Consider the following 72,089-nt stretch of genomic DNA (forward strand, 5'->3'; position numbering starts at 1 on the left):
ATATAAAAAGAACTCAAAAATCTTAACACCAAAACCCAAATAACCCCATCAATGAGTAAATGACTATCATTTCTCAAAAGGGGAAATACAATGGCCAACAATTTTATGAAAAAGTTTTCAACATCTTTAACAATCATATAAAAGCAAATCCAAGCTACAGAGATTGCATCTCACTCCAGTGAGAATCATCAAGAACACAAATAATGTTAAATGCTAGCAGGGATGTGAGTGAAAAGGAATATTTACATACTGTTGGAATTGGAAATTAGTACCATCACCATGGATATCAGAATGGGGTTTCCTCAAAGGACTTGGAATGAAAACACCATATGACCTGGACGTAGAACTCCTTAGTATTTATCTGAAAGAATTAAAGTCAGCATACTACAGCAATACTTGCATACCCATGATGTAGCAGTTCAATCACAGCCGCTAAGTTATAGAATCTGCCTAGGTATCCACTGACTGATGAATGGGTAAAGAAAATGTAGTAGATATACATGATGGAGTTTACTCAATCATGAAGACGAACTCAATTCTGTCATTTGCAGGAAAAAGGATGAAACTGGAGAACAACATGCCAATTGAAAGAAGCCAGGTTCACAAAATCTAGAGTTGTCTGTTTTCTCTCATATGTGGAAAGTGTACAGAAAAAGAGTACAAAAGGGTTACCAGGAAATGAGGAGACAGACCAGTAGAGTAGAGGAAGCAGACCTATAATATGTCTCAGAACACTCACCATTTTTGTGGTTGAACCATTTAAAATATTGTTCCAATGATTCTGATTCCTTACAAAGTTTTAACGTAATCCAATAGTAATAACCTGACACAAGAACATCTTTGGGATTTCTCATGATATATAGCACCTTAAATGAAGAAAAAATAAGAGAATAAAAAAATCAGCTTCAATCAGTCTTTTCCCACCTTCATCTTGATCTTTACCCAGGCAGTTTTACTGAATCTCTATTAAACATCAATGGAACGACTTCCTCCATAAGACCCCTAGTGTAATCCCAGTGTCTCAGGAGGCTGAGACAGGAGAATTTCTTGCACTACCAGAGTCCTATAAATGAAGTCTGATCCTAAGCCAAATCCTGATCAAAAGTAGTTGAACCTGCTTTTTCTTCTATAAGATGCAGGGTCTCTGGTCTGATTTCAAGGTCCTTGATCCATTTTGAGTTGATTTTTGTGCAGGGTGAGAGATATGCTTGTGGCATACAGTTAGCCGTTCTTCATTTCCTTTGTTGTTAATTTTTTTCTTTCTTTTTAAAATTTTTATCTTTATTTTTTACAGACTACATTTTGATTCATTGTACACAAATGGGGTACATCATTTTGTTTCCGTAGTTGTGCATGATGTAGATTCATACCGTTTGTGTAACGGAGGAACTTTAGATTATGTAGAGGGAAATGAGAGGGAGGGAGTGTATGAAAAATGGTGGAACGAGACAACATTATTTTATTTATTTTTCTTGCCTTATTGTGCTGGTTAAAATTTCCAATATCAAGTTGAATAATCATACTGAATGCAGAAATTCTGGTCTTCTTCCTGACCTTAGGGGAAAGTAGCTGTGTTTTATTATTAATTATATAACTGTTAGCTATCAGCTATTTTAAATGTTCTTTAGCCAATAGGGAGAATTTCCTCTATTCTCAAATTTAATGTGAATGGTGCTGGATTATGTCAAATACCTTTTCAATGTTAACTGATGTCTAATTTTTTTTCTTAATTTCTTGATGTGGCAACTTACATTGTTTATTCATAGGCTTACATTTCTGGAATAAGTACCACTTAGTAATAAAAAAAAAAGAATCATCAACTTTTTCTTGTTGTCAGATTAACTGGTTGGTAAAAACAAATTGTGACTTTTGACCCACAGTTTCTTGGTATTGAGCTATTTTGGACTCCTTCAGTGAACTTGAGGATGGTGATCTGAGCATGAGTTCACGGGCAGGACCCCAAGGCAAGTGCTGCAAAACAATACCAGTGAGGATCCCCTGGGACCTGAAGAAAGTCATTCTTTTCCATTTATTTGCATTTTGAAGAGTTTTCAGCATAGAATTTTTACATGAAACGAATAGATACAGTGTAGCAATAATAGGCTGGAAGGAAGCTGAGGAGCAAGCACTGAAGACTCTGAGTCTCAAGGACAACGGCCTGCTTTAGACTCACCAGATATGGGGGTACACAGTCACTGGATTCCAGGGGCCAGTCCTTTACCTTCTGATTGACACTTGGAAATGGGTTTCATTCTTCCAGGATTTAAGGACTGATAAGGAATTTTCATATCTACCACATCAGTGATCCACGAAGGCTTCACTTCATCTTTGTTCGCACCCTTACAGTCCCCAGTGGACTCTGGGTGTCAACAGCTCTGCATGTTCAAGCAACATGCCAAATCCAGGGAGCACGTGCATTGTGATTCCTGATGCCAGGAATGTGTAAGGACACACCTGCACTGTCACCACAATGTCACCACAGTGTGGTGAATGACGTCAACCCCACATTGAAGGCACAGTGCTTCAGGCAGACTATTGGGTCATCAGGAGCAAAAACACTTTCCCCTCTTCCTGCTAATTCCTGGGAGTAGTAATGTACTGTGTGGGGGTCTCTCAGCCATTTCCCATGTGTATGAGAAAAGGTTAACTGCCAGAAGATGAGACTGGTTATAAAACATTCAATTACCCATAAACTTATCTAATCAATAAACCCAATACTCAATAAAAGAGCCAATACTCTTTTTAAGAAAGGAGAGGGGGCTTATGGGTCTGGCCATACCAGCTGTGGCCTCTAAACACATGGAATAGCCCAACACTCTCTTTTATTTATAGTCACACAGGTAAAGGGGCCTGGAACAGGAGGAGCTGCTTCTGTGATGAATGGGATGGGGTTTTAATCAGGCAAAGTTGCAGGGGTACACGTGCTCTGGACAGATGGAGTACGATGCACCTTAAGATAAAAGCAACCTTTAATAAAAGGAACCTGTTCCATGAATTTTGTTTCATTCTTAGTATCATCCAGTAATTCTAGAGAGTCATGGCAATCACAGTGACACTGTGAATATTCAATAATTGTGGGGCCACAAAGTTTCTACAGCATTTTGAACTCTTAGTGCATGCCGTCCATTATATCATTCTACCAACCCCGGGAATTGGATGAGGAAGTTCTGAACCCCTCCCACTCGACAGAGCAAAATGGTTAACTTTCCTCTGGTTTTATTTTTGCACAGTTAGGCTCATTTGGTGGGAAGCATCCATGCATGGAATGGAATTTGCTCCAGGTCTCTCCCCCGTGACTCTGCCTCCCTTCCTCTCCTTCCCCCCCCTACCTTGAGTATTTATTTATTTATTTATGCTTTATGGACATATGTTAAGGGGGGATCCACTGTGGAGTATTTATACATGCACACAGCATGATTTTGGCAATTTCCTTTCGTATTTCCTTACCTTTCCTTTCCCTCCCTCCCTAACCCCTCAGTTCCCTTCTTGTCCTCCACTGATCTTCCCTCTACCTTTTTGATGTCACAGCACCCCCACATTTCCCCCCCTCACTTTGAAGTAGTTTTCACATATGAAGGAAAACATTTAACGCTTTGCTTTCTGCCTGTGTCTTATTTCTTCAGCATGATGTTCTCCAGTTCCTTCCATCTACCAGCAAATGCCATTTTTCATTCTTCATCATGACTTAGTAACACTCCACTCTGTATTTATACTATGTTTTCTTAATCCACTCCCATGTTGATAGGTCCCTGGGTTTGTTGTAAAACTTGACTCTTGTGAGTTATGCTGCTATCTACATTGATGTGGCTGTATCAGTATAGTATTCTGACCTTCGGGAGGCATGGATACAAAGGAGTGGGTTTGCTGGTCACAGGGGTGTTCCACTCATCATCTTTTGGTGAATCTCCATAGAACGTTCCAGAGTGGTTGTAGTGATTTTAAGTCCCCCCACAGTGTTTGAATGTACCCTTCCCCACACATCCTCCCCAGCATTTTTTTTTTGAGGTGCTGGGGATTGAACCCAGGGCCTTGTGCTTGCAAGGCAAGCACTCTACCGACTGAGCTATCTCCCCAGCCCAGTCCCAGCATTTATTATATGTGTTCTTGATGATTGTCATTCTGACTGGAGTGAGATGAAATCTCAATGTAGTTTTGATTTGCATTTCCCTGATTGCTAGGGATGATGAACCTGTTTTTGTATATTTGTTGTCCATTTGCTTTTCTTCTCCCAAGAAGTGTCTGTTCAGTTCTTTTGGAAAATGGTTAACTTTATTGGAATGAGTTCATGTGTCAGGAGTGTGGTGACCAGCATATACAGTTCCTTTGTTCCCTTGACTTTTCATGTTGCTTGTGTATCTTCTCATCTATCTATATGGACCAGAGGCAATACAGAGTCTACTTATAGTGTCCCTGAAGGTTTTGAGTACCTCACCTTTAAGGGGGAGACCAACCTTAACAGCACCTAGTGCAAAATATACCAACTTAAACCAACTGTCTTCTATTAAGGTGTTTATAGTTTTGTTGCAATAAACAGAAATAAGTGTTCAATTACTGTGTAAAATATAAACAATAAGTTTGCTGGAATGGTTTGCTGTTTCAAATGGTGAACAATGAGGGAACAGTAGTGTAAGACATGATGTTTATGAGGGAGAGGGAGAGAATACAGAGATAAAAATGTATAGTAAGAGTAAGGGAGGAATTAATAGAGGTTGGCTGTTTGTATGAGAGAAGTGAGAAAGAGAATCCAGGAAGACAGACAGGTGAGAGAAAAAAATATATACAGGTTTATTTTAAAAGTAAGAATATAAGTATACACAACAAAACTGTCATATACTATTTGGACATCCATTGATTTTTATTGAGGAATTAAAAATATTTGGATTAAAGATGGTAGAGTTGTGTGAGAGAGGGTGAAATAAAAAAAGAAGGAAAGTCTCAAGGAAACACTGAATGATTGCTTATTTTGACTTTCAAAAATTCTCTCATCTTCCCTTCTCCATCAATTGGTGGGGTTGTCTGAGGTTTGATGTTAGCTCCAGTCCAGTGGGTGCATGGCCAGTTGGGTGGGTGAGAGCTGATAGCAAGATGCCCCCACACCGTCTTCCAGTCATCTCACCCATTGCAGCTGTCCCCTTCCATCCCTGAGCACTTCAGGACTCACTGAACTGGAGAGAGTCCAGTTTTCTCCAGTTACTTCAACCTGTGCTGTCCCCCCAGGAACTTCCCCTAGTCTCTGGCTTTTCACAGGCTTGCCAGTCTCAGACTAACCCCTGCAGACCCAGCTGCAATCAGATGGACCTGTGCTTCAGCTTCCCCAGGCCCTGTCCTGTTGCAGTATCAAGATCTCAATTCCCTTTCACCTTACAGAGAGACCCAGGGATGCTCTCACACAAAGGAGTAACCCTGCAGAGAGGCAACCAGATGGCAGCGAATACCACAACAGGCACAAAGACCTCATGTGCAAGCAGACCTGCAGGTATACCTTCAGGTATACCCCAGAATACCCTCAGGCCCTGACCTGTGTCCCCACACTGAGTTGTCAGCACCCTGAGATGGCGACTGTTGCTAATCTGCAGACCTTGGCCTGTGTCCCATCATGGTAGCATCTGTGGAACTGAATCTGCAAGTACTGTGACAATGGACTTCCAGCAACAGCAGGTAGAAGGCGATCCTCTGGTGATCTGCAGGCTAAGGATGGACGATCTTCAGTTGGAAGATGGGCAGTGGGTGATGGGTAGGTGAAAGGTGGGCAAATGGATACATGGTGGATGATAGGTGGTGGTCAGTGAGTGATCAGCGCTCCAAAGGCAGGCGATATGCTGGCAGATGGTGGGCGATGGCAGTGTATGAATGGAGGGTAAACAGCAGGGGATGAGTGGGCAGTGGTGACTGCCTCGCAGAGAAACAGTATTTCCTCTGTTTGAATCTCAAGTCAGGAAGCAACAAGAAATGCAGCCTCCTTCTACTCCACCATCTTGGATCTACTTTCCCTCACTCTTTACTGCCAATGAAGGTTGGTGTCTTGTCATAGCCCTCTAGTCTGATAAAATTCTCCAGTATCTAAATGCCTGTTAACTGATGAATGGACAAAAAGACTGTGGCACATATAAGCACTGGAGTCTGTTCAGTCTAAAAAAGCCACGCAGTCCTATTGTTTATGGCAACATGAATTTACCTGCAGGACATTATAAGTGAGAAGGCAACCACTGGAAAACCAATACTATGCTCTCAGTGGAATATAGAAAAGCCAACATCAGAAGAGCAGAATAGTGCTTAGCAGAGACCAGGGATGGTATGGAGGGGAGAAGGAGGGAGCTTGTTCAATGGGTATAGCTTTACATGTAGGTTGGAGGAACATGTTCTGGTGTTTCATGGCTGGGTGTGTCACTGTGGTTAACAACGAGGCATCATATATCTCAAATTAGTTAGAAGTTAGAAGTAAGGGTTTCCAACAAATTTTTCCTTTGTGGAAGCTTGAAGTAATCAGGATGCTTCAAGCTACATATTTTTACTTGGACACATACGGGCATTGCCTGCTCAGAGTAAATGTTTCCCCTTACTGGTTTGCCCCATAGATATGTCAGTTTAAGACCTTTCTGATTTTATGAATGTTCTCTTCATTACAAACATTGGATACTTCTCTAGATTCTGAAATTCTTCTCTGTCTGATCTTTGCCTGTCTTCTGTATAGAACCATGGTCTGAAATGGTCTTTATCTTTTCAAGACGGTTTTTCTTTTCTGCCCAATTATGTTTATATTCCTTCTTGAATTTGATGATTGTGATGTTGATGGCACTCCCTTGAATTTCACTTTCATTTATGATGATTTTTATTGTTTTTGTCTGTTTTTAACTTTAGCTCTATAGGTTTCTGAATAATATCCCTCTGTGTAAAGGTCAGAGTTTGAGGTAATTGAAATAATATTTACTGTTTTTCTCAACAGTGAGATGGAAATTATTCATGTTGGGAATAAGTCAAGCCAGAGAGGGTGAGGAGGGAAAGGAGAGAGAGAGAGAGAGAGAGAGAGAGAGAGACATACACACAGAGACAGAGATACAGAGAGTAACAGTAGAGACAAATAGAGAATAGAATATAAGTGTGATGATACTTGAATTTATGGGTTATTGTTAATTTCAGACAACTCAAAGTACTGAATTATTTATATCACCAAGAGGAGGCTTTCCTGCTTGTTTAATTTTAGTTAAATCTACCATAACCGCCATGGGAGACGCTGCAGAGAAACTGCGTAAAACAAGACATCTACATGGCGCCATCTCTTGGTTCTCCATATTGGGAGCCTGGATACAGTAAATGGTTCTAAGAGGAGCCTGAATTAACAGGGAATGTTGTCATGAGAACCTCTGCTCACATCCTTGACGACACAGGTACAAGACAAAAGTGCACAAAACCCAGTAATAATTAAGGACATTAGAAAGCTCTTAAAGAAGGAACATCATCACTAATTGACAACAGAACTGTCACTGAACAAAATCCATTTGCTTCCCACGCAAAAAGGCCAAGATTTTGAGGTCAAGCTCATGGGGAAGGAGAAAGGTTAATTTCAACAGTCAGCAAACCCAGTAAGAGAGGAGGCTGTTACCAAGAAAGTCATGATAGGGACCCTGCATGCTAAAGGGCCACAGGGGGAGGAAAGAACGGGTGGGTGTGGGAGTGGGAAAGAATGAGCTGCTGACTGGAGACTTTAGGAGCCACTCCTGAGGCCTGGATGGGACAGAGTCTTGGTTAACTTTCTGTTGCTGTATGCAGCCTTCATGGGAGGAGGCAAGTTAGGTCAGCTGAGGTCAAATCAACCTTGTATTTGAGTTCCAGAGGAGCCACTTGAGAAATGATGAGTATGTTTACCTGCAGAGTTGAACAGAAACCTGACCCAAAGTTTTAGAGTAGCAGAGAAGAGACATATGACAAGAAGCCCTTGAGAGTAGCTTCTCCATTTTGTTTTCAGTTACCCATTGACGTCTGCAGCACCAAGTGAACAGTCAGGGCTGTGTCCAAAATGGTCTACAAAGTCCTGTAAAGAATCCTAAGCAACTATTATCATCCTGCTCTCATGCAAGAGGTGTTCCTACAGCAAGGTAGTGGGAGACTAATACTATATAACTCAACTGCTTGACCTCCAATATTCATGAATTTCATAGTCAACTCAAAGCAGGCAGAGGTAGATGAGTTGATTTGGCTTTTACCATCTTTCAGAGATGAGTGGAGAGACATTTGGTCACACCTACAAGAGACTAACGATGGAAGAGTCATGTTCAATTCTAAATGTCCACCTGAGGAAAACTCTGACCTTGATTTGTCCTGCTTGCCCAATGGGGTTATAATTATGGGCAAATTGGTGAGTGGTACCCAGAATCATTTACAGAGAACAGGTAACTCAACAGTGTCCCAAGCCTCAATTCAGTTCTGAACTACTCTGTACACGTCAGTTCAGATAAACCCTGTAGGTTAAATGCCGAGTAGAAACAAGTCTCTGAATGTCTCGTACCACTCACCATTTAGGTAAGTTTTCAAAGTTCAATGAATATCACTAGTTATTTGTGCTGTAAACACCACCAGGAATGAAAACAAAACTAGCTTGGAAATAAGACTCCTCCAGATCAAAATCATTGTAAATGCTGGAGATGCATGTAATAGAAAAGTAGCCTTAGTTGCTTCTACATTTTATTTCTTGTTTCAAAAATTAGACACAATCATGGGTGACATTCATATTATGTGTGTAGCCTTCTATGTGTTTAAGATACTACAAAGATCTTTTAAAGCTAGGTTGTGATGAATTGAATAGGGAAATCCCAGTAATTTTTTACAGGCAAGTGATCAGAGAAGCAAATTATAGAATTCCAGGCTCCAGAGTGAAGAAGCAGGGCTTTTTTCTTCTTTTTTTGGTCAGAGGGTGTTAGTTATACATAGTAGTTGGGTTCATCCAGAAGAACTCATGCATGCATGGAAATGCATTTCAGTTCAGGAGCTCCTTTCCCCATGACCCCTCCCCTCTCCCATTCTCCCTCTTCTACTTGACTAGATTTCCTTTTGCTCATCTATTAGTTTATATTTCATTGGTTCTTTATGTCATCCTATCCTTCCCTTCCCCTTTCCTCTAGAAATGGATTTTATGCTAAGAACTCCCCAGTTCTGTACTCATCCCAGGACAGGACAACAATTATCAGCATCCATATAAAATCCAGAATCTCTTGGACATTATTCCCATGGGAACAGGTCTTTGGGAAAACCTGCCATCTTCTCTTGGTATACTTTATGAAAGGCTTCAGCTTGGGCCACTGTGAAGTGATTCTTCCAGGCCCCACAGATGCCTGGAAACATGAAGGAGAGACAGATCGGATCTAGTGACAGGTCTGAAGACTGGGATGTCCTTTTTGGTCTTTCAAGACAGCACAATGACCACTGGGTCATGGTGAGCCCTCCTGCTGCCTGGCCACCACACCCGTTTACACTTCTACCTGCTTGGATAGTGTGTCCTGACTTCCCTTCTCTCCCCAGCCATTCTGTACAGAATCCAGAAGGTATTCTACACGTGGCATCCATGCTGATCCACTGCCAGGTCCAGTGGGTCTGGTCACTTCTGGCTCAGAGTCTCCCAGGACTTCCATGTCCTTTCAGCTAAGGACCTGAGTGCTTTTGTGGCTCTGTGTCTAGAGTCCTTGTTGTTTCAGACTCCACCCCTGTGACTACCCAGCTTAAACATGCCAAGTGACCCCTCTGCAGGCTCTTTACATGTCATGACCTCCCCACAGGTGCTGTCCTGGTGGACATAATCATGTCTTGTCCACTTGCCTCATTCAAACTTCTACTCCAATGCAGTTACTCAGTGAGACCCTCATTTCAGAACTGAACACCTCCATCCTTGTACAGTTCATACATCAAACATACATGTTCTATGCATTTCCTTTTGGAATGTGCAAATGGTATGCACTTCTATCACATTAAGTAGTCGACACTTTTTCATAAATTGCCTAAGATGTGCTGCTTCAAAGAATGTCAGAGTATATGTTCAATCGATAATTGTTGGAAGGTTTAATAAAGCATGAGTAACATACCAGGATAATGTCCTGTTTTACAGACATGAATTTAAAAAAGACCCTGGAAGTGTTAGGCAGTGAGAAAGTGGTGGGGGTGGAATGGAAGCCAAAGACACGGATGTAAGTCATATCTTATGTGATTACAGTATTATGTATCATAGAAATTAGTTGCCTAAGCTGTGGTGCTTCAAAAAATGTCATAGTACATGCTTAAATAATAATTGTTTTAAAGGAGTCATAAAGAATGAGTAACATACCAGCATAATATCGTGTTTTACAGACAAAAATTTTAAAAATCCCTGGAAGTGTTACCAGTGAGAAAGAGGTTGGGGTAGAATGGTAGTTAAAGAAATGGACATAAGTCATAGCCTCACTTATGTGATTACAGTATTTTGTATCATATGAATTAATTTTCACATAGTAGACCAATCTAATTAATTAATAAAATATATACAATTATCTAAACTAATATATTCTATGCATGTAAACACTATACTCATGTGAATATAAAGTAGCAGAATGTCTAACTTGTCGTTGCTATCCTATAAACACTCATTCTTACTCTTATTTTCATTGTTATCTTCATTACCAGACAATCTTCATTGATTTCTTCTGCTAGGCTCTGCTCTCTCAGTGAGTGACATCCCCAGCCCAGTCCTCTGGTTTATCCCTCTGTGCTCCATGTGCACTGTGTGCAGGAATCCTGACCTCTTGAGTATCTTTTGAAGCAATTGGTAGATTTATGCCATGGTTCACCATTCCAGATACATATTAGCTGGAGGAATTTTGGAAAAAGAGGTTCTCACATCACTTGCACTATATAGTTTCAACAGGCCTGAATCCAAGTGTGTTGATGGGATTAATCTTTCCTCACAGGAAGGAGGCCTGACAATGTCTCCTAGCAAACGACCTCCTCTCTACCTTCTTCAGCTTGCTCTTTCTTTGGGTATCTCTTTCTTTAGGGCTGTTCTCTATGGTAAGTCAGCAGTGGAGTAGCCCAGACACCACCATCTCCAAAACCACCCTCCTCTCCAACACTGAATCCACTTTCACCAGGTACCTGCAGACAATACCAATAACATGGAAACACTTTTCCAAAAGGGCAAAGGAGCAGCTTTCAGGGCCATGAATGATTAAATTTGATTTGTTCAAACACCTTCACTCTTAGTCTCAGGTGGTAAAGACAAGAATACCCTCCAAGGATTCTCATGCATTGTGAAACCAGAGCATTTACCTTTCCTTGTCATTGAGAAAAGCTTAGTAATTAAATTTTCAGGTAATATTTCATAATTGGACATCTTGTTTTGTTTCATGACATGGAAGGAGCTATTCTCTAGCACTGAATCCAGTTCTTCTGGATTTAACTTCTTTCCCACGAATTGACAGATCTTCTCTATGGTGCTTCTTGGGTCCTAAAATGTGAACAATCCAGAGTGATGCTGTGAAAGGGAAAGACAGCAGACATGGGAAGATTGGAATGGAAATGTTAGGAGGGATGTAGGGGAGAAAGAGGAGAGGAAGACATAACCAAATGGGAAAAGACTGAGATGGATTCCAGAAGGAGGGAGAAAGAGAAATGGCCAAGAGGAAGGACAGGAATGTGTGCATGATGTGAAGGTGGATGGGTTTCCCAGTGTGGCTGAGTTAAGGTCACCCCAGAGGCAAGTGTTAGGATTTCTAAAGAGTGCAAGATAAGGCCAGGAGACAAAGCCCCTAAAAACTCCTCCTTACCCAATGATAACTGGCACTTGAATAACATATGGCTGTGCAATGTTTTTCTAAACTAAGCCCATATCATTGATGGATATTCCTGGGAGATCACACCAAGGAAATACATCTTTATAAGAAGAAAAAGCTTGCTTGGACTCTAGACCTTCCTGATGAGACAGTAGTGCTTCATTACTAGTTTTTTTTCCCCTGAGCTCTACTTACTATATAACAAGAAGACACACAACTGTGGCAATAATTTAGAAAGTTTGTTATGTATAAATATATGACTTATAATATTTAATACATCAAAAAACAAGTAGAGATATATAATTAATACATGATTATTGTATCTCAAATTTACCAGAGCTCTTTCAATTTTATTTGTCTTTTGAAAGCACCAACACTTGACATTAAAAAAATAAAAAGTGTGTTGTGTGGTTTGAGGGGAGAAAATGACAGGGAAGTGTGGGAGCTTGCTGCTGAGGTGAACGTGGCATCCAGGGCTCCTTGGTGAGAACTGACTTCATGCTGAGAACACAGGAGAACATGAAGTAGCTGCAGGAAGGAGCCCAGAGGCCTTTCACCAGGGGAAGCAGATGCCTGTGCCTATGGCATCCTCTCTGTCCCCAGGACAGCACTACCAGGCAAGTGTTCTCTAAAGGTCTGTTCACTCTTTTACTTTTTCTTACATTGTTTAAAAATTCTGAAAAGTATTTCTAAAATTTGGAAGCTTTCAATTATGTCTGGACCTAATAAACTCACACATAGAACTGTGCAGTTTTGTGTGTTTCAGAGTGACATTTTTCTGCACCAACAGAGAAATAAATTTGGAATAAATATGTATTCAGTGTGCAGCTATCCAGTCAGTGTAAGTGCATACCTACACACTCAGATGTACATCAGTTATTTACATGGGAATATTTAGCAGCCTCTCCATTTGCTATGTGGAAAAGCACACTGACTGTCACCCACAGTCACCATCCTGTGCTCAGATCATTAGAGGTCTTACTGTGACCCAGCTCTACCCGGACCCACTCCACAGTGCTGAGCACCATCTGCAGACCTTTCCTGTCACTCCAGCCCCTAAGCTCTCAAAATAGAGTGACCTCTCAGTCACAGAGTGACTTCTCATCTTCTCATTACCTCTGTCAGTCAAGGGGAGAAGCCTGAGAGGTGGACACACTCTGTGGTTAGTGCTTTCTGTCAGTTCTTTCTGATGACTAGGTTCCTGTCAGCATCCTAGGTTCTCCACACAGAAACCTTGACAGTCATGGGTGTGAGCATAAGCCCTGGCACCCTGCCTCAGTGTGAAGAAGGGTCATTTAGATGTTTCCAGATGAAACCCAGGATGAGGCATGGGGAAAGAGCGTGGAGCTTGGAGAGTCACGCAGGAGCAGGGTAATGGAGACCCAGGGCTTGTCTACTCTTAATGACTTCAGAGAGGCTGTAAATTGACAGGGAATGTGGATTGGAGACACTGAGGACCAGGGACACTGACAAGGGAGTCAGGATAGTGGGTAGCAGTGGGTGCTGACTATGAGAGGCTGCTTACCTTCTGCAGGTCTTCATAACTCAGCAGCAGGACATTCTCCCTGTCTCTCATGGACATCCAGCCATGGATGTGCTCGAACCATGATCCATAGGGCACTGCAGGTCAGGCACAGGAGTGCAGGTTACACACTACAAAAACAGGAACGGGGCCATCCCTGTCACTCATCGCAACCTGATAGCTTGATTCAGGTACAATTGATAAATTCTCCTCAAACTAGGTAATGAAAGAGAGAGGGCAATCATTCCTGAATTCTTTCTATGAAACCATTTCATCCTGATACCCAAGCCAGTCAAAGACATATCAAGTCAGAAAACAGCAGACTACACAGACACAGAAAATCTTATTAAAATATTAGTAAGTCCTATTCAACAGTAGGATTATACATCATGACATGTTGGTTTTATCCTAGGGGTGTGAGGTTGGTTCAACATTTTCAAATCCATAAGTGTATATCACCACATCAGAATAATTTTTCTTGACCAAGGAACTTGACTGAACATCATAAGACTATGTGTGTCAAACCCCAAACCAATATCACGCTAAATGGTAAAAGACTGAAAGCTTTTCTCCTAAGATCAGAAACAATGCAATGATGTCTACTATCACTACTCCCATTCAATCGAATTTTTGAAACTCCAGCATTAGAAATCAGGCAGGAGAAGGGAATCAAAAAAGTACAAGTAGGAAATAAAGAAGTCCATGTCATCACTGTTTGCAGATGATATGATGTTATGCTTTGGAGAGCCAAAAGCTCTCCACAAACACTTCTAGAACAGATTATGCAATTCATCAAAGTAGCAGGACACAAAATCAACATACAAAAACCAAGATCTTTTCTTTATAACAATAATGAATCCGCTGAGGAAGAAATCGGGAATACAATTTCATTCACAATGGTCTTAAAAAATACCTAGGTAACCAGGCGTCTTGGCACATGCTTGTAATTCCAGTGGCTCAGGTGAATGAGGAAGGAGGATTGAAAATTCAAAACCAGCTTCTGCAACTCGTGAGACTGTAATCAACTTAGTGAGATGCTATCTCTAAGTAAAATATAAAAAATTGGCTGGGGATGTGGTCCAGTGGTTAAGCACCCCTAGGTTCAATCAGGGATACCAAAGAAATTAGACAACAACAAGAATAAAGACCTTAGACATATTCTACCCAAACAGGAGAAAGACCTCTTACAACAAAAATTATAGATCGATGAAGAAAGAAATTGAAGAAGACACTAGAAGGTAAAAAGTCCTCCCATGTTCTTGGATAGTCAGAATCAAAATTTCCATATTACCAGAAGAAATCTACAGATTTAATGCAATCCCCATCAAATACCAACAACAATCTTCACAGAAATCGAAGAAACAGTCCCAAAATTGAAATGACAACTAAAAGATCCAGTTTAGCCAAAGCAATTTTGAGAAATGATGAAGTCACAGGGATGTGACTCAGTGGCAGACAACTTAACTGGCACGTGCAAGGCCCTGGGTCTAATCCCCAATGCCAAACAACAACAACAACAACAATAGTAATAATATTACTTAAGTTAGCACATTTCAAAGTCTTGCCAGGCTCCAATCATAGTAAAGAGCTATAGTAACAAAAATATTGAACACACACATAGATCAGTTGAGTAGAAAGAAGACACAGTGACAAAACCACGCAGATAGACTCATCTTATTCTTAGAAAGACACCAAAAACAAATATTGGTAAAAACAGCCTGTTTAATAAGTGGTGCTTGGAAATCTAAATATCTACATGTAGAATAAAGATAAATCCGGCACAAAAATGAACTCAAAGTGGATCAAAAAACATGAATTAGAATATAAACATTGTAACTACTGGTAGAAAACAAAGCGCTTTCACTCCAATGTATAGGTGCAGACATGACTTTGTTCATAAGACTCCTAGTGTTGAGGAAGCAAAGCCAAGAATTGATAAGTGGAAAGGCATCAAGTTAAAAAATTTCTGCAAAGCAAAGGAAATGAGACAGAGAAGAGAGGGCCTATGGAATGGGAGAAAATTTTTGCCTGGTACTCCTGTGACAGAGGACTAACATCCAAAATATAAACAGTCAAAAATATGAAGAGAGAGCCCACAGAATGGGAGAAAAATCTTTGCCACACACACTTCAGATAGAGCACTAATCTCCAGAATCTATAAAGAACTCAAAAAACTTTACACCAAGAATACAAATAACCCAATCAACAAATGGGCTAAGGAAATGAACAGACGCTTGACAGAAGAAGATCTACAAGAAATCAACAGATATACGCAAAAATGTTCAACATCTCTAGTAAAAAGAGAAATGCAAATCAAAACTACCCTAAGATTCCATCTCACCCCAATTAGAATGGTGATTATCAAGAATACTAGCAACAATAGGTGTTGGCGAGGATGTGGGGAAAAAGGTACACTCATACATTGCTGGTGGGGTTGCAAATTGGTGCAGCCACTCTGGAAAGCAGTATGGAGATTCCTTAGAAAACTTGGAATGGAACCACCATTTGACCCAACTCTCCCACTCCTTGGCCTTAAAATCAGCATAGTACAGTGACACAGTTACATCAATGTTTATAGCAGCTTAATTCACAATAGCCAGATTGTGGGACCAACCTAGATGCCCTTCAGTAGATGACTGGATAAAGAAACTGTGGTATATACAGATAATGGAATATTATTCAGCCATAAACAAGAATAAAATTATGGCATTTGCAGGAAAATGAATGGAGTTGGAGAATATCATGCTAAGTGAGATAAGCCAATCCCAAAAAACTAAAGGCAGAATTATTTCTCTGATAAGTGGGTGGGAGGGAGGCAAGAATGGAGGATGGATGGATGATATAGAGGAAAATAAGGGATGAGGAGGTGGGCTGGGAGAAGGAAAAATAACAGTATGAAGCAAACATCATTACCCTCTGTACATGTATGGTTATGCAAATAGTGCAACTTACTTTGTGTACAACCAGAGAAACAATAGTTGTACCCCATTTGAATCAAATAAAAACTTTTAAAAATTCAGATATATTAAGCACTCAAAATCTCAACACCAAAACCAAATAACCCAAACAATGAGTAAATGACAATCATTTCTCAAAAGGAGAAATAAAATGGCCAACAATTTTATCAAAAATTTTTCAAAATCTTTAACAATCAGATGAAAACAAATCCAAGTTATACTGAGATTACATCTCACTCCAGTTAGAATCATCAAGAACACAAATCAAAGTAAATGCTGGCAGGGATGTGAATGAAAAGGAACATTTACACACTATTAGAATTGGAAATTAGTGCCACCACCATGGTTACCAATATGGGGTTTCCTCAAAGGACTTGGAATGGAAAGAGTATATGACTTGGTCATAGAGTCCCTTAGTATTTATCCAAAAGAATCAAAGTCAACATGCTATAGCAACACATGCATACCCATGCTGATAGCAGTTCAATCTCAGCAGCTAAGTTATGGAGCCAGCCTAGGTGTCCACTGACTGATGAATGGATAAAGGAAATGTGGTAGATATACATGATGGGGTTCACTCAGTCATAAAGAAGAACACAATTCTGTGATTTGCAGGATAAAAGATGGAATTGGAGAACAACATGCTAATGAAAGAAGCCAGGTTCACAAAATCTACAGTTGTCTGTTTTCTCTCATAGTGGAAAGTATACAGAAAAAGAATACAAAAGGGATACCAGGAAATTAGGAGATAGACCAGTCGAGTTGGGGAAGCAGATCTATGTCTCAGAACACTCACCGTTTCCTTGGATGAACCATTTAAAGTATTGTTTGAATGACTCTGGTTTCTTAATAAGTTTTAACGTAGTTCAAAGATAATAACCTGACACAAGAACGTCTTTGGGATTTCTCATGATATATACCACCTTAAATTAAGGAAAAATAAGAGAATAAAAAAGAGACTGCTCAATCAGTCATTTCCCATCTTCATCTTGATCTTTATCCAGGCAGTTTTTACTGAATCTCTATTAAAACATCAATGGATCTAGCTCTCTGGCCTACACCTGTAATCCCAGTGACTCAGGAGACTGAAGAATTACAAGTTCAAAGTCAGTCTAAGCGGTCGTTTTCAAGATGGCGGCCTAGAGGGCAGCTGCATTGCTCCAGGACGCAGGAATTCAAAAGAGGAGATAGTGAGAGACTTGGGACTAGCTCAAGGCCGCCGGGTGAGTCTCTCCATTGGGGAGGTGTCCCGGATGGGGCAGTAGCCCTGGAACGCAGGGAATTTTGTGAAGTACAGTTGCTTGGCGAGAAGCCCCTCCCCCCACTGAAGTAGTAAACACGGACAACTGGGATCATCGTAGAGGAGGCGGCTCAGCACAGCGCTTGGACTCGGAGCAACCACTGGGGCTCCGGCCGGCTGCCTGAGGAGGAGCTGCGTGGCAAGCTGTTTGGACGCAGAACGACCACTTCTGAACACCGGGGGGTTGCCTGGAGGAAGAGGAGAAGCGCGGCGGGTCGCTTGGTCTAGGAGTGACTACATCAGAGCCACAGGCGGTTGCCAGAGGAGGAGCTGTGTGGCGAGCTGTTTGGACTCAGAACCACCACTTCCGAACACCGGGAGGTTACCCGGAGGAAGAGGAGAAGCGCGGTGGGTCGCTTGGTCTAGGAGTGACTGCATCAGAGCCACAGGCGGTCACCAGAGGAGGAGGTGAGTGCTAAGTTGATTGTACTCAAAGCAACCGCTCCTGAACACTGGTGGCCTGCCTGGAGGAGGAGCGCGGTGGGTCGCTTGGTCTCGGAGCCACTGCTCCTGAACACCCGGGGGGCTACCCCGAGGAGGAGAAGGAGGAACAGGGCGGGTCACTTGGGCTTGGAGTGACTGCCTAGGGCTATGGGCGGTTGGCGGGAGGAGGAGACATGAAGTGAGTTGCTTGGGCTCCTAGTGACTGTGTCGGAAACCGGGCCGTTGTCCAGAGGAGGAGGTGTGTGGCGGGTCTCTGGGTCTCGGAGCTATTGTACGGGGCTCCAGGTGGTGGCTCAAAGGAGGGGCCGCATAGCCAGGCGATTAGGTGCAGAGCAGGGTCCCAGGAGCTAGGTGGCTTCTTGCTGGAAGATCCGCACAGAGACACACCTAGGGGCGGAGAGAAGTTTCCAGGACTGCGGGCGGATTCTCTGGGAGAGGCAGCCTAAGGAGACTCGCCTGCAGAGGGTGAGGCTCCCAGGCCCAGGAGATAGGTCCGGGCCCCTGGGAACGCTGCAGAGGAAGACAGCCCAGCCAAGGCAGTAGTTGTAGATTGAGGGGAACCTCTAGGAGGGGAACTGACCAGCGAGACGTCTGCAATATCTCAATGACCCACTGATTAATGAACAATATGAGAAAACAAGGGAAGAAAATGCCCCAAACAAATCTAGATGTTACATCAATAGAATCCAACGACAGCATGGCAGAAGAAATGACAGAAAGGGAGTTCAGAATGTACATAATGAAAATGATCAGGGAAGCAAACGATGAGATGAAAGAGCAAATGCAGGCATTGAATGATGAGATGAAAGAGCAAATGCAGGCATTGAATGATCGCACCAATCGACAGTTAACAGAGCAAATTCAGGAAGCAAAAGATCATTTCAATAAAGAGTTAGAGATACTGAAAAAAAACCAAACAGAAATCCTTGAAATGAAGGAAACAATAAACCAAATTAAGAACTCCATAGAAAGCATAACCAAAAGGATAGAACACCTGGAAGACAGAACTTCAGATATTGAAGACAAAATATTTAACCTCGAAAACAAAGTTGAACAAACAGAGAAGATGGTGAGAAATCATGAACAGAATCTGCAAGAACTATGGGATATCATGAAAAGGCCAAATTTGAGAATTATTGGGATTGAGGAAGGCTTAGAGAAACAAACCAAAGGAATGAACAATCTATTCAATGAAATAATATCAGACAATTTCCCAAATCTGAAGAATGAAATGGAAGATCAAGTCCAAGAGGCTTATAGGACTCCAAATACACAAAATTACAACAGACCCACACCAAGGCACATTATAATGAAAATACCTAACATACAAAATAAAGACAGAATTTTAAAGGCTGTGAGAGAAAAGAACCAAATTACATTCAGGGGGAAACCAATACGGATATCAGCAGATTTTTCAATCCAGACCCTAAAAGCTAGAAGGGCCTGGAACAACATTTTTCAAGCTCTGAAAGAAAATGGATGCCAACCAAGAATCTTATACCCAGCAAAACTTACCTTCAAATTTGATGATGAAATAAAATATTTCCATGATAAACAAAAGCTAAAAGAATTTACAAAAAAGGAAGCCAGCATTACAGAACATTCTCAGCAAAATATTTCACGAGGAAGAGATAAAAAACAAAGAAGCAAATCAGCAAAGGGAGGAATTATCCTAAAGGAACTGTCAAATAAAGGAGGAACCAAGATGTGTCAAAAAATAAATAAATAAATAAATAAAATTTTAAGTATGAACCAAATGACCAGGAATACAAATCATATCTCAATAATAACCCTGAATGTTAATGGCCTGAATGCATCAATCAAAAGACATAGACTGGCAGATTGGATTAAAAAGAAAGATCCAACAATATGTTGCCTGCAAGAGACTCACCTCATAGAAAGAGATACCCATAGACTAAAGGTGAAAGGATGGGGAAAAACATACCATGCCCATGGACTCAGCAAAAAAGCTGGAGTATCCATCCTCATTTCAGATAATGTGGACTTCAAGCCAATGTTAGTCAGAAGGGATAAGGAAGGACATTTCATGCTGCTTAAGGGAAGCATAAATCAGCAAGATATAACAATCATAAACATCTATGCCCCAAATAGTGGCTCATCCATGTATGTTAAACAAATCCTTCTCAATTTTAGAAACCAAATAGACCATAACACAATAATACTTGGTGATTTTAACACGCCTCTCTCACCACTGGACAGATCTTCCAAACCAAAATTGAACAAAGAAACCATAGATCTCAATAACACAATCAATAATTTAGACTTAACAGACATTTATAGAATATACCATCCAACCAAGAGCGAATACACTTTCTTCTCAGCAGCACATGGATCCTTCTCTAAAATAGACCATATATTATGCCACAAAGCTAATGTCAGCAAATACAAGAAGATAGAGACACTACCTTGTATTCTATCAGATCATAATGGATTGAAGTTACAAATCAATGAAAGAGTAAAAAACAGAAACTACTCCAACACCTGGAGATTAAACAATATGCTATTATATGATGAATGGATAACAGAAGATATTAGGAAGGAAATTAAAAAATTCTTAGAGGTAAATGAGAACAAAGAAACATCATATCAAAATCTCTGGGACACTATGAAAGCGGTACTTAGAGGAAGATTTATTTCATGGAGCGCATTTAATAAAAGAAGTAAAACTTAACAAATAAACAACCTAACACTACAGCTCAAAGCCCTAGAAAAAGAAGAACAGACCAACACCAAAAGTAGTAGAAGACAGGAAATAGTCAAACTGAGAGCTGAAATCAACGAAATTGAAACGAAAGAAACAATACAAAAAATTGACAAAATAAATAGTTGGTTTTTTGAAAAAATAAACAAAATTGATAAACCTTTAGCCACACTAACAAAGAGAAGACGAGAGAAAACCCAAATCACTAAAATTCGGAATGAACAAGGAAATATCACAACAGACACGACTGAAATACAAAACATCATTAGAAGCTATTTTGAAAATCTATAGTCCAACAAAACAGAAAACCTCGAAGACATCAACAGGTTTCTAGAGACATATGAATTGCCTAAACTGAACGAGGAGGACATACACAATTTAAATAGACCAATTTCAAGTAATGAAATAGAAGAAGTCATCAAAAGCCTACCAACAAAGAAAAGTCCAGGACCAGATGGGTTCTCAGCCGAGTTCTACAAAACTTTTAAAGAAGAGCTCATTCCAATACTTCTCAGAGTATTCCATAAAATAGAAGAGGAGGGAACCCTCCCAAACTCATTCTATGAAGCCAATATTACCCTTATACCTAAACCAGACAGAGACACATCGAGGAAAGAAAATTTCAGACCAATATCCTTAATGAACATCGACGCAAAAATTCTCAACAAAATTTTAGCAAATCGCATACAAAACATATTAAAAAGATAGTGCACCACTGATCAAGTGGGTTTCATCCCAGGGATGCAAGGTTGGTTCAACATTCAGGAAATCAATAAATGTCATTCACCATATCAATAGACTTAAAGTAAGAATCACATGATTATTTCGATAGATGCAGAAAAAGCATTTGATAATATACAGCACCCCTTCATGCTCAAAACACTAGAAAAAATAGGGATAGTGGGAACGTTCCTTAACATTGTAAAGGCCATCTACGTTAAGCCCATGGCTAATATTATTCTAAATGGTGAAAAACTGAAAGCATTCCCTCTAAAAACTGGAACAAGGCAGGGATGCCCTCTTTCACCACTTCTATTCAATATCGTCCTTGAAACTCTAGCCAGAGCAATTAGACAGACCAAAGAAATTAAAGGGATACGAATAGGAAACGAAGAACTCAAACTATCCCTATTTGCTGATGATATGATGGTATACTTAGAGGAACCAGGAAATTCCACCAGAAAACTTTTAGATCTCATAAGTGAATTCAGTAAAGTAGCGGGATATAAGATCAATGCACATAAATCGAAGGCATTTTTATATATAAGCGATGAATCTTCAGAAAGAGAAATTAGGAAAACTACCCCATTCACAATAGCTTCGAAAAAAATAAAATACTTGGAAATCAATCTCACAAAAGAGGTGAAAGACCTCTACAATGAAAACTACAGAACACTAAAGAAAGAAATTAAAGAAAACCTCAGAAGATGGAAAGATCTCCCATGTTCTTGGATAGGAAGAATTAATATTGTCAAAATGGCCATACTACCTAAAGTGCTATACAGATTCAATGCAATTCCAATTAAAATCCCAATGATTTACCTTACAGAAATAGAGCAAGCAATTATGAAATTCATCTGGAAGAATAAAAAACCCAGAATAGCTAAAGCAATCCTTGGCAGAAAGAGTGAAGCAGGGGGTATCGCAATACCAGATCTTCTACTCTACTACAAAGCAATAGTAACAAAAACGGCATGGTATTGGTACCAAAATAGAAAGGTGGATCAATGGTACAGAATAGAGGACACGGACACAAACCCAAATAAATACAATTTTCTCATACTAGACAAAGGGGCCAAAAATATGCAATGGAGAAAAGATAGCCTCTTCAACAAATGGTGCTGGGAGAATTGGAAATCCATATGCAACAGAATGAAACTAAACCCATATCTCTCACCATGCACGAAACTAAACTCAAAATGGATTAAGGATCTCGGAATCAGACCAGAGACCTTGCATCTTATAGAAGAAAAAGTAGGTCCAGAGCTTCAACATGTCGGCTTAGGACCAGACTTCCTCAACAGGACTCCCATAGCACAAGAAATAAAAGCAAGAATTAATAACTGGGATAGATTCAAACTAAAAAGCTTTCTCTCAGCAAAAGAAACTATCAGCAATGCGAAGAAAGAGCCTACAGAGTGGGAGAAAATCTTTGCCAATCATACTTCAGATAGAATCTATAAAGAACTCAAAAACCTCTACACCAAGAATGCAAATAATCCAATCGACAAATGGGCTAAGGAAATAGATAGACACTTCACAGAAGAAGATGTACAAGCAATCAACAAACATATGGAAAAATGTTCAACATTTCTAGTAATAAGAGAAATGCAAATCAAAACCACCCTAAGATTCCATCTCACCCCAATTAGAATGGCGATTATCAAGAATACAAGCAACAACAGGTGTTGGCGAGGATGTGGGGAGAAAGGTACACTCATACATTGCTGGTGGGGCTGCAAATTAGTGCAGCCACTCTGGAAAGCAGTATGGAGACTCCTTAGAAAACTTGGAATGGAACCACCATTTGACCCAGCTATCCCACTCCTTGGCCTATACCCAAAGGACTTAAAATCAGCATATTACAGAGATACAGCCACATCAATGTTCATAGCTGCTCAGTTCACAATAGCCAGATTGTGGAACCAACCTAGATGTCCTTCAATTGATGAATGGATAAAGAATATGTGGTATAAATATACAATGGAATATTACTCTGCCATAAAGAATGATAAAATTATGGCATTTGCAGGCAAATGGATGAAACTGGAGAATATCATGTTAAGTGAGATAAGCCAATCTCAAAAAACCAAAGGAAGAATGATATCGCTAATAAGTGGATGAGGACACATATTGGGGGGTGGAAAGAGTTAGTGTTAGGGTTAGAGTTAGGTTTAGGGAGGGAGGCAAGAATGGAGGAAGGAAGGACTGTATAGAGGGAAAAGAGGGGTGGGAGGGGTGGGGGGGAAGGGAAAAAAATAACAGAATGAATCAAACATTACCCTATGTAAATTTATGATTACACAAATGGCATGCCTTTACGCCATGTACAAACAGAGAAACAACATGTATCCCATTTGTGTACAATAATAAAAATAAATAAATAAATAAAAAAAAGGAAAAAATAAAAAAAAGACAGTCTAAGCAATGGTGGGGCACTAAACAGCTCAGTGAGACCCAAAATAGGTTTAGGGATGTGGCTCAGTGGTCAAGTGCCCCTGAATTCAATTCCTGGTACCCCAGAATCAGAAAAGAAAATATCAGTGGGTGCTTTTAATGAATTAGTTATAGCATTCATTTTTCAAAATACATTTTTAATTTCCTATTATGATTTCACTGTGTTAGGAATAGAAGAGCAATACATTGTCCCTTCTTTCTAGGACATTAGTCTACTCAACAAGGAAAACTGCTGGAAAAGTTTAAATGGTAAGTGATGAGGTATTTGCATGCTTCCCCATAATGACCACTAACAGCAGAATGGATTAAGAAATTATGGTATATTCAAATTCATAACAATATACACCATTCATGCACAGAAGACCAGTGAGGCATATCACAGATATTACATGCATATAGCATGAATGCTTTTATACAAAATTCGAGAAGAAGCAAACTAATCTGTAGCTGTATTCCATGATGTGTTTCTCTCAGTTTGTGGGCACTGATTGGTAGAGAGGCATGGGGAATCTTTCTGGACTGTAGAAATGTTCTAAGTGTGGTCCAAATGATAGTTGCCCAACTGTGCATGTATGTAGATATTGAGGCTGGTGTTTAAGATTAGTGAACACACACACACACACACACACAACACACACACACACACATCACACACAACTGGGTACTGGAACATCAGAATTTGACATTGTGTTTGCACAAACTCTCTTGGTGTTATTATTGGAGGTCTTACGTCTCCTTAGGCCTCAGTTTAGTAAGGCAGAGGTTAAGGAAACCCAACAGGAGACATGGAAATGGGTCTATTGGAGCATCCTCACTGTGAGTCACTTTATGACATTTCCAAGACAGGAGATTATTAATCTTGGTCTCTTGGTGTTGTTTACTGCTGATAATCCCTCAGCCACGGGGAGGCTGGAGTGGCTGCTGATCACAAAGCTTAGGGACATGCAGTGGGCTGCAGTGATTAGAATAGTGAGCCAAAGCTCCTAAGAAGTCCCAAGGATATGCATTTATCAATGTTTGCATGCTCTGTTCCCCATACAGACAACTCTGACCTGGGTGCATCCACCTACCTGGCAGAGGCTTTTATTGAATTAATTATGGCTAACATCTTCAAGAGCTTTAAAGAACAATACTCTAGTGTAGATGCAGTTATAAATTCTGGTTGCACATAAGATGTGGTTTTCTGGAATTAGCCAGTCCCGTTATTCCTGATTTCAGGCTAGGTAATATGTGCAATGGTCCACATCATTGCACTCAAGTGTGGTCTGAGTTGTGTCCTCCTTAGCCTTACCTAGTGTCTGAGAATCTAAGGTCTCTCCCAACGTATCTCATGAGCAGACATCCTGGCAAGATCTGCAGAGGTTACATAGGCACATGGAAGGACAAAAAGCATTAATGAAACATTAGGCACTGACCTTGGCCTTGGAAGTGAATAACGACTTGGGGAAGAGATGGAAGGGAAGGTGAGAGGTCAGGAGCCTTTGTCTTTCACTCTCATTTAGGAATTTGCAACCCTGTCTTGTCTCTAACCAGGATGAGCGTTTCCAGATGGGCACAGACTGAATCCACTTGGTATACCCTTTGGAGTGAATCAAGCAGAGAATTTCCCTCAACCAGCGGGTTCCTAGATAAGGAAGGAAAAGTGATGGTCACTCATTTCAACCTGACTTGTGAACGAAAAATCATGACAAAATCCATAACATAAACATAACCATATACCCATTCAAAGCATGCAATCAGGTAGTGCTAAGCAGTGTTAATCATGTTTCTGATTTTGCTCAGTCAACGTCCAGAACCTGTTCATCTTGAAAACTGAATTTCTCTGCTTCTCAACAACACTTCCCTACTTATTGTATCTTTCAGTCCCTGGATCCACCATGGCATTTTCTGTTTCTATGAACTTAATTTTAGAAGGTAATTTGCACCAATGGAATCATATAGTATTTGCCCTTTTGTGCCCACATATTGCATTTAACATGGTGCCCTCAGGATTGATCTATGTTTTAGAGGATATCTGAATGTCTTTCCTTGTTGAGGCTGAATTTTATTCCATAGTGTCAATATGCTGCACTTTGTTTATTCATTCACCTGTGAATGCGTTTGAGGTTGCTTCTACCCTTGGCTCTTTGCTGAGATCCTTTTATGATGTTCCCACGTCCTTGACTTTCCAGCACCCTGTCCCTTCCAATGCCTTGGCGTCAATCCTTGCCTAGTTTGCACTGCTCCTGCCCCTAGTCCCACTCCCATAGGTGCAGGATGCATGACTTTTTAGTCCCTTGCATTTTCCTGGCACATTTCTGATTCCCAGCCATCGTCCAAGCTGACTCTCCTACTCTACAACATCCCTCTCCATGTGACCTCCTGTTCAGTCTTTTCACTTCTCTTGAGCTGCTCTTTTGCTATGAGGTCTTCACTGGTCCTCCTTACCACCCGTTTCTCCCATGCCACCACACAAACACCTGAATTTGCTTAGGATTCACTCCTACGTCTTCTTCTGATACCTTGGATGATCCCCACTGAGCTCTGTTTTTTTTTTTTTTTTTTTTTTTTTGCCATGCTGGGGATCGAACTCAGGGACTTGTGCTTGCAACGCAAGCACTCTACCGACTGAGTTATCTCCCCAGCCCCCAACTCAGCTCTTGTGGCACTCTCTGCAGTTGCATGGAAGTGGTTTGGGGCACTGCCCCTTCCTCCCAAAGCAGGGCTCACGGGCATCTAGAGCACATTCCATCCATCTGCTGAGTGAGTGAGGGACACAGTCCTCACCTTTCTCATGGGTGGTTCCTGTCCTGATTCCTTACCTGACTTAGGGTAAGTCACAATTATTGTATCTTCATCCTTTATCACAAACTTAGTACATGTTTCTTTTATGTCTTCAATGTTGTAACCCCAAACAGGGAAAGGTAACCCTTCAAACCACAGGAACTCATATGTCATGATGATGAGTTCTCTAGGTGTGGAGCTGGGGTCCAGGTGTTGCCACCACTGGATGTGGCAGAAGATACTGGGAGAGAAGACTTTAAAGGACAGTCCAAAGAAACATCAACTTTTTCTTGTTGTCAGATTAACTAGTTGGTAAAAACAAATTGTGATTTTTGACCCACAGTTTCTTGGTATTGAGCTATTTTGGACTCCTTCAGTGAACTTGAGGATGGTGATCTGAGCATGAGTTCACGGGCAGGACCCCAAGGCAAGTGCTGCAAAATAATGCCAGTGAGGATCCCCTGGGACCTGAAGAAAGTTATCCTTTTCCATTTATTTGCATTTTGAAGAGTTTTCAGCATAGAATTTTTACATGAAATGGATAGATACAGTGTAGCAATAATAGGCTGGAAGGAAGCTGAGGAACACGCACTGAAGACTCTGAGTCTCAAGGACAAGGGCCTGCTTTAGACTCACCAGATATGGGGGTGGACGGTCACTGGATTCCAGGGGCCAGTCCTTTACCTTCTGATTGACGCGTGGCAATGGGCTTCATTCTTCCAGGATTTAAGGACTGATAAGGAATTTTCATATCTACCACATCAGTGACCCACGAAGGCTTCACTTCATCTTTGTTCGCGCCCTTACAGTCCCCAGTGGACTCTGGGTGTCAACAGCTCTGCATGTTCAAGCAACATGCCGAATCCAGGGAGCACGTGCATTGTGATTCCTGATGCCAGGAATGTGTAAGGACACACCTGCACTGTCACCACAGTGTGGTGAATGACATCAACCCCACATTGAAGGCACAGTGCTTCAGGCAGACTATTGGGTCATCAGGAGCAAAAACACTTTCCCCTCTTCCTGCTAATTCCTGGGAGTAGTAATGTATTGTGTGGGGGTCTCTAAGTCACGACCCACATGGATGACAAAAGGGTGAACTACTGGAGGATGATGTTGGGTATAATCAATCAATTACCCATCAACTTATCTAATCAATAAACACCCGAGAGTCAATACTCTTTTTAAATGAGAGGGGGACATGATGGGTCTGACCACACCAGAGCTGGCCTCTAACAACATGGAGTAGTCCAACTATCTTTTATTTGTAGACACACAGGTAAAGGGGCCCAGAACGGGAGGAGCTTCTTCTGTGATGGACAGGTTGGAGTAGAGTAGGACAGGCAGGACCCTGTACTAACTCAAGGAAACTAGACAGGGAACCACTCCCACACAGTGCTACACATTTCCATGACTGCTAGTTCCTGGAAGCCAGGCCTCTGTGTCCCACACCTCAACATCGTCTGATTCTGCTAGATAAGGTTGGCTTCCCACAATCCTGAGCACTTGTGTATTCAAATGGGAGCTGCTGATACTGAACCTAACTCCGACATGGCACAGCTGCTGTGTGCATCCCTAAGAGAGTGACCAAGAACTGGGGCATGAGTGTAATTCTGGCTGAAAGGAAAGTGACATTTAATCAGGCAAAGTTGCAGGGGTACACGTGCTCTGGACAGGTGGAGTACAATTCACATTAAGATAAAAGCAACCTTTAATAAAAGGAAATTGTTGAGGGGCCTATCATCCACCATTTGCCTGCCTCTTGCCTGTCCTTCGCCTACTTTTCACCTATCCATCATCCACCACCGGAGGTTCACCTCCCGATTGTCTGACAGCAGTCAGCAAACTGACTGCAGACCGCCTGTGGAGACCCAGCTGCCTGCCATTACCTGGAAGTTCACTGTCACAGTACCTGCAGGTTTGGTTACACGTGGCTGCTGCCATTTTAAGACAACGGACAGGCCCCATAGGACCCCTGGCCAGACTGACTGAGCCCCGTCTCCAGGATCCCTCAGCCCGACCGATCACTCCCTGCCTCTGGGGCCCTCACAGAGACTGACTGCTCCTTGCCACCAGGACCCCCCGACTGACTGATTGCACCCCGCCTCCAGGATCCCGCAACCAGACCAAACACACCCGACCTCCAGGACCTCCAACCAACCACGTCCACACCCTGAACTGCAGCTCCCCATTTGCCAACACATTTGGAAGCCAGAGCGGCCACCTTGGATACTCCTGAGACGCCTGCTGGAGCCTTGAAGCTCATTGTCAGAAAAGGTTTTGGAAACCTATAGGGTCACTATAAGCCTAGAGGGGGAAAACTGCAATACCCCAGATAAAAGGAAATTGTTCCATGAATTTTGTTTCATTCTTAGTATTGCCCAGTAATTCTAGAGAGTCACGGCAATCACAGTGACACTGAATATCCAATAATTATGGGTGCTGACCTGTTTTACAACATTTCAAACTCTTATTGCATGCTGTCCGTTACATCATCCCACCAACCCCATGAATTGAATGAGGAGGTTCTGAACCCCACCCACTTGACAGAGCAAAATGGTTACTTTCCTATGGTTTTATTTTTGCACTGTGGTTATAGAGAATCATTGGGCTCATTTTTTGGAACCTTTCATGCATGGAATGGAATTTGCTCCACTCTGTCCCCAGTAACTCTGCTTTCCTCCCCCCTTACCTCTCCTCTACCTTCGAGTATTTATTTATTTATTTATGCAGACTTTATAGACATGCATTAAGGGAGATCCACTGTGGAGTATTTATCCATGCACACAGCATGATTTTGGCTATTTCCTTCTGCATTTCCTCTCCTTTCCCTTCACTCCCTCCCTACCCACTCAGTTCCCTTCTTCTCCTCCACTGATCTTCCCTCTATCTTTTTATGTCACAGCACCCCTATGCATCTCCCACTCATTTTGTTCTACTTTCCACATATGAAGGTAAACATTTAACCCTTTGCTTTCTGACTCTGTCTTATTTTGGCTAGCTTGATATTCTCCAGTTTCATCCATCTACTGGCAAATGCCATCATTTCCTTCTTTGTCATGACTCAGTAGCACTCCACCGTATATTTATACCACATTTTCTTAATCCACACACATGTTCATAGGTACCTGGGCTATTTGCAAAACTTGGCTCTTGTGAGTTATGCTGTTATATTCATTGATGTAGCTCTATCACTATAGTATTCTGACTCATTTATTTATTTATTATTTTTTATTTATCTTTTAATTTTTTTCCGAACTGCATTTTGATTCATTGTACACAAATGGGGTGCATCACTTCATTTCTATGGTTGCACACGAGGTAGATTCATACCATTCATGTAATAATACATGTCCATAGGGTAATGATGTCTGTCTCATTCCACCATTTTTCATACTCCCTCCCTCTAATTTCCTTCTATATAATCTAAAGTTCCCCCATTTTTCTCTCACCCCCCCCATTATATATCATTGTCCACTTATCAGGGAAAGCATTCAGCTTTTGTTTTTTTGTGCTTGGCTTATTTCACTTAGCATGATATTCTCCAGTTCCATCCATTTATTTGCAAATACCATAATATTATTCTTCTTTATGGCTGAAGTATTCCATTGTGTATATATACCAGAGCTTCTTTATCCATTCATCTATTGAAGGGCATCTAGGTTGGTTCTACAATCTAGCTATTGTGAACTGAGCTGCTATAAACATTGATGTGGCTGTGTTACTGTAGTTTGCTGATTTTCAGTCCTTTGGGTATAAACTGAGGAGTGGGATAACTGGGTCAAAGGGTGGGTCCATCCCAAGTTTTCTGAGGATTCGCCATACTGCTTTCCAGAGTGGCTGCACCAATTTGCAACTCCACCAGCAATGTAAAAGAGTTGTTTTAATTTGCATTTCTCTAATTACTAGAGATGTTGAGCAATTTTTCATATATTTATTAATTGCCTGTGTCTTCTTCTGTAAAGTGTCTGTCCAGTTCCTTGGCCCATTTATTGATTGGGTTCTTTGTATTTTTGGCATAAAGTTTTTTTTTTATTTTTATTACTATTGTATACAAAAAGGATACATGTTGTTTCTCTATTTGTACATGGAGTCAAGGCATACCATTTGTGTAATCATACGTTTACATAGGGCAATGATGTTTGATTCATTATTTTTTTCCCTTCCCCCCACCCCTCTCACCCCTCTTTTCCCTCTATACAGTCCTTCTTTCCTTCATTCTTACCACACTCCTTATCCCTAACTCTAAACCTAACCCTAAACCTAATGCTAACCCCTCCCAATCCCCATTATATGTCCTCATCCGCTTATCAGTGAGATCATTTGTCCTTTAGTTTTTTGAGATTGGCTTATCTCGCTTAGCATGATATTCTCCAATTTCATCCATTTGCCTGCAAATGCCATAATTTTATCATTCTTCATTGTGGAGTAATATTCCATTGTATATATATGCCACAGTTTCTTTATCCATTCATCAACTGAAGGGCATCTAGGTTGGTTCCACAATCTGGCTATTGTGAATTGATCAGCTATGAACATTGATGTGGCTGTATCTCTGTAGTATGCGGATTGTAAGTCCTTTGGGTATAGGCCAAGGAGTGGGATAGCTGGGTCAAATGGTGATTCTATTCCAAGCTTTCTGAGGAATCTCCATACTGCTTTCCAGAGTGGCTGCACTAATTTGCAACCCCACCAGCAATGTATGAGTATTCCTTTTTCACCACATCCTCTCCAACACCTATTGTTGCTTGTGTTCTTGATAATCGCCATTCTAATTGGGGTGAGATGAAATCTTACGGTAGTTTTGATTTGCATTTCCCTTATTACTAGGGATGTTGAACATTTTTTCATATATCTGTTAATTGCTTGTACATCTTCTTCTGTGAAGAGTCTGTTCATTTCCTTAGCCCATCTGTTGATTGGATTATTTGTATTCTTGGTGTAGAGTTTTTTGAGTTCTTTATAGATTCTGGAAATTAGCGCTCTATCTGAAGTATGGTTGGCAAAGATATTCTCCCACTCTGTAGGCTCTCTCTTCACATTGCTGATAGTTTCCTTTGCTGAGAGAAAGCTTTTTAGTTTGAATCTATCCCAGTTGTTGATTCTTGCTTTTATTTCTTGTGCTATGGGAGTCCTGTTGAGGAAGTCTGATCCTAAACCAACAAGTTGAAGATTTGGACCTACTTTTTCTTCTATAAGATGCAGGGTCTCTGGTCTGATTCCGAGGTCCTTGATCCATTTTGAGTTGAGTTTTGTGTAGGGTGAGAGATAGGGGTTTAATTTCATTCTGTTGCATATGGTTTTCCAGTTTTCCCAGCACCATTTGTTGAAGAGGCTATCTTTTCTCCATTGCATATTTTTGGCCCCTTTGTCTAGTATGAGAAAAGTGTATTTATTTGGGTTAGTGTCCATGTCCTCTATTCTATACCATTGAGCTACCTGTCTATTTTGGTACCAATACCATGCCAGTTTTGTTACTATTGCTTTGTAGTAGAGTTGAAGATCTGGTATTGCAATACCCCCTGCTTCGTTCTTGCTACTGAGGATTGCTTTAGCTCTTCTAGGTTTTTTATTCTTCCAGATGAATTTCATAATTGCTTGCTCTATTTCTGCAAGGTACATCATTGGGATTTTAATTGGAATTGCATTGAATCTGTATAGCACTTTAGGTAGTATGGCCATTTTGAAAATATTAATTCTGCCTATCCAGGAACATGGGAGAACTTTCCATCTTCTAAGGTTTTCTTTAATTTCTTTCTTTAGTGTTCTGTAATTCTCATTGTAGAGGTCTTTCACCTCTTTTGTGAGATTGATTCCCAGGTATTTTATTTTTTTCAATGCTATTGTGAATGGGGTAGTTTTCCTAATTTCTCTTTCTGAAGATTCATCACTTATGTGTAAAAAAGCATTGGATTTATGTGCATTGATCGTGTAACCTGCTACTCTACTGAATTCACTTATGAGTTCTAAAAGTTTTCTGGTGGAATTTCCAGGTTCCTCTAAATATATAATCATGTCATCAGCGAACAGAGATAGTATGAGTTCTTCTTTTCCAATTCGTATCCCTTTAATTTCTTTGGTTTGTCTAATTGCTCTGGCTAGAGTCTCAAGGACGATGTTGAATAGAAGTGGTGAAAGAGGGCATCCCTGCCTTGTTCCAGTTTTTAGGTGGAACGCTTTCAGTTTTTCACCATTTAGAATGATATTGGCCATGGGCTTAGCGTAGATGGCCTTTATAATGTTAAGGAATGTTCCCACTACCCCAATTATTTCTAGTGTTTTGAGCATGAAGGGATGCTGTATTTTATCGAATGCTTTTTCTGCATCTATTGAAATAATCATGTGATTCTTAACTTTAAGCCTGTTGATATGGTGAATGACATTTATTGATTTCCAATGTTGAACCAACCTTGCATCCCTGGGATAAAACCCACTTGATCGTGGTGCACTATCTTTTTAATATATATTTGTATGCGATTTGCTAAAATTTTGTTGAGAATTTTTGCGTTGATGTTCATTAAGGATATTGGTCTGAAATTTTCTTTCCTCCATGTGTCTCTGTCTGGTTTAGGTATCAGGGTGATATTGGCTTCATAGAACGAGTTTGGGAGGGTTCCCTCCTCTTCTATTTCATGGAATAGTTTGAGGAGTATTGGAATGAGCTCTTCTTTAAGGGTTTTGTAGAACTCAGCTGAGAACCCATCTGGTCCCGGACTTTTCTTTGTTGGTAGGCTTTTGATGACCTCTTCTATTTCATGCTTGAAATTGGTTTATTTAAGTTGTGTATGTCCTCCCTGTTCAGTTTAGGTAATTCATATGTCTCTAGAAATTTGTTGATGTCTTCGAGATTTTCTGTTTTGTTGGAGTATAGATTTTCAAAATAGCTTCTAATTATGTTTTGTATTTCACTCGTGTCTGTTGTGATGTTTCCTTGTTCTTTCCGAATTTTAGTAATTTTAGTTTTCTCCCTCTTTCTCTTTGTTAGTGTGGCTAAGGGTTTATCAATTTTGTTTATTTTTTCAAAGAACCAACTGTTTATTTTGTTAATTTTTCCAATTGTTTCTTTTGTTTCAATTTCGTTGATTTCGGCTCTGATTTTAACTATTTCCTGTCTTCTACTACTTTTGGTATTGGTCTGCTCTTCTTTTTCTAGGGCTTTGAGCTGTAGTGTTAAGTCGTTTATTTGTTGATTTCTACTTCTTTTTTTGAATGCGCTCCATGAAATAAATCTTCCTCTAAGTACTGCTTTCATAGTGTCCCAGAGATTTTGATATGATGTGTCTTTGTTCTCATTTAATTCTAAGAACTTTTTAATTTCCCTCCTGATGTCTTCTGTTATCCATTCATCATATAATAGTGTATTATTTAATCTCCAGGTATTGGAGAAATTTCTGTTTTTTATTGTCATTTATTTCTAATTTCAATCCATTATGATCTGATAGAGTACAAGGTAGTATCTCTATCTTCTTGTATTTGCTAACAGTAGCTTTGTGGCATAAAATATGGTCTATTTTAGAGAAGGATCCATGTGCTGCTGAGAAGAAAGTGTATTCGTTCTTTGTTGGATGGTATATTCTATATATATCTGTTAAGTCTAAATTGTTGATTGTGTTATTGAGATCTATGGTTTCTTTATTCAATTTTTGTTTGGACGATCTATCCAGTGGTGAGAGAGGTGTGTTAAAATCGCCTAGTATTATTGTGTTGTGCTCTATTTGATTTCTGTAATTGAGAAGGATTTGTCTGACGTACGTGGATGAGCCAATGTTCGGGGCATAGATATTTATGATTGTTATGTCTTGCTGATTTATGCTTCCCTTAAGCAGCATGTAATGTCCTTCTTTATCCCTTCTGACTAGTTTTGGCTTGAAGTCCACGTTATCTGAAATGAGGATGGATACTCCAGCTTTTTTGCTGTGTCCGTGTGCATGGTATGATTTTCCCCATCCTTTCACCTTTAGTCTATGGGTATCTCTTTCTATGATCTGAGTCTCTTGCAGGCAGCATATTGTTGGATTTTTCTTTTTAATCCAATCTGCCAGTCTATGTCTTTTGATTGATGAGTTCAGGCCATTAACATTCAGGGTTATTATTGTGATATGATTTGTATTCCCAGTCATTTGACTCATCTTTGTTTTTTGACATGATTTGGTTTCTCCTTTATTTGGCTATTCCTTCAGGCTAGTGCCTCCTATTGCTGATTTGCATCGTTGTTTTTCATCTCTTCCTCATGGAATATTTTGCTGAGAATGTTCTGTAATGCTGGCTTTCTTTTTGTAAATTCTTTTAGCTTTTGTTTATCATGGAAGGATCTTATTTCATCATCAAATTTGAAGGTAAGTTTTGCTGGGTATAAGATTGTTGGTTTGCATCCATTTTCTTTCAGGGCTTGGTAAATGTTGTTCCAGGCCCTTCTAGCTTTTAGGGTCTGGATTGAAAAATCTGCTGATATCCGTATTGGTTTCCCTCTGAATGTAATTTGATTCTTTTCTCTCGCGACCTTTAAAATTCTGTCTTTATTTTGTATGTTAGGTATTTTCATAATTATGTGCCTTGGTGTGGGTCTGTTGTAATTTTGTATATTTGGAGTTCTATAAGCCTCTTGTACTTGGTTTTCGATTTCATTCTTCAGATTTGGGAAATTTTCTGATATTATTTCATTGAATAGATTGTTCGTTCCTTTGGTTTGTTTCTCTAAGCCTTCCTCAATCCCAATAATTCTTAAATTTGGCCTTTTCATGATATCCCATAATTCTTGTAGATTCTGTTCATGATTTCTTACCATCTTCTCTGTTTGGCCAACTTTATTTTCAAGATTAAATAATTTGTCTTTAATGTCTGAGGTTCTGTCTTCCAGGTGTTCTATCCTATTGGTTATGCTTTCTATGGAGTTTTTAACTTGGTTTATTGTTTCCTTCATTTCAAGTATTTCAGTTTTTTTTTTTTTTCAGTATCTCTAACTCTTTATTGAAATGATCTCGTGCTTCCCGTATTTGGTCTTTTAACTGTTGATTGGTGCGATCATTTAATGCCTGCATTTGCTCTTTCATCTCCTCCTTCAATGCCTGCATTTGCTCTTTCATCTTCTCATTTGCTTCCCCGATTGTTTTAATTATGTACATTCTGAACTCCCTTTCTGACATTGCTTCTGCTGTGCTGTCATTGGGTTTTATTGATGTAGTATCTAGGTTTGTTTGGGACATTTTCTTCCCTTGTTTTCTCATATTGGTCAGCTGTCAGTGGGACCCTGAGATATTGCAGATTTCCTCTATTGGCTTATAGTGTCCCGGTAGATTTCTAGTGTATCACCTCCCAGCCTTCAGTAGCCTGAAGTCTTGGAGGAACTTGATAATGCAGTGCTTCCGAAGAAAGCTGCCCCTAGCCCCCTACTGGTTCCAGAGCTTGGAGCTGGCTCTGTGCGGAAAGGCTCTCACTGGGGGCCTGCACCATGCAGCTGACTGTGTGGGAGGAGCCCACCGCCGGAGTGTGGAAGGATACCTGGGGAAGACTCTAGCTGCCCTGCCTTGCTGTGATAAGCCACCCCTATCTGTGCCTGTTGCCCAGGCCAAGTTTCGCCCAGTGGGGGAGACTCACCCTGTGACTCTATTTTTGTCCAAGTCTCTCAATGCCTCCCCTTCTTGAGTCTTGGGTTCTGGAGTGACTGGAGATGCAGTCACCCTCTAGGCCGCCATCTTGGATCAACCCGTGGAAAGAGCCTGTGGCCGGAGTGGGCAGAGCCACCTGAAGTAGTCTCTGGCTGCCCTGCCCTGATCCCAGAGGCTGCTTGCAGATCAAAGCTCTCAGTTGGCTCGGGGACTTGTGGCTGACTCTATGTAGAAAGGCTCTCACTGGGCGGTCTGTTCTGAGAAGCTAGCCTTGAAAGGCGCCTCCCACCGCAGGGGGCCAGGCTGCTTGTGTAAGTCTCTGGCTGCCCTATCCTGGTCCCTGAAGCCGCTTGCAGGCCAGAGTATGCCGCGCTGGCTCCGGGACTTGGAGCTTGTTCTGATCAGAAAGGCTCTCACTAGGGGGCCTGCTCCGAGAACCTGGAGAAGCTGGCTGTGTGGGAGGGGCCCAGCGCTGGAGTGCGCAGGGCTGCCTGTGGAAGACTCTAAATGCCCTGCCCTGCTCTGATAAGCCACCTCTATCTGGGCCTGCCACCCGGGCCGAGCTTTGCCCTGTGGGCAGACTCACCTGTGGCTCTATTTTTGCCCGAGTCTCTCAATGCCTCCCCTTCTTAACTCCTGGGTTCTGGCGCAACTGGGGATGCAGTCCCCCTCTAGTCCGCCATCTTGGATCGCCCCATGGAAAGACTGGCGTAAAGTTTTTTAAGTTCTTTATAAATTTTGGAGATAAATGCTCTATCTGAAGTGCGTGTAGAAAAGATTTTCTCCCACTCTGTAGGCTCTCTCTTCACAATCTTGATTGTATCCTTTGCTGAGAAAAAGCTTTTTAGTTTGAGTCCATCCCATTTATTGATTCTTGCTTTGATTTCCTGTGCTTTAGGAGTCTTGTTGAGGAAGTCTGATCCTGAGCCAACATGATGAAGATTTGGGCCTACTTTGTCTTCTTTTAGGTGCAGGGTCTCTGGTCTAATTCCTATGTCTTTGATCCATTTTGAGTTGAGTTTTGTGCTGGGTGAGAGATAGAGGTTTGATTTCATTTTACTGTATATAGATTTCCAGTTTTGCCAGCACCATTTGTTGAACAGGCTATATTTTCTCCATTGTATATTTTTGGCTCTTTTGTCTAGTATGAGGTGACTGTATTTATGTGATTTTGTCTCTGTGTCTTCTATTCTGTACCATTGGTCTGCCTATTTTGGTGCCAATACCATGCTGTTTTTGTTACTATTGCTCTGTAGTATAGCTTAATGTCTGGTATTGTGATACCTCCTGTTTCACTTTTTCTACTCAGGATTGTTTTGACTATTTGAGGTCTCTTGTTCTTCCAGATGAAGTTCATGATTGATTTCTCTATTTCTATGAGGAATGTCATTGGGATGTTAATTGGAATTTTATTGAATCTGTATAGCACCTTTGGTAGAATAGCCATTTTGACAATGTTAATTCTGCCTATCCAAGAACATGGGAGATCTTTCCATCTTCGACTGTTTTCTTCAATTTCTTTCTTTAATGTTCTGTAGTTTTCATTGTAGAGCTCTTTCATCTCTTTTGTTAAAATAATTCCCAATATTTTATTTATTTATTTTTTTGAGGTTACTATGAATGGAGTGGTTTTCCTAATTTCTCTTTCAGAGGATTCATCACTTATGAATAGAAATGCATCAAATATATGCATATTGATTTTATATCCTGTTACTTTGCTGAATTCATTTATTAGTTCTAGAAATTTTCTAGTGGAGATTTTGGATCTTCTAAATATAGGATCATATCATCAGCAAATAGTGACAGTTTTAGTTCTTCTTTTCCTATTTGTATTCCTTTAATTTTTTTTGGTCTGTCTAATCACTCTGGCGATATTGAATAGAAATGGTGAAAGAGGGCATCCCTGTCTTGTTCCAGTTTTTAGAGGGAATGCTTTCAGTTTTTCTGCATTAAGAAAGATGTTGGCCATGGGTTTAGCATAGATAGCCTTTACAATGTTGAGGTATGATTCTACTATTCCTATTTTTTCTAGTGTTTTAAGCATGAAGGGGTGCTGTATATTATCAAACACTTTCTCTGCATCTATTGAAATAATCATGTGATTCTTAACTTTAAGTCTATTGATGTGATGAATTACATTTATTGATTTCCGGATGTTGAACCAACCTTACATCCCTGGGATAAACCCCACTTGATCATGGTACACTATCTTTTTAACATATTTTTGTATGCAATTTGCCAGTATTTTGTTAAGGATTTTTGCATCCATGTTCATCAGGGATATTGGTCTAAAGTTTTCTTTCCTTGATGTGTCTTTGTCTGGTTTTGGTATCAGAGTGATACTAGCCTCATAGAACGAATTTGAAAGGGTTCTCTCCTTTTCTATTTCCTGGAATACTTTGAGGAGTATTGGTATCAGTTCTTCTTTGAAGGTCTTGTAGAATTTGGCTGAGAATCCATCTGGTCCTGGGCTTTTCTTTGTTGGTAGGCTCTTGATGGCTTCTTCTATTTTGGTGCTTGAAATTGATCTGTTTAGATTGTGTACGTCTTCCTGATTCAGTTTGGGAGGATCATATGTCTCTAAAAATTTGTCAATGTCTTTGATATTTTCTATTTTGCTGGAGTATAAATTTTCAAAGTAGCTTCTAATTATGTATTTCAATGGTGTCTGTTGTGATATTTTCTTTTTCATCATGACTTCTAGTAATTTGAATTTTTTCTCTCCTTCTCTTCATTAGTGTGGCTAAGGGTTTATCAATTTTGTTTACTTTTTCAAAGAACCAACTTTTTGTTTTGTCAATTTTTTGAATTGTTTCTCATATTTCAATTTCATTGATTTTAATTATTTCCTGTCTTCTACTATTTTTGGTGTTGATCTGTTCTTCTTTTTCTAGGGCTTTGAGATGTAATGTTAGGTCATTTAGTTGTTGACTTTGTATTTTTTTAATGTATGAGCTCAATGCAATGAACTTTCCTCTTAGTACTGCTTTCATAGTGTCCCGGAGATTTTGATATGTTGTGTCATTGTTCTCATTTACTAAGAATTTTTTTTATTTCTTTCCTGATGTCTTCTGTTATCATTGTATCATTCAATAGCATATTATTTAGTCTCCAGGTGTATGAGTAGTTTTTGTTTGTTATTTTATCATTCATTTCTAATTGCATTCCAGGCTATTGTTTTTTAATGAGATAGAGGCACCATAATACCTGAACCTAGACTTGATTCAGAACTGGAAGAAAAAAAGTCTTGAAATGACACTACTTGTTCAATGAGTGGAGTACATATGATAGATTAGTTCAAAATATGTCAATATTATACTCATTAAGGTCGATTAATACACTGTGTTTAAGGAGGGAAATTTCTCTATTAAAAAAATTAAATTTGTTCCAATTGTTTATCCATGATAGTAGAATGCATTTTCACACATTGTACACAAATGGAGCATAACTGCTCCTTCCTTTGGCTGTACATTGTTCTGAGTCACACAAGTAGTGCAATCATACATGTATATAGGGTAATGTCTGTCTCATTCTATCTTCCATTGTGCTGTCTGTTCTACCATCACCCCACCCTTCCCTCCCTCCCCTCTGCATAATCCAAAGTTTCTTCATTTTTTCCCACCCACCCTCCACTCTGGATCTGCATCTGCTTATCAGAGAAAACATTCAGTCTTTGGTTTTTTGGGATTGGCTTATTTCACTTAGCCTGACATTCTTCAGTTCTATCCATTTACCAGCACAAGCAATAATTTCTTGTTTAAGGTTTAGTACTATTTCATGGTGTATACGTACCACATTTTCTTTATCTATTCATCTGTTGAAGGGCACCTAGGTTGGTTCCATAGTTTAGTAATTGTGTATTGAGCTGTTATAAACATTGATGTGGCCACATCACTGTAGTACGCTGATTTTAATTCCTTTGGATATAAACTGAGGAGTGGGATAGCTGGGTCAAATGGTGGTTCCATTCCAAGTTTTCTTAGGAATATCCATACTGCTTTCCAAAGAGGTTGCACCAATCTGCAGTCCCACCAACCATGTATGAGTGTACCTTTTTCTCCACATTTTTTGCCAACATTGTTATGGCTTATATTCTTGATCATTGCCATTATGACTGGAGTGAGATGAAATCTTAGAGTAGTTTTGATTTGCATTTTTCTCATTGTAAGAGATGATGAACAGTTTTTCATATTTTCATATATATTTGTTGATTGTATTTCTTCTGTGAAGTGTCTCTTCAGTTACTTAGCCCATTTATTGGTTGGGTTAATTTTTTTTAATATCCTGGAGATTAGTACTGTATTTGAGGTGTTTGCAGTACTTGTGGTAAAGATTTTTTCCCATTCTGTAGGTTCTCTCTTCACATTATTGTTTCCTTTGCTGAGAAGTTTTTTAGTTTGAATCCATCCCATTTATTGATTCTTAATTTTACTTCTTGCTTTTTAGGAGTCTTGTTAAAGAAGTCAGGTCCTACGCTGACATGGTGAAGATTTTGGCCCACATTTTCTTCTGTTAGACGCAGGGTCTCTCTTCTAGTGCCTAAGTCTGTGAGCCACTTTGAGTTGATTTTTCTGTAGGGTGAGAGATAGAGGTTTAATTTCATTTTGTTTCATATGAATTTCCAGTTTTCCCAGCACCATTTGTTGAATAGGCTATCTTTTCTCCAAAGTATGTTTTTGGTGTCTTTGTCTAGTATGAGATAATTGTATTTATATGGGTTTGTCTCTGTGTCTTCTATTTTATATCATTGGTCTACATGTCTATTTTGGTGTCAATACCATGACAGTTTTGTTACTATTGCTCTTTAGTATAATTTAAGGTCTGGTATTGTGATGCCTCCTGCCTCACTCTTCTTTCTAAGGATGGCCTTGGCTATTCTGAGTCTTATTTTTCCAAATGATTTTCAATTTTGTTTTCTCTAGTTCCATAAAGAATGTCATTGGGATTTTAATAGGAATTGCATTAAAGCTGTATAACACTTTGGTAGTATGGCCATTTTGACAATATTAATTCTGCCTATCCAAGAGCATGGGAAATCTTTCCATCTTCTAAGTTTTTCTTCAATTTCTTTCCTTAGTGTTCTCTAGTTTTTATTGTAGAGATCTTTCACCTCTTTTGTGAGATCGATTCCCAAATATTTTATTTAACTTTTTTCTGAGGCTGTTGTGAATGGGGTAGTTTTCCTAATTCTCTTGCAGTGTATTTGTTTATGTATAGAAATACATTTGATTTATGGGTATTGATTTTTTATCCTGCTACTTTGCTGAATTCATTTATGAGTTTAGAAGTTTTCTGGTGGAATTTTTTTGATTTTCTAAATGTAGCATTATGTCACTGGCAAACAATGATAGTTTGAGTTCTTTTTTCCTATTCATATCTCTTTCATTTCTTTCTTTTGCTTAATTGCTCTGGCTAGAGTTTCAAGGATGATGTTGTATAGAAGTGGTGAAAGAGGGCATCCCTGTCTTGTTCCAGTTTTTAGAGGGAATGTTTTAAATTTTTCTCCATTTAGAACAATGTTGGCTTTGGGTTTAGCACAGATAACTTTTACAATGTTGAGATATGTTTCTACTATTCCTAGGTTGATTAGTGTTTGGAACATGACAAGGTGCTGTATTTTATTGAATTCATTTTTTGTGTCCATCGAGATGATCATATGATGTTTGTTTTTGATCTATTGATGTGATGTATTATGTTTATTGATTTTGGTATGTCGAACCAACCTTTCATTCCAAGGATGAACCCCACATGATTGTAGTAAACTATCTTTGTAATGTGTTTCTGTATGCCAGAATTTTATTGAGAATATTTTTGTCTATGTTCATCAGGGATATTGGTCTGTAGTTTTCTTTCCTCAATGTGTCTTTGGTTATGATAGCAGAGTAATAATAGACTTATAGAATGAGTTTGTAAGGGTTTCCTCCTTTTCTCTTTTATGGAATAATTTGAGGAGTACTGGTGTTAATTGTTCTTTGAAGGTCTATAGAACTTGGCTGAGAGTCTGTCTGGTCCTGGACTTTTCTTGGGTGGTAGGCTTTCGATGTTGTCTTCTATGTCATTGCTTGAAACTGATCTGTTTAAATCCTTCAGTTTGGGTAGATCATATGTCTCTAGAAATTTGTCAATGTCTTACGTTTTTCTACTTTTTTTACTGTAAATTTTCAAATAGTTTCTAATTATCTTCTGTATTTCAGTAGTATTATTTGTGATATTTCCTTTTTAATCACAAATTTTAGTAATTTGGGTTTTCTCTCTCTCTTTGTTAGTGTGGTTGAGGGCTTATCAATTTTTTTTAGTTTTTCAGAGAATCAACGTTTTGTCAATTTTTCAATTTTTTTTCTTTCAAATTCATCAATTTCCGCTCTGATTTTAATTATTTCCTGTTTTGTGCTGCTCTTGGTGTTGATTTGTTCTTCTTTTCTAGGGTTTTAGGTGTAATATTAGGTCATTTATTTGTTGACTTTTGATTATTTTAATGTATGATCTCAATTCAGTGAACTTTCTTCTGAACACTGTCTTCATGATGTCCCACAGAATTTGATTTTTCATTGTTGTTCTCATTTACCTCTAAGTATTTTTCTATTTCCTCCCTGATTTTTTTTACACATTTATCACTTAATAGCATGCTATTCAGTCTTGAGGTGTTGGAGTAGCTTCTATTTTTTATTTTATCATTGTATCTGGTTTCATTCCATTATGAATGCAGGGTACTATTTCTGTTTTTTTGTATTTGCTGAGAGTTGCTTTGAGGCATAACATATCATCTATTTTAGAGAAGGATCCACGTGCTGACAAGGAGAAATGTATTTGCTGGATGATGAATCAAATATTCTCTATATGTCCCTTAAGTCTAAATCATTGATTGTAGTATTTATTTCTACAAATTCTTTATTGAGTTTTTGTTTGAAAGATTTATGCAGTGGTGAGAGAGGAGTGTTAAGGTCCCCTAGCATTATTGTGTTATTTTCCTTGATTCTTGAAATTGAGAATGATTTGTTTGATGTATGTAGATGTTCCATTTTGGGGGGCATATATACATGATTGTCATGTCTTGTTGGTGTATGAATTCCTTAAGCAGTATGAAATGTTCTTCTTTATCCCTTCTGACTAATATTGTTTTGACATCCACTTTGTCTAATATGAAGATGGAAACCCCTGCTTGTTTATTCAGTCCTTGTGCATGATGTTTTTTCCCATCCTTTCACCTTCCATCTGTGGATGTGTTTTCCTATGAGCTGAGTGTCTCGAAAATAGTATATTGTTGTTTTTTTTTTAATCCAGTCGGTCCGTCTGTTTTTTGATTGACAAACTTAGGTCATTAACACTCAGGGTTATTATTGGGATATGATTTGTATACCTGGTCATTTTTATTTTTAACTTGACTTAATTTCTCCTTTGATTAACATTCCCTTTAGCGTAGTTCCTACCTTTGCTGGTTTTCATGTTTTTGTTTTCATTTCCTCTCATGGAAGTATTTTCCCCAGAATTTTCTATAGTGCAGGCTTTCTAGATGTAAATTTTTTTTAACTTTTCTTTTATTATGGAAGGTTTTTATTTAATCTTTAAATCTGAAGCTTTATTTTTCTGGATATAAAATCCTTTGTTTATTTCCATTTTCTTTCAGAACTTGTTTCATGTTATTCCAGGATCACTTGGCACTGAGGGTCTGGGTTGAGAAATCAGCTGAAATCTGAATTGTTTTCCCCCTATATGTAATTTGATTTTTTCTCTTGCATTCATTAACATTCTATCCTTATTCTGTTAGTTATTCTCATTATAATGTGCCTTGGTGTGGGTCTGCTGTAACTTTGTACATTTGGGGTCCTGTAAGTCTCCTGAACTTGATTTTCCATTTTGTTCTTTAGATTTGGGAATTTTGTTATATTATGTCTTTGAAAAGATTGTGCTTTCCTTTGGTTTATATCTCCATGCCTTAATCTATTTTGATAAATCTTAAACTTGGTCTTTTCCCATTATCCCATACTTCCTGGAAGTTCTGTTCATGGTTTCTTACCATCCTCTCTCTGCAGATAACTTTATTTTTTTTTTCAGATTTCAAATGCATTTTTTATTCACTATTTTTGATGACTATAAATAAGTGTTTCCACTATGGAAAAGAAAGTTAGCACAGCACATTTTCATGACTGGGGAATGGATTTTCTCAAATCATCTTCAATAGGGTAAAAACTTAAGAAAAAAACCTGAATTTTGGAATTCAGCTCTTTATATAAAGTCCCTTATGAAAACATAACAGAATAAAAATAAACCCAAAAGGAGGGGCAGGGCAAAATTAAAAGAGAAAAAGAAGAAAAGAAAAGGGAAAAGAAATTAAGACGACTCATTGCTTCTCCAATTTCTCCTGGGTCTCCTCTCTAGGCTCCTTGTTCTCCTCCTTCACAGAACGAGCTTCCAGCTTTTCAGTCACTTTTTCAGCATTATCATTTTTTCCCAGTCCTACTTTTTCTTCTCTCTCTTCAATGGCTTTCCTGCATTCTTCAAACTTTGCTTTGAATTTTTGTGCATCCTCAGAGTTTAGGAAGTGGAGGGAAAGCAGCTCGGGCTTAGGGTACTCGTCAGCAAAGTCAGCATGGGTTCCAAACCCGGGCGGTCACTGCCAGCATTTGGCTTCAGTTCCATCTTTGGTGTGATATAGTGGTTGGTGCATATCTTCAGGGTCTTATCCCTCCTCACGAGAAGGCCAATGGCCCCCTTCTCCTTATGTTTCAGGAGCTTGACTTCGCTGGTGCCTTGTTCCTTCCACTCTGGAAGTTCGTTCTCTGAAGCAAATCGAAATAGCTTTGCTCGCATCTTAAAAGTTCCTCTTCATCTTCCTCCAGCGTTTTAATTTCTTGCTCAAGGAGCGAAACTATTGTCTCCAACTGGGGGTCGTGGTTGGACTCATTTGCATTCTCAGTAGAGGTATCATGGTCCTGATGAGGGTCCTTGGCAGCCGCCATGGGGAGGAGGCAGCAGTGGCAGCTCAGCTGGTTCGTCCTCCTTGACTCCGCGTCCTCTAGGCGGCTGGTCGCGCGCCGCAGCCGCAGCCGCCCACCTGCCCGCTCTTCCCCCCACCGTAGATCCAAATGGATCTTTGACCCCCCCCACAGGGGGAAATGCGCCACCATAACTTTATTTTCAAGAGTATATATTTTGTCTTCATTGTCTGAGGTTCTGTCTCCCAAGTGGTCTAGTCTGTTGGTAATACTCTCAACTGAATTTTTAATTTGGTTTATTGTTTCCTCCATTTCAGGAATTTCTGCTTGATTCCTTTTTATAATCTCTGCCTCTTTATTGAAGTGACCTTCCACTTCCTGTATATTCTCTCTAATGTCATTCTTTATTTTGAATATCATTCTAACTCTCAACTCTTTCTCTGAGATTTCTTCTACCATATTGTCTATGGATCATATTGCTGGAACATCTTGGTTTGTTTGAGCTGCTTTGTCCCCTTGTTTTTTCATGTTGTTTGTGTGTCTTCTCATCTGCTATGGATCAGAGGCAGTACAGATTATACACTGTAGAGTTACATTGTCCCTGAAGTGTACCTCACCTTTAAGGGAGAGAAAAATTTTAACAGCACCCAGTGCAAATTATATACTGCCTTAAACCAAATGGCACCTATTAAGGCATTTACAGTTTTGTTACAATAAACAAATGAAGTGTTCAATTATTGTGTAAAATCTAAACAGTAAATTTGCTAAAAATGTCTACTGTTTTAAAAGATGAACAGTGAGGGAATAGAAGTAGTGTAAGATGTGATGTTTATGAAGGAGAGGGAGAGAAGATGGAGGTAAAAATTTATAGTAAGAGCAACGGAGGAATTCATAGAGGTTGGCTGTTAGTATGAGAGAAGTGAGGAAGAGAACCCAGGGAGACGGAGGTTTGACAGAAAAAGTACATATGGATTCTTAAAGAAGTAAAAATATAAGAATACACAATCTGTAATATACTACTCCTACATCCCTTTCCTCAATAAATTGATGAGTGAAAAATAATTGGATTCAATGATGGTAGAAGTGTGAGAGAGAGCAAAAGACAAAAAAAAGTAGGAAAGTCTCAGTAGAAAGTTGAATGATTGCTTCTGTTGACTTTGAAAAATTTTCTCATCTTCCCTTCTCCACCAATAGGCAGGGTTGTCCTAAGTTTCATGTTAGCTCCAGTCCAGTGGGTGGCAGACCGTTTGGGTGGGAGAACCAATAGGAAGATGCCCTCACACCTTTTCCAGTCTTTCCATCCTTTGTAACTGGCCCCTTCCGTTCCTGCTTCTGTTCCTACTTCAGGACTCAGTGAGCTGGAGAGAGTCCAGTTTTCTCCGGGTTCTTCAACCTTGCCCCCCAGGGAACTGCCCCAGGTCTCTGGCTTTCCACAGGCTTGTCAGTCCCAGACTAACCCCTGCAGACCCAGCTGCAATCTGATGGACCTGTGCTTCAGCTTCCACAGGTCCTGTCTTATTGCAGGAGCAAGATCTCAATGCCCTTTCAATTTGCAGAGAAGACACCAGGGATTCTCTCACACAAAGGAGTGACCCTGCAGAGAGGCAGCCAGATGGCAGTCAATACCACACTTGACACAAGACCTGATGTGCGACCATACTTGCATGTACCCCAATATATCTCCAGGTCCTGACCTGTGTTCCCAGACCAAGCTGGCAGCACCCTGAGCTTAAGGCGGTGGTCGTGATGGCTAAACTGCAGACCCTGACTAGTGTCCCAAGATGGCACTGGCTGTGTAACCAATCCTGCAGGTACTGTGACAATGGACTTCCAGGCAATAGTGGGCAGAAAGTGAATCTGTTGACAGTCTGTGGTGATCTGGAGGCTAAGGGCAGTGGATCAGTGGATGGAAGTTGATCAGTGAGTGATGTGGAGGTTAAAGGCAATTGATGGGCAGGCAAGATGTGGACAAATGGGCAAATGGTGGATGACAGGCAGTGGTCATTGAATGATCTGCACTGAAAAGGCAGGTAATATGCTGGTAGATGGTGGGTGATCACAGACTATGAAGGGAAGGTAAACAGCAGGGGATCCATGGGCAGTGGTGACTGCCTTGCAGAGAAACAGTATTTCTTCTGCTTTAATCCAGAGTCACAGAGTGACAAGGAATGCAGCCTCCCTCTAGTCCACCATCTTGGATCTCCTCTCCCTCACTCTTCACTGTCACTGAATGTTGGTGTTGTGTCATATCCCCTAGTCTGATAATATTCTCTGGTAGCTAAGTCTGTTAACTAATGAACAGATAAAAAGAGTGTGGCACATATAAGCAATGGAATATGCAGTCTAAAAAAGGCACCAGTTCTATCATTTATGGCAACATGGATGGACATTATAAGTGATATAGGCCAGCCACTGGAAAACAAATACTACACTTGCAGTGAAATATAGAAAAGTTGACATCAGAACAACAGAATAGTGCTTAACAGAGATCAGGGACGGTAGGGAAAGGAGAAGGAGGGAGCTTGCTCAATGGGTATGACTTTACAGTAGGTTGGAGGAATGTCCTGGAGTTCCATGGCATGGTGTGTCACTATGGTTAACGATGATGCATCATATATCTTGGATTAGTTAGAAGTTAGAAGTAAGGCTTTTTAACAACTTTGTCCTTTATGGAATCTTGAAGTAATCAGGATGCTTCAAGTCACATAGTTTTACTTAGATATGAATCCGCATTGCCTACTCAGAGTTAATATTCACACTTACTGGTTTTCCCTATAACTATGTCAGTTTAAATCCCTTTCTATTTTATAAATGTTCTCTTGATTGCAAACATTGGATCTTTCCCTAGTGCAGGGTGCCATCTATGGCCTGCAAATTAAAAACCAGGCTGGTTGAGCTATTAGACGTGGAAAACTGGCTCTCAGGAGCTGACAATTATGAGAAATTGTTCCAGATTGCCTGGAGTAACCCACCGCCAGAAAATGTAGACCCTGGTGGAATAACCAGCTAGAGCAAAATGGCTTGTTTGACTCCAACCCATCCTGTTTCTCAAGGAAGAAGCCCCTACTGGCCCTCCTTTGATCTGTACTGCTATAAATAGAGAAAATGTGGGCTCCTCCATTTTGTGAGAGCCAGTCCACTCAAGTGGATGGCTCAATTGTTCATGCCCCTGATTCAAAAGAAAATTGTCTCTTGTCTTTCTTGATGATAAATAAATTTCTTAGTGAGGATTTCACAGCCAGCTCATCCCTCTGACAGGAAACCTTTCCTTGTCCACATGGGTGTACAATGAGAACTGTGCCCAAACAGGGACTGTTCAAGAGGAATGCAGAAGAGGTAGATTACAGGTGGGTGTTAACCCTCTCTTGTGGAAAGCATGCACATGTGAATAGCTCATTGAGAGAAAGAGAGGGGAATTTTTCATAGCATGACACTAAGTGTTAGGTCGAATTTAAGCAGCTGCTTGGGAGGGAGCAGGACAACGGGCAACCCATTGCAAGTGCAGAGAGTGGGGCACCAGGCAGTCAACGCCAAAGAACAACCAATCAGACCGTAGATAAACCTTAGTGGAGTCTTGCAACTGCCTGTTGATCAAGGGAATCCCCAGCCAACCCCAGGGGGCACTAAATCCTCAAGCCTCCCTCCACCTATTCTGGCTTATAAAGACCCTGGGCAGCCGGGGCCATGTGTAATTTTCTCTGGCTCTCAGCCCTGACCTGTACCCCAGGGTGCTGGGAATTTCGCCTGAGAGACAAATTCCAATAAAGCTTTGCTTCGGCCATTTCTGTCCACTTTTGTTTGGCCACCAACCCTCGCCCTTGAGCTTACATTTGGTGCTGAAACCCGTGAGGGTTTTCAGGCCTCCCTTGTCGGGGTTGAGGTTCATCCTCTCCCTCAGACAAACCAGGAGATTCCGTTCCTTTCGGCTCTGTTCCGTTCCGCTCCATCCCATTTCTCTTTATCCGGCAACAGATGGGGTAAGTTCCCTGGGTTTTCCCTTTGGCCATTCTGATTTTTACTACCCAATAAACAAGGTCTTTCTGTAAGTCGCGTGTGCCACAGACCCCCGTCTTTCCGTTTGGGCTCTGGTAGCTGTGGAGACATCCTAACCTCCAGTTAGTCACCCCATTTATTCCATTCCGGACCCCCAAAGGTCGAAAGACGTTTAGGCTTTTGGCCTGTTTGCTGTTTTTCGGGTGTTCACAAGCGGGAATTGGGACACCATTTTCCGCTTCTGTGCACCCCCAAGTAAAACTGAATGGTTAATGAGAAACATTGGGATCCCCCCTACACCCTCAAACTCCTTTGGGCTACCTCTACCGTAATTTCACTAAATTAGGACTTGCCCAAGACTTATACCATAAAGGGCAATATGTTTTAGATAATGTCTCAAAATGCCCACCAGAGGGCACTCTTGACTTTCAATTGCTGCAGGACAGAAAAGCCGCCAGACGATTTGCAAGCATTTTGGATTTTGTGCGCTTGCCCTGTCCTTTTTTCTACCTGTTCCATCACCCAATTTCTCCTCGCCAGGGGCAGTCCCAAACTGCTCCCCCTCTTTACTCAGGTCAGACTTCCACCTCCTCTTTCTCCTCCTTCTCCTTCCTTGGAAGGTCCCTCCTCCTCCCCACCTCTCTTATTAGCGCACACACCTGATCTTATCAGCCCCTCTCTGACTCAACCCGGACCTCCTTTGTCCTCCCCCAGTGGCTGCTGGTGCAGAGGGCATTGTGCAAATCAATGTTCCATTCTCACTCCAAGATCTTTCCCAGATTGAGAAGGGTCTTTCTCTGCTGACTCCTCTACTTATATTAAGGAATTTAGATATCTTTCCCAGACTTATGATCTCATCTGGCATGTCTTTCTTCCACTCTCACCCCAGACTAATGACCCTGCATCCAATAAGCACCACAAGATCATGCTGACCAGGTCCACCTAATGAACATAACTCTCCCCACAGGTGCAAAGAGCCTTTTATCTGAACTCCAACAAAGTAATTATTAACGGGCGTGTCATTTTTCCAGGACTCTTGTTTTTTTTTCTTAAATTTTATATTTTTTGAGCTCATAACATTGATGTTTTTTAATCAGTCTTATTTTTATTCAACTTGGGTTTTTGGACATCTGTTACATTGCAATGGAAATTTCACCTATAAAAACTACAAGGCCTTTGTTTTTCTGTTATGTGTATATCGTGTTGTCTGTCTATGTGTGTCCAAAAATCATGTGCATGATATCATGGCTTACCTCACAAGTCTCCAGGTAGTCAAGTTTAAGAATGTTAATTGATATTAATCAATTGTTTCTAGAACTTTTCTCCAACAGAAAAGAGATCGCAGATACTGTTCAATATACCTATCTGATATCTTGGTTTTTACCGTAAAATAAGTATTTGACATGTGTGGGATGACTCAAATGTGTTTTTTCAAGATATCTGATTAATTTACAGGGTTATATTAAATAGGTTCCTATCTTCTAGGTACACAAGGTTTTTTTTGGTTTTTTTTTTGACTTTTTTTTATTATTGTAAACAAATGGGATACATGTTGTTTCTCTGTTTGTACATGGCGTAAAGGCATACCATTTGTGTAATCATAAATTTACATAGGGTAATGTTGTTTGATTCATTCTGTTATTTTTTCCCTTCCCCCCACCCTTCCCACCCCTCTTTTCCCTCTATACAGTCCTTCCTTCCTCCATTCTTGCCCCCCTCCCTAACCCTAACTCTAACCCTAACACTAACCCCTCCCATCCCCCATTATGTGTCATCATCCACTTATTAGCGATATCATTCGTCCATTGGTTTTTTGAGATTGGCTTATCTCACTTAGCATGATATTCTCCAGTTTCATCCATTTGCCTGCAAATGTCATAATTTTATCATTCTTTATGGCTGAGTAATATTCCATTGTATATATATATACCACATTTTCTTTATCCATTCATCAATTGAAGGACATCTAGGTTGGTTCCACAATCTGGCTATTGTGAACTGAGCAGCTATGAACATTGATGTGGCTGTATCTCTGTAATATGCTGATTTTAAGTCCTTTGGGTATAGGCCAAGGAGTGGGATAGCTGGGTCAAATGGTGGTTCCATTCCAAGCTTTCTAAGGAGTCTCCACACTGCTTTCCAGAGTGGCTGCACTAATTTGCAGCCCCACCATCAATGTAAGAGGGTACACAAGTTTTTAATGCAGAAAATTTGTCAGACTGCTGTTCTCCAAGTTAAGCTTGTCAGTGATGGTAATTTATATTTTAGATATAATGTTATATTATGTTAACTAATGTTTATATAGGCTCTGGAAGCAAAATATGCAAACTTTGTAAAATGGTCATTAAGAAAGAATGTGAAGGGCAATAGTGGAAAATGGGACAATAGTGACTGAGATTGGGGTCTCTGACCTCATGGCTGTGGCATGCCCAATGCCTGGGAGTGTTCCCGTGCAGGGGCACAAGATGTCTAACTGCTGTGGCAGTGCCCTCCCTGGGGAGGCTCTGTGCAGAAGTCCTATCAGCTCTGACATTGATCTCAGGCACACAGCTCCTGGGAAGGAAGGAATTCTTTTGCTAGATAACCACAGTGTTTCGTCAACTCCTTTCTCTGGTTCCTGCCTGCCTTACAGTAACTTTGAATAGTGGACTTTCTTGAGAGCTACACAGAGCTCCTAACATTGCACTTTGTAGCTCTGAAAAAGTTACATAGATGTCCTAGTCTCTGTAATTTTCCTGAAAACAAAGAGTAATGCTTACATAGTCTTTAACCTGATAATGAGAAATAAATAAATAAAGATTGCTGGTGTAACTCTTTAGATCTGCATTTCCATCAGAGAACAGATCTCTATCTAATCCCTGCTTAATCTTCAAAATCTGTGTTTATAAATCTTTATTTTCTAATCCTCCTTTGCCCCTCATTGAACCTGAGAATTTGGTCGTGCTGGTCATGGCAAAAGAGATAAAAATCAGCTTCAAAATTAGAACACTTTACCTGAGATTTGTGATAACACTCTCCCTCCCACCCTGCTGCAGGTTAGAATGGCTCCAAAATAAGCCAAACTTTAACTCATTTAAAGTCGTGTTCAAAAGATTGATGTATGTTGTAAAGATTACTGTGATCTCAACAGGGGATGTAATGAATAACTCAGCCAAAATTCAAGATAGGTATTGCACAAACAGAAGGTTTTGCTGTTGGTGATTCCATTTTGTATTTTCCTTGTAAATTCTATAACTGTTACCTGACTGATGTTTTGCAGAAGTACTACTTCAAGAACACACAATCTAGGTAACTTGAAATAGTAAGCCATCACCTATAGGACAGATAATACACACCCCAGTTAGATAAAAGGGGGTAACTGTAAAGTTATAGACATTGACATTAAAGCCCAATACTCTTTATGACTGGTGAGACTAACTTGCTGGATGTTTAAGATCAAACTTAGAGATTGAGATTAAAATACAGAGACCAAAACCAGTATTTGGCTCTTGCCCTCAGAGTCAGCCTGAATCCAGGGATCAAGAGAACCTCTCTAAGGAGTTTTGCAACTCTGGGCCACATGACCTCCTGATTAGGGAGATTGATGAGGCCACTGGAAGATAAAAAGCCATCAGCACACCTGCTGCAGAGGAGGGTCATTGACACCCCTGATGCTTCCCAGGGAAGACACCTCATCAGGGAGACCCTGCCTAGTGAATGGCACTAAAAGAGTTAAGAAACTGCTTTTAAGTTCCCCATGAGTGACCTCTGTGGGAACTCAGCTGACTCTTAACAGACAGGAACAGGTCAATTTGACCAGCTTGGTCTTAAACACCTAGCAAAACAGTTAAAGCCAAAATATAGCCATTCTTGGGCATTTAAAAGAAATAATAGTTGATGTAACTGAAGATGTACACTTGTGTTAGCCCCGTAGAATAAATACCAACTGATAACTATCAAGAGAAACTGCTAGAGTAGGAATTTTTGGTCAGTTTAAGGCCTACAGATCCTCCTAAGCTACACAGGTAGGCTTAATCTATGCTTGCTAGTGTGATTATCTAGCCCTAAATCACAGAAACATAGGGATCTCTACTAAACACAGGTTATTCCAACAAGAGGACTTGGTCATGCAGTCACTGCCATCCAAAAGCTGGAACAGAAACTCCAGAAGGCAGTAGAGGAATCTGCTGCCCCCCTGACATCCCTGCAAAGATGAATAACATCTATTGCTCAAGTTTCCTTGCAGAACTGTCGAGCCCTGGATCTGACAGCAGACAAAGGGTGAACATATCTGTTCTTAAGAGAAGAATGCTGCTACTATGTTAATGAAACTGGGCTGATGGAAAAATGTTGAAATTCTCAGACGTCTAAATGAAAGACTGTGCAACAAGAATCAAATGACCCTTGACCAGGGTGACTGAATTCTACTCTTGTCACCTGGCTGACCCCTATCCTTACTCCCATGTCAGTGATAGGTCTCCTACTAACAAGTACTCCCTGTCTTCTCAGAGTTGCTCAGAACCATATGAGTGAGGTTGCCAGGGTGACATACAACCAGATGCTCCTACACTCTTATAGTTGCCTCCTCATCATCCTAGTACCCAAACCTTTCTTTCCCAATGATGCCCCCTAACATGCAGGAAGTAGCCAGATGGACTTCGGTGCCCTATATCACCAAAAAAGGTTGGGATGTTAGGTTGGGACTTAAGTGGCTGCATGGGAGGGAGTAGAACAACTAAGGCAGTGGGCAGTGAGCCAAAGAGCAGCCAATCAAATGCACAGGTAAACCCCACTGACCCTCCTGTCAGGACCTCCTGTCTATTCTGGCCTATAAAGAACCTGGGCAGCTGGGGTCACGTGCGATTTTCTCTGGCTCTCCACCCTGACCTGTACCCTGGAGGGCTGGGAATCTTGCCCAAGAGTCAAATTCCAACAGAGCTTGCTTTGGCCATTTCTGTCTGCTTCTCTTTGGTCACCAGCCCTCACCCTGGAGCTTACAACAATGACTATATTTGCATTTCAAAACTTACAGTTCAATGAGCATGCTCACATTTTAAATTAAAATAAAAATGAATCCATGTAATTTTAATTCACTTGAATTAATGAGTTTTAATATATATTGGGTAAACAATTAAAAATTAAAAAGGCTTATTTATACCTATTAACTCACATTTTTCCAGGCAAAAATGTTTTTTAATTAATTCACATTCTTCTAGGTGGTCAAATAAATAATAAAATTGCTAAATTCTACAATATTTAAGATCTATATCCCTTGTTTCTAATGATTTTTTTAAACAGGAAAGAAATTATTAATATTATTATTTACATTTATTTAATATCTTGACTTGCAATGAAGAATAAACAAATTTAATTTGAGGTAAATAAAATTAATTAAGCTTTTATCACAGGAGATACTAATTGATTTATAAGAATGAGATGCTAAAAGATTATCGATTGGAACCTTGTCTACTAAATATGAAAACATCAGATACTCTTAATTAAAATATATTTAAACATTAGTCATATTTGTAATTTTGTTAATATAAAGAAGATCTAAAATTCCTTTATTCTCTATGTTCTCATTGAGAACCAACATACTTTAACTATCAGGTGTGATATGTAAGTGTCTAAAAAATTTTTTTTCACCTGATAAAATGAAAGACTATAATATGTTGAATAGATTAAAACAAAATTTGTACACAATAATTTTCAAAAGATTGACATAGCATTACATTGGCTATATATAATTGACTATTTATGTAATTATTGGCTGTATATAACTAAACAATCAGCTAAGGTTATTGAAAATTTTTTATTCTTTAAATTCTATTATAGATTCTATTGTTTCTATCATAGAAGCTATTTACAAATATAATTGAACCTTCTAACTGAAGGATAGAAGAAAATGAATATACTTAAAACATTAATTTCTCATTCCGATAAAATAATTTCTTATGCCTGTTGAATTTATATTTAAAAAAGAGGCTAATTTCAAAGATATTATGGTTTCTACAATTTGGTTAAACAATTGCTGTTATTTTAAAATACCACCTTGCATTCCAAATTTCATATTTCTCTTTAAAAGATTAATATGAAAACATCAAGGGCTATATTTTAATTAAGCATAGTAATTAATACTGACTTATTATGTTAATTATATTCTTGTTTTCCAGATATAAAAGTCTTTAAAATATTAGATTTACAGGGACATGTTATTAAGTTGATGCTCCCCAAACTGAAGTTTTTTCAATAATGGTCTCTTGCAAACTTCTAAAATAATAACAAATAAATTAAAAAATTTGTTATCTGATTTAATATTTCAAAATTAAATGAATATAAGTTATACACTTTTTATATTACTCTCTACACTAAGAAGTAAACTTAGCTATATTTTTTAGAAGACATTCAAGGGATACTGACTTATTTAAAGTCTAACAATATGAGATATGGAAGTATTTTGACACCTTCCCCAAAGGGGGGAATGAAAGCTCTTGGCTTGTCTGTTTCATGTTTTCAGATGCGATATTAGATTATGCTACTTAATTTATATTAATCCAAAGAATTATACAAGGAAATTTTGTAAAATAATATTCAGATAAAGAGGCTAAAGATGGTTTCAAAATTAAGGTACATTCTCTAGATTTTGTCAAGAGCCTACTTAAGAAAAATTAAGTATACATAAAAAGAAATGTTTTTGAGGTTCTAACAACTGTTATTAACATTTACTACATCTTCTAAACTGCTTTTCATACATAAGCTCAGAGATATACATATTTTGTACATACAGAATTATATTGTTAATTTTAAAGCTTATAACATTGTTTTAGATTACACATAATTAGTATTCTTTTACAACATTACTTTTAATGTCAGGTTTTTGTCATGTAGTTCAATTATCCAAAACCCTATGTCAGACATTTGGATTAGTTTTCCTACTTTAAAAATGAGGTTATTAAAAGATATTCATACAACTATATCTCTATACATAGAGATTGTCTTTCCATAAGATTCCTTAAAACACAATTGTTTATCCATTCATTAATTGAAGGACATCTAGGTTGGTTCCACAGTCTGGCTATTGTGAACTGAGCAGCTATGAACATTGATGTGGCTGTATCTCTGTAATATGCTGATTTTAAGTCCTTTGGGTATTGGCCAAGGAGTGGGATAGCTGGGTCAAATGGTGGGTCCATTCCAAGTTTTCTAAGGAATCTCCACACTGCTTTCCAGAGTGACTCCACTAATTTGCAACCCCACCAACAATGTATGAATGTGCCTTTTCCCCCACATCCTCGCCAACACCTGTTGTTGCTTGTATTCTTGATATTGGAGAATATCATGCTAAGTGAGATAAGCCAATCTCAAAAAAAACAAAGGACGAATGATCTCACTGATAAGCGGATGATGACACATAGTGGGGGGTAGGAGGGAGGTAAGAATGGAGGAAGGAGGGACTGTATAGAGGGAAAAGAGGGGTGAGAGGATTGGGGGGGGGAGGAAAAAATAACAGAATGAATCAAACATCATACCCTATGTAAAAGTATGACTACACAAAATGCCTTTACTTCATGTACAGAGAAACAGTATGTATCCCATTTGTGTACAATAAAAATAAATTAAAAAAACACAATTGTTAAATCAATGACATAAATTTTAAGAATTTTAAAAAGTTTATTAAATCGCTATCCTGACAGTAACAATTCTAATAGTTTGTTAATTTAGAATAATAAGGTCATTATCTATGAATACACAGGTCATGAGACTAATTTTCAATGTCTGTACTGACTGCATTTTATAGTTTTGTAACCCAGTCCACTATCTATGACAAAATCAAATCCTATATTTGGTGGAAACTGGGCTTTTTTTCTTTTATTGTAATGCCCTTTTCAACTTATAACATTGACTTTAACAGTAGGTAACTTTTATCAATCTTCCTGGCCAAATATAAATATTTATTAAGTCACTTCTTATGGTTTAAATATTTGTACAATGCTAGACCATTGTCTACAATTTAAAGTTAATAATGCTCCAGTTTATAGCAATCTTTTTCTACAAATAAATGAAAATAAAAAGAGGGAAACAGATTCCTATGTAAACACACTTAATTTCAAAATACATTGTTTAAGAATTATGATATTAGGAGGTTCACCACTGCTGAGTGACACATGGAAGAAAAGAATGCACCAGGTTTTACAATAAGGAGATCTTAAATCTCCAATCACAATATTTATATGTTAGCTCTATTGAGATCTCAGGTAAGTAAAATATATGGGAAATTGGTTGGGCCCATTTCTCAGATCTACCTTTAATGCATCCAACGATGTGGCCTGGAGAATCAATCTGTGTTTACTGATAGTATTCATATGATGGGCGGTTTCATAGATACTCACATTACACACCCATCCACATGACTGGATTTGACTATACTGCCTGCAATGGAAACTTGTCTATATTCTGGTCCCATGATAGACTCTGACTGTCTAGATGTGACTTTTAAGAACAAAACAGCTTAAGGAATACCTAGGCCAGTCAATTGTACTGGCCCTTGAAACTTAGGATTGTATGTTCAGTTATTAGAATGGGACTTTCTCATGTAAAGCTAGTCATTTCTATGAAACATACACCAATATTTTACTGCCTTAATTGTTTTGTGATAGAATTTGACACTTTTCCTAAAAGGATAAAATATACAAATGTCTTGCCAGTGCTACATCTTATTTCTAAAGGTGGTGGATATGTTTTTGGGTTGACCTTAAAAAATTGATGGAAGACAGTTATATCAAAATATTTTCCTCTAGAAGATTCAAAGCCAGCAAGGTCTAACATGGCCACATTGCCACTAAATGTTTCACTTTTACTTCTTAAAAGTAATTTACAAGCAGCCATGTTTGATCTAAATCTTTAATGCTAAGAAAGATATAAGGAACTAGGTAAATAAATGAGTTGTTTAAAACTATTTTCAGAATATAAAAATAAGATCAGATATAAAGTTGTTTCTTTGATGATAATTTGGTTCATATATATTTTAATGTATTCTTTAGGTTTCTAATTGTTCCCACATTCATTATATCTAGGGGCATGATTGTTCTTTTAAGATGCTAGCCCCTGAAAGTTAAGTATTGATAGAATGATTAAGTTAACTTGAATGCTTTAACAGCTACTATTTCAAATATCAGTGATGAGCATTTCACTGTCAGATTTAAGCTTAAATGCTATAATGAGTGTAAGCATGCATGTTTTTACAACTAAATATCATACTTCCCAATGGGACTAAGACATAATTAAGTATCATCTAATGGACATTTGACATGGCATTAATAATAGCCTAGACTTTGTAAAATCATATCACCATGTGCAGGATATTCATAAGATAGGATTGATCTCATGGACTTTGCATTCCTGGTTGATCAGATATTTCCTAAACTGAAAAGTATTGGAATAATATGTTTGCTACTAATTATTTTTGTGTCATGGTGATAGGTTACCATACCCTCAGAACCAAGAGCCAGGACCTTGGAGTTGTTCTCAGAATCAAGATCTGGAGCCTCATCATAACTGCCCATCATTTGCATTTTAAAATATTAAAAGGGGGGAGATGGGGGAAGCCATCATTATTTAGCTGAATCAGACTAGGTTGAGCCATGTGATGCAGAGGCCTGGCTTCTAGGAACTGCCGGGAAGAATATGTCACTGGGTGGGAGTGGTTCCCTGTCTCCTTCTGGAATTTTCCCCCTAAGAGGATGGCTCCCCTAACTCCACCCTATCCTGTCCATCACAGAAGAAGCTTCTCCTAGTCCTTGCTCCCTTTTACCTGCATTTTATAAATAAAGGAGAATTGGGCGACTTGGTTGTTGTAAAGAGACCAGAGTAGGTATCCAGGCCCGCCACACCCCCTCTCATAAAAAGAGTATTGGCTCTCATGAGTTTATTGAGTATATAAGTTTTTTGGTTAATAGAAAAATAGCCAAAATCCTCCTCTGGCAGTCAACCCTTTCCTCCTCCACACGGGACGTGCAGAGAGGAGCCCGACAATAGTGCACACCCAATACATAACGGTTGAAAGAAATAATAAGGAATGAGTAGCATACCTGCACAATATCCTGTTTTATAGACAGGAATTTTAAAAAGCCCTGAAATCATTACCCAGTATGAAAGTGGTAGGGTGGAATGGAAGCTAAAGATATGCCCAAAAAACATATCCTCACTGATGTGATCACAGTATTATTTTATGTATCATGTAAATTAATTTTCACAGAGTAGACAAAGTTAATTAACAAAATATAAAATATCTAAACTAATATATTCTATGCATGTATACGCTATACTCATGTGAATATAAAGTAGCAGAATGTCTAACATGTGGCTGCTGTCCTATAAACACTCATTCTTACTCCCATGTTCATTGTTACCTTCATTATCAGACAATCTTCACTGATTTCTTCTGCTGGGCTGTGCTCTCCCACTGAGCAACATCCACAGCCCAATTCTCTGTTTCATCCCTCTGTGCTCCAGGTACTCTGTGTTAGGAATCCTGACCTCTTGAGTATCTTTTGAAGCATTTGGTAGATTTATGCCATGGTTCACCCTTCCAGATACATGAGAACTGGAGGAATTTTGGAAAAACAGTTTCCGCCATCACATGCACTAGACATTTTCAATAGGCCTGAATCCAAGGGTGTTGATGTGATTCATCTTTCCTCACAGGAAGGAGGCCTTACAATGTCTCTTAGCAAATAACTTCCTCTCTACCTTCTCTGATTTGGTCTTTCTTCGGGTATCTCTTTCTTTAGGTAAGGTCTCTATGGTAAGTCGGCAGTGGAGTAGCCCAGATATGACCATCTCCAAAACTGCCCTTCTCTCCAACACAGAATCTACTTTCAACAGGTACCTGAAGTGAGAATTAGTACCATGGAAACATATTTTCCATAAAGACATGGAATGGGCCATAAATGATTAAAGTTGATATGGTCAAACACCTTCTCTCTTAGTGCCAGGTGGTAAAGACAAGAGTGCCCTTCGTGTATTTTCATGCAGTTTGAAACCAGAGCATTTACCTTTCCTTGTCAATGAGAAAGTTTCAGGTAATATTTCATAATTGGACATCTTGTTTAGTTTCATGACGTGGAAGGAGCTATTTTGGTGAGGACTGAATCCAGTTCTTCTGGATTTAACTTCTTTCCCAGGAATGACAGACCTTCTCTATGGTGCTTCTTGGGTCCTAAAATGTGAAAGATTAAGAGTGAGGCTGTGAAAGGGAAAGACAGCAAACATGGGAGGATTGGAATGGAAGTGTTAGGAGACATGTGGGAGAGAAAGAGGAGAGGAAGATGTATCCAAATGGGAAAAGACTAAGATGGATTCCAGAAAGAGGGAGAAAGAGAATTGGATAAGAGGAGGGGCATGAATTATGTGTGGGATGTGAAGGTCAGGATGGGTTTCCCAATGGGGTTGAGTTCAGGAAATCCCACGGGCAGATGTTGGGATTTCTAAAGAGACTCCTAGGAGTACAAGATAAGTCCAGGGAGCAAAGCCCCTGAGAATTTATCCTTACCCCTAATGATACCATGTCCCATAACTGGTGCTTGCATAACACACAGGGCTTTGGAATGCCTTCCTAAACTCAAGCCCCATAATTATTGATGTATATTCCTGGGAGATCACACTGAGAAAATAGATCTTTTAAGAAGAAATAATTTGCTTGGAGTCCCAGCCCTTCCGACTAGAACAATACTGCTTTATTATTAGTTTCCCCCCCCCCCAGCCCTAGTTACTGTATAACAAGAAGACACACAATTGTGACAATATTTTAAAATGAGTGTTGTGTGATTTTGGGGAGAATTACAGGGAAGAGTGGGAGCTTGCTGCTGAGGTAGGTGAACGTGGCATCCAGGGCTCCTTGGTGAGGAGAACATGAAGTAGCTGCAGGAAGGAGACTGGAGTCCTTGCTCCAGGGGAAGCAGATGCCTGTGTGTATGGCATCTTCTCTGTTCCCAAGACACCACTATCAGGCCCAGTGTTTTCTAAAGGTCTGTTGAGTCTTCTAGTTTTTCTTACATTGTTTAACAAGCCTGAAAAAAAATTGAAAAATTTCAAAGTTTTCAATTATGTCTGGATCTATTAAAGTCACACAGAGAACTGTGCATCTTTGTGTAGTTCAGTGTGGCATTTTTCTGCACCACAAGAAAAAGAAACATAGAATAAGTACCTACTCGTTGTGCGACCATCCAGTCAGTGTAAGTGGCATGTCTGCACACTCAGACAGGCATCATTTACTTGGGAACATTCAATAGCTTCTCCATTTGTTATTTTGAAAGGTACACTGACTGTCACCCACAGTCACCATCCTGTGCTCAGATCATTAGAGGTCTTCCTGAGGCCCAGCTCTACCTGGACCCACCCCACCAGTGCTGTGCACCATCTGCAGACCTTTCCTGTCACTCCAGCCCCTGACCTTTCAGAAGAGTGACTTCTCAACTTCATGTTACCTCATCAGAAAAGGGGAGAAGCCAGAGAGATGCACACACTCTGGGTAGTGCTTTCTGCCTGTCTCTCTCTCTGTTTTTTTTTTTTTTTTTTAATAGAGAAAGAGGAAAACATATCTTTATTTAACAGACAATCAAGTAAGTTTTTTCAAATACTGCATCAATTATATAAAAGGCATTATTATTTTTTTATTGTAAACAAATGGAATACATGTTGTTTCTCTATTTGTACATGGAGTCAAGGCATACCATTCTGCCTGTCTCCTGTGGTGAGTTGGTTCCTGTCAGCATCCTGAGTTCTGCACACAGAAACCTTGACAGCCTCCGGGGCTAGCACCCTGCCTCGGTGTGTGGGAGGCCCCTTTAGATGTTCCTAGATGAAACCAAGGACAAGGCATGGAGAAAGAGCGTGGAACTCAGGGAGGGTCAAGCAGAAGCAGGGCAATGGAGACCCAGGGCTTGTCTACTCCCAGTGACTTCCAGAAGGCTGCACTTTGACAGGGAGACACTGAGGACTAGGATCTTTATGTAGCACAAGGGTGGTGGGGAGCAGTGGGTGCTGACCACGAGAGGCTGCTCACCTCCTGCAGCTCTTCATAACTCAGCAGCAGGACATTCTCCCTGTCTCTCGTGGACATTCAGTCACGAATGTCCTCGAACCATGATCACCACTTCAATAGAATTTGCCTTGACAGTGGAACTTGGCTGAACATTATAAAGGCTATGTTTGCAAACACAAAGACAACATCACACTAAATGGAGAATAACTGGAAGCATTTCAACTAAAATCAGGAAACAGACAAGGATATCTGTTCTCACCACTCCCATTCAAAAGAGGTCTTGAAACTGTAGCCTGAGGAATCAGGCAGGAGAAGGGAATCAAAAATAACAAGTAGGAAGGAAAGAATTCAAACCATCACTGTTTACAGATGATATGATGCTATGATTTGATGACCCCAAAAATTCTCCACATAATCTTGTAGAACTGATTACCAAATTCAGAAAAGTAGCAGGTTACAAAATCAACATAAAAAAATTCAAGATCTCTTCTTTCTAACCATAATGAATCTGCTGAGGAAGAAATCAGGAATCCAATTCCATTCACAATGGTCTCAAAACCAAGTGTGGTGACACATACCTGTAATCCCAGCAGCTCACGAGGCTGAGGCAGAAGGGTCACAAGTTCAAAACCAGTGTGAACAACTCAGCAAGGCCCTAAACAACTCAGTGAGCTCTTGCCTATAGATAAAATATAAAGAAGGACTGGGAATGTGACTGAGTGGTTAAGCACCCCTGAGTTCAATCCCTGATACCAAATAAAAAAAAAAAAACATAAAATACTGTAGATGTAATCTACCCAAAGAGGAGAAAGACCTCTTACCATGAAAATTATAGTACACTGAAGAAAGAAATTGAAGACCAAAAAGATGTTGAAAAGCCCTCCCATGTTCTTGGATAGCCAGAAGCAAATTTGCCATATTACTAAAAGAAATCTATAGAGTCAATGCAATCCCCATCAAATACCAATGACATTCTTCACAGACATAGAAGAAACAGTCCTAAAATGGAAATGACAAGCAAAAATCCACAGCCATTCTGAGCAGTGAGAACAATGATGAAGAGCTGGCATGTGGCTCAGTGGCAGAGCACTGACTGGCATGTGCTCGGCCCTGGTCTAGTCCCCAACACACACACTCACACACAAAGAGTAATGCTGAAAGTATCACATTCCAATGTCTTCCCAGTCTCAAGTCATACCAAAGAGGTGTAGTAACAGAAAAATTGAACTAATGTCAAAACAGTCACATAGATCAATTATGTCATTTGCAGGAAAAAGGTTTGAACAGGAGAACGACATGCTAATTGAAACAAGCTAGATTCACAAGTTCAAGTGTTGTGTTTTCTCTCATATGTGGAAAGTATACAGAAAAAAATACAAAAGGGATACCAGGAAATTAGGAAACAGACCAGCATAGAGGAGGCAGATCTATATGTTCAAGAACACTTACCACTTCCTTGGATGAACCATTTTAAATACTGTTCCATGATATATAGCACCTTAAATTACGGAAAATGTGAGGATGGAAAATCAGTCTCAATTTTTCATTTTCCACCTTGATCAGGATCTTTACTGGCAGTTTTTACTGAATCTCTATTAAATATTAGGGGGTTTCTTAAATGAATTATTTAGAGCATTCGTTAATCAAATAGACATTTAAAATTCCTATTACACGTTCAAGAGCTAGAAATGGAAGAGGAATACCTTTCTCTTCTTCTGGGATATTAGAATACTCAAAATGGGAAGCTGCTGTAAAATTTTTAAGTGGTAAGTGGTGAGGCATTTGTACACTTTCCCATAATGATCACTAACAGTAGAATGAATTAAGAAATTATTATATATTCAGATACATAACAATATACATTCATACACTTAAGATTATTGAGAAATCTCACAGCTATTACATTAATATAGCACGAATGCATTTATACAAAATTCAAGAATAAGCAAACTCATCTGTAGCTTTATTCCAGGGTGTGTTTCCCTCAGTTCATGGGCACTGATTGGTAGAGGGGCATGGGGAATCTTTCTGGACTGTAGAAATATTCTAAGTCTGGACCAGATGATAGTTGCCCAAGTTTGTATGTATGTACATATTAAGTGGTTGGTGTTTAAGATTAGTGAGCACACACACACAAACACACACACACCACTGGGTACTTGAACACAAGAATTTGGTGTTGTGTTTGCACCAACTGTCTTGGTGTTATTATTGGAGGTCTTATGTCTCCTTAGGCCTCAGTTTAATAAGACAGAGGTTAATGAAACTCCTAGGAGACATGCAAATGTGTCTACTGGATCATCCTCACTGTGAGGCACTTTCCAAGACAGGAGATTATTAATCTAGGTTTCCTGGTGTTGTTTAAAGAAAAATATAAACAACTTCAGAAGTCAACAGACACTTTAATAAAGTATCCTTCTACAAATAGTCTGTTGCACCTTAGATCTTGGATATCCATGGTCCGTGCTGATCATCCATCAGCCACAGGGGGACTGGAGTGGCTGCCAATCACAAAGCACAGCGACATGCTTTGGACTATGGTGGTTAGAATAGTGAACCAGGCTCTTGAGTTGTCCTGGGATTTATGCATTATCAGTGTATGCATGCTCTACTTGCCATACAAGGAACACTGACTTGGGTGCTTCCACTTACCTGCAGGAGGTCTTATTGAATTAATATTGGCCAACATCTTTAAGAGCTGCAAAGGATGGATACTCTAGTGTAGATTCAGTTGTACATTCTGGTTAACATAAGATGTGGTTTTTTAAAATCCTGACATTGACCAGTCATGTTACCCCTGAATTCAAGTTACCTAATGTGTGCAATGGTCCACATCCTTGCACTCAGGTGAGGTCTGAGTTGGGGCCTTATCAGCCTCACCCAATGTCTGAGAATCTCGGGTCTTTTCCAACCTACCCCATGAGCAGACACCCCAGCAAGATCTGCAGGGGTTATCTAGGCACATGAAAGGGCAAAAAGCATTGATGAAATATTTGGCATTGACCTTGAAGTGAAGACAGACTTGGGGAAGAGATGGAAGGGAAGGCGAAAGAGCAGGAGCCGTGGGCCCTCTCTCTAATTTAGACATTTGTAACCCACATCTGTTTTTAACCAGGGTGAGCATTACCAGATGGGCACAGATTGAATCCACTTGGTATCCCCTTTGGAGTGAATCAGGCAGAGAATTTCCATCAACCAGTGGGATCCTAGATAAGGAAGGAAAAGTGATGGTCACTCATTTCAACCTGACCTGTGAACAAAAAATTATGATAAAATAAATAACAGAAACATAACCATATATCCATAATAAGCTTGCAGTTGGGTAATGCTAAGCAGTGTTAAGCATGTTCCTGTTGTTGCACGTTCCTGTAGTCAATGTCCCAAACTGTTCATCTTGAACAAATGAAACTCTCTGCTTCTTAATAGCAGAGAGGTTTCTGTTTCTATGAACTTAACTATACTAGGTGTTTTGTACCAGTGGAATCATATAGTATTTGTCCTTTTGTGCCCCACATACTGTATTTAGCATGAAGCCCTCGGGATGGAACTATGTTGCAGATGGTTTATGAATATTTTTCCTTGTGAAGGCTGAATTTTATTCCATTGTAACAATATGCCACACCTTGTTTATGCATTCACCCATCAATGGATTTGAGGTTGCTTCCACCTCTCAGCTCTTTGCTGAGATCCTTTTGTGATGTTCTCACATCCTTGACTTTCCAGCACTCTGCCCTGCAAATGCCTTGTCCAAAATCCTCACCCAGTTTGCACTGCTCCTGCCCCTAGTCCCACTCCCGTAGGTGCAAGATGCATGTCCTTTCAGGCCCTTGCATTTCTTGACTCATTTCTCATTCCCAGCCATTTTCCTGCTGACTATCCTACTCTAAAATACCCCTCTTCTCCTCGTGACCTCCCATCAGTCCTTTCATTTACACTGAGCTACTCTTCTGCTATTAGTTCTTCACAGTCCTCCTCACCACCCCTTCTCCCATGCCACCACACAAATGCCTGAATATGCTTAGGATACACTCCTCCTGTATCCTCCTCCAAATTCTTAGATGATCCCTGCTGAGGACTCAAGTCACATTGCAGTTGTCTGAATGGAAGTGCCATGGGGCACTGCCCCATCCTCCCAAAGCAGGGCTCGTTGGCATCTAGAGCACATTCCATCCATCTGTTGAGTGAGCAAGGGACACAGCCCTTGCCTTTCTCCTGGGTGGTTCCTGTCCTGTTTCCTTACCTGACTTAGGGTGAGACACCATTACTGTATCTTCATCTTTTATCACAAACTTAGTACAAGCTTCTTTTATAAGTTCAGAGCTGTAACCCACAATAGGGAAAGGTAACCCTTCAAACCATACGTGGTCATCTGTCATGATGATGAGTCTGTGGGCGTGGGTCTAGGGTCCAGCTGCAGCCACCATTGGAAGTTGTTTGAGATACTGGGGGACTAGACATTAAAGGAAAGTCCAAAAAAAATCATTAACTTTTTTGTTGTCAAATTAACTGGTTGATGAAAAAAAATTGTGACTGTTGGTCCAAAGTTTCATTGTATTGAGCAATTTTGGACTCATTCAGAGAACACCAGCATGATGATCTGGGCATGAATTCATGGGCAGGACCCCACAGCAAGTGCTGCAAAATAACACCACTGAGCAATCCCTGGGACCTGAAGAAAGGCATTCTTTTCCCTTTATTTGCATTTTGAAGAGTTTTCAGAATAGAATGTATAAATACATTGTATCAATAATACCCTGGAAGGATGAACTGAAAACTCTGAGTCTAAAGGACCAGAACCTGCTTTAGAGTCACCCTATATGGGGGTGAACTGTAACTAGACTCCAGGGTCCAGTCCTCCTTTACCTTCTTATTAATGCAAGGGAATGCGTTTCATGCTGTCAGGACTTAAGAGAATTTTCATATCTACCACATCAATGATCCACAAAAGTCTGGTTACATCCTTGGTCTATCACTTTTAGTTCCCAGTAGACTCTGGGGCCAAAACCTTCATATAGTCGAGCAACATGCCAAATCCAGGGAACCCATAAACAGCAATCTACTGAAGCCAGGAACACTTAAGAAAATACCTACATTTTTATCACGTCCCCAGGGGCTTCTCTCAGCTCAAAGAGAACCAGCTGATGAATGATGTCAACTCGCATTGAATGCAATGGTGTTTCACGTAGAATATTTGGTCATCAAGAGCAAAAACTATTTCCACTCTTCCTGTCATTCCAGGGTGTATTACTAGACTGAGCACTTGTGTATTCAACTGGGAGCTGTTGATACCGAATCTAAATCTGATGTGGCTCAGCTGCTGTGTGCATCCTGGGGAGAATGACCAACAACTGTGGCATGAGTATGATTCTGGCTGAACGAAGAGTGGCATTTAATCTGCAAAGTTGCAGGGGCTACATGAGCTCTGGACAGAATATGATGCACATCAAATCAAAGTCACCTTTCATAAATTTCATTTCATTCTTAATATTGTCCAGTAGTTGAAGAGAGTTAGAGCCATCATAATGGCATTGTGAATGTCCAATAATTATGGGGGCTGACCTGTCTCTACAGCTTTCTGAACACTTAGTGCATGCCATCTGTGACATCCTCCCACCAACCCCATGAATTGAACGAGGAATTGATGAACCCCCCCACTCAACGGAGCAAAATATTTAACTTTCCTATGGTTTTATTAGTTCACTATGGTGATGCATAATAGTTGGGTTCATGTTGACGTAATCATACATACAAGGAATGGGATTTGCTTCACTTTTGTCCCCAAAGACTCTGCTTCCCCTGGCCCGCTTTTCCCTCCTTTATCTACAATTATTTATTTATTTATTTATACTTTATAGCCATGCATTACAGGGGAATCCACTGTGGTGTATTTATACATGCACACAGCCTAATTTTGTCAATTTTCTTCTGCATTTCCTCACCTTTCCCATTCCTCCCTATCCCCTCAGTCTCCTTCTTCTGCACCTATCTTCTCTCTAACTTTATCATATCAAAGTCCCCCATTTTCCCTCCTAATTTGCTCTAGCTTCAGCAAATGAGGAAAAACATTTAACGATTTACTTTCTGAGTCAGGCTTATTTCAGCAGCATGATGTTTTCCAGTTCCATCTATTTACTGGCAAATGTCATCATTTTATTCTCCATCATGATTTAGTAATGTTCTATTGTGTGTATATATAGCACATTTTCTTAATCCATTCAACTCTTGTTAGGTACCTGGGCTTGGTGCAAATTTGGCTCTTGTGAGTTATGCTATTATATACATTGATGCAACTGTATCACTACAGAATTCTGACTTTAGAGATGGATAAATACCAAGGAGTGTAATTTCTGAGGCATATAGGGGGTCCATTCCTAATCTTTTAAGGAGTCTTCATAGTATTTCCCAGAGAGGTCATAGTAATTTGTAGTTCCATTCACAATGTATGAATGTACCCTTTCCCCTTACATCCTCTCCAGCGTTTATTATTTTGTGCTTTTGATGATTGTCATTCTGACTGGAGTGAGATGAAATCTTAATGTAGTTTTGATTTGCATTTCCCTGATTGCTAGGGATGTTGAACCTGTTTTCATATATTTGTTGGTCATTTGTATCTTCTGAGAAGGGTCTATTCAGTTCTTATGGTAAAATGGTTAACTTTACTAGAGTGAGTCCTTGTGTCAGGAGTGTAGTGATCATTAAATATAGTTCCTTTGAAGCACCCTCTGCCTACATTGTTACCTGGTGTGACCTGAGTTCAGTCTCTCTGCTGGTTTACCCACGTCAACAGAGTTTCTGGTCAGTATTGACCTTCATTCCCTGCCCTGTCCTAGATCACTGTGAGGTCTGAGGGACAGCAGGTTCCAGGATCCACTGCACTACAGTGATCTCTGTGTGACCCTGAGTCCAACTCTGTGCTTCAGGACACTTGTCCTTAGTGACAACCAAGTCCATGCTCTGTAAATGGGAAACTCTGGGTGACTCCTGAGTCAATGCTCCACTGGCCACAGTTATCCCCAGTGCCCCTCGAGTGCAGACTGTGTGGTGGTCTGCAGTTCTCCTTGGTGGCACATTAGGTATAACTGTACTCTTTACCATCTCTTGCTCCTGTCTAGTTCCTCTGCTGTGGTGGCTCTAACATGTCAACCAAGAAAGGGATGAATTAGATCCCTGTACTTCATCTTTATATAAAAGTCAACACAAAGTAGGTCGAAGACCTAGAATCAGACCACAAACTTTATCACTGGTAGAAGAACACCAGTGAGTCAGCTCTCCAACATACACTTACAGATGTTGACAGTTACAGATGTTCCTAAAATTTAGGAAACAAAAGAAATGATTAACAAATAGAAAGGCATAAAATGAAAGTAGTCTGCACAACAGTGGAAGCAGGTATATGAAGAAAGATGCTAAGGAATGAGAGAAAAATCTGTGCTAGAGACTCTTCTGACCAAATGTATAAAGAACTCAAAAAATCTTAACACCCCAAACCCAAATACTCCAATAAATGGGGAAACGAACTACACTGACCATTCCCACAAAAAGAAGTGCAGATGACCAAGAAATACATGAAACATTGTTCAATATCCTTAGCAATCAGGAAATATAAGTCAAAAATATAATAGGTTTTCATTTCACTCCAGTTAGAATGTCAAGTATCAAGAATAATAATAAATCTTTGTGAGGGCTTGGGAGAAAGGAGCACTTATGTACTGTTTGTGGAAGTAGAAATTAGTACAACCCTTATGGAGATATGAATAGCAATTCTTCTAATGATTAGGAATGGAGTCACCATGTGACCAAGCTCTACCACATCTTGGTATCTATTGAGAAGAAGTCAAGTCAGCATACTACACAGCAGTACAGGCGCATCCTTATACTACTGAGATTTACAATAACCAAGTTAAGGGAATCAACTGTCAATTGATGAATGGACCAAAAAACATGGTATATATTTATCGCGCTCCCTCTGCCCGCAGAGAGAGACACGACAAACGTCTGAAGCTTTGGAAGTTTATTGTGCACAGTCCCTCTCCTACACTTCCCTTACTCCTAGCTTCCGCGCACTCCCAGCTTCTCTTCTCTCAGCTTCTCCCGGCTTCCGCGCACTCTCAGCTTCTCTTCTCTCGGCTTCTTCTTACTCCCAGCTTCCGCGCACTCCCAGCTTCCAGCTCAGCTTCAGCCTCCGCCTCCGCCGCCTCTTCCGCTTCTGCTTCTCTACTCTCCCACCCACCAGGCTTATATACACTTCAACCAATCAGGGGAGAGTACACGAGGTAAACGCGGACAGCTGCAAGCATAGGATAGGTACACGAGGGGGGCATGCTCTAGTCACATCGTTAACTAGCCAATCATTGGAATTCGCTGGTTGTTTACTGTATAGTTGGCCGCTTTTGGCTCAGCGTCAGGCGCCATCTTGACCATGCCCAAGGCTGGGGGTCCTGGAAACCCCGACATATATTCACCAGGAATCTTGATTCAACCATAAAGAAGAACAAAATTATGCATTTTCAGGAAAATGAATGAATATGGACAACATCTGTTTAAGTGAGATAAGTGAGACTTAGGAAGTCGAGGATTGTATATTTTTTCTCATATGCAGATGGTGGGAAGAAATAAGGAAATAGAAGATACAGTAATAAAGAAAAAATAACTGAATCACAGAAGGTTTTTTACTGTTTCCATAAACAAAGCAGGATTAGTTCCCTCCAGGGAGGGTGGAGAAGCCAATGTCACAGAGGGTGGGGGTAGGGACACCTCAGTCCTGGCTAAGGGTGGGGACTCAACAACTTCCGGCAAAATAAACTCATCAGAATATGGAAATTCAACCTCCCCAGCCCCTTCAGGCTCCTCCCACACACCACCATCCTAACTTGCAGGATCCCTTCTTTTCCAAGCAGTGCTCTCACGTTAACCACAGACACTATCCTGGACCATCCTTTCATCTTGATTCAGCAAGAGAGACGTCTCCTTCAGAATACAGCTGAAGGTCAGTTGTCAGGTCAGTTATGCACATCCACTGCTGAGAAACTGAATTTCTGACTTGATCATTCTCTTTTGTTACGTTGTCCATTGAATCGAGGAGCAACCAACCAACATCATCGTAATTCTTAATTTTCCAGAACTGTTCAAAGGTATCATGTATAGAGTCACTAAGTGCCTTGCTTTCTACAAGCTACTAATTGGGAGCATCAAATGCCTTTACTTTATGAAGCTCTTTAAACAGTTCACACCATGGATTATCAGTACTCTCATGGTACCAGTAGGACAGACTTCAGTAACTTTAGGTCTAACCAATTTAGACAGCCCAATACAAAACTGACAAAAACACTAAGGAAATTAATCCTTACAATTCTGTTTCTTCAGAGCTTCTCCTGGTACCAATTTCAGTTTTAACCAGGGTTCTCCAGAGGAACAGAATCAAAGTATGATTATAAAAAGGGGTTTTATTAGACTGACTTACAAGATCAGAGGCTGGATAGTCCAAAATGACCATCTGCGGCCAGAGAGCTGGAAAAACCAACAGCTGCACAGTCCAAGATGCAGAAGCCCCAGAACAAGAAAGATAAACAGTGCTACCCTAGTCCAAGAGTGGGTCATAATTAAGAACATTAGAAAGTTCTTAAAGAAGGAACGACATCACTAAGTGACAACAGAACTGTCACTAAAATGAATCCATTTGCTTCCCACGCAAAAAGGCCAAGATTTTGAGGCCAAGCTCTTGGGGAAGGAAAAAGGTTTATTTGGACAGGTAGCAAGCCCAAGAAGATAGGAGGCTGTCACCAAGAAAGCCATGATAGGGACCCTGCATGCTAAAGGGCCAGAGGGGCAGGAAAGAAGGGGTGGGTGGGGAGTGGGCAGGAATG

At 39.9% G+C, this 72,089-nt stretch overlaps 2 pseudogenes; both read right to left on the reverse strand.

Moving 5' to 3' along the window:
- Positions 1–9,213: 9,213 nt before the first annotated feature.
- Positions 9,214–26,848, reverse strand: LOC124974881 (sulfotransferase 2A1-like; annotated as a pseudogene).
- A 17,769-nt stretch (positions 26,849–44,617) lies between these two features.
- LOC124974864 (ran-specific GTPase-activating protein-like) lies at positions 44,618–45,236 on the reverse strand (annotated as a pseudogene).
- Positions 45,237–72,089: the final 26,853 nt, after the last annotated feature.

Source organism: Sciurus carolinensis, unplaced genomic scaffold, assembly GCF_902686445.1.
Source record: "Sciurus carolinensis unplaced genomic scaffold, mSciCar1.2, whole genome shotgun sequence".
In the NCBI taxonomy this organism is placed as follows: domain Eukaryota; kingdom Metazoa; phylum Chordata; class Mammalia; order Rodentia; family Sciuridae; genus Sciurus; species Sciurus carolinensis.